Raw genomic sequence first — 71,377 nt, forward strand, 5'->3', positions numbered from 1 at the left:
CAAGGGATACTCACACAGAATGCTTTTAACATAACATAATCAAATGAGATATTTGACTACATTGTGCATGTTAGTTTATACAATAATTATTATTCTACAGTTCTCACCAGTGATTTGAACTCAAAACCTCTTGTTTCACGGTATGTCTAGCTTCCTGCTACACTACCATGTCTATATCATGTACTGATTCATCTGACCATTATCATCATTGATTTGATTGACTTATTTCATCCATTTAAGGGCTTTCAGAACAGTTGTCTGATGTTGGTGGTGCATGTTAACCGGTTTTAATTGATACTCTTGAATCCCTTTTTCTTGAGTGTACTTTCAACAGAGGTATCAAGTTGTTTCAGATCTACAACAAGTGCCTGGTGAGTAGGGGGTAGGGTTTGTTCTGGACAGGACAGGGCCTAACTATAGTATAAGCACATGTCCTAGCGATATCCCTTATTGGGACAGTGGGGAAGGTGTTTGTCATTGGTCTTTGGTCTTGTGTTCAAGACCCACTTAACAAAAATATGTTAATATCATTATTTTGGCATCAGTTACAACAGACCTGATTGAATTTAAAATGAGTTTAAAATGAGTTTGTCATCAAACGATAGGAATATGTACGTTTTCCCCTTGAGCACGAATTATAATTGACCACATTTCCCCTTCCTCCTCTGAGGAGCCTCCACTGATGAATACAACTCTAATCTGCTGTGGACATCAGGATACAAATTCAGACCACTATTAGCTCCAAAAGGGGTTACAGCTTGGACTGCGTGCGGACAGTGAATTCAGAGCTATTCGGTGGCTAGCTACACTACAAACATCATTTTACCAGGTTCCAGTGAAGCAATGATAATAACAGTCCACAACAACATACCCAAGAGTTTCCTGGTTAGCAAGGGGAAGTCAGTGTTTCATTTCATTGTGTATTAGAAACACACTTTGAGATCGTTGTGAGGGGATTTCACCAGTGGTTGAATGGGGATTTGGGCTTCCAGGGAAAATGTTGTTCGATGTTGCAAAAGTAACTAAGTGAGGCGGAACTTAGCGAAGGGTCAAATATGTGAGGCTTATTTGATCTAATAGTTCCGTAATGTTTAGGCTGTTACAAATGTACTGATATAAGTGGATGCAAGTTACATTCTGGCAACTTTGAGAAAAATCTCATAGTTGTTCCAGTTTTTCACACGTGTATCTGCCTTCTCATTGGCTAGAATGGTACAACCTGATCTCGCCTGCCTTTGATCATTGAGGAGATGTATTTCCATTGTTAGAGCGGTCACTATCTAGTCAATATAATAGATAAACATTGGTCTGGTGCTGTGTTTACGTATGCATGCTATTAACGTGGAAAAGAGGCCTAGTGCAGGATCTGATAGGGCCAAGTAGTGGAATAGTGGGGAGGTTTTAATGGGTGTAGGATCTGATAGGGCCAAGTAGTGGAATAGTGGGGAGGTTTTAGTGGGTGTAGGATCTGATAGGGCCAAGTAGTGGAATAGTGGGGAGGTTTTAATGGGTGTAGGATCTGATAGGGCCAAGTAGTGGAATAGTGGGGAGGTTTTAATGGGTGCAGGATCTGATAGGGCCAAGTAGTGGAATAGTGATGAGGTTTTAGTGGGTGCAGGGTCTGATAGGGCCAAGTAGTGAAATAGTGATGAGGTTTTAATGGGTGCAGGGTCTGATAGGGCCAAGTAGTGGAATAGTGGGGCGGTTTTAATGGGTGCAGGATCTGATAGGGCCAAGTAGTGGAATAGTGATGAGGTTTTAGTGGGTGTAGGATCTGATAGGGCCAAGTAGTGGAATAGTGATGAGGTTTTAGTGGGTGTAGGATCAGATAGGGCCAAGTAGTGGAATAGTGGGGAGGTTTTAATGGGTGCAGGATGTGATAGGGCCAAGTAGTGGAATAGTGGGGGGGTTTTAGTGGGTGTAGGATCTGATAGGGCCAAGTAGTGGAATAGTGATGAGGTTTTAGTGGGTGTAGGATCTGATAGGGCCAAGTAGTGGAATAGTGGGGAGGTTTTAATGGGTGTAGGCTCTGATAGGGCCAAGTAGGGTGAAAAGAGGAAGAGAGAGGAGAATGAGAGGAGAGAGCAGGTGGAAAAGAGGAAGAGAGGAGAGAGGAGGATGAGAGGAGAGAGCAGGAGGAAAGGACAAAGGCAGAAAGTGAAATAAGGATGGGGAGAGGACAAAAGTCATTGGAAGAAATGGTTGTCGAATAAAAGGACCATAATGTTAAAAGATGCTTGTCCCTTTATTCAAGACACTGTAACCAACACTGAGGCACTACAATGGTTAAATGGTTAAACAGTTGAACAGTAATACTTTGGACAACACAGTAGAGATGTCTAATGTCTAATAACGTCCCGAGTTGTCCTTTCATGTGTGTTATGAGTATGCACATAATATGAGTGCATTGCTATCCTGATCCCAGACCTGTTTGTGGTCTTGCCAATGCCAACGGTCGTTCTGCCCCTGAACAAGGCAGTTTAACCCACTGTTCCCCGGTAGGTCGTCATTGTAAATAAGAAGTTGTTCGTAACTGACTTGCCTAGCTAAATAAAGGCCATCATGCCAGTCTGTCATTGCCAAGTCAACTCTTTGTCACCCATTGTCATGTTTAGCGTGACACAAATGAGTGACAGGAGTTGTCATGATGGCACAAACAGACTGGCACTCAGACTAGTGCATTGAGTCTCCTTCATAAGAGGACTATTTCATGTCAGACACTCTCTGCTGTGTCACACAGCTCTCTGTATTGAGGTGGTTGAGAGGTGAAGATCACAGGTGGCACATCAACCTTTCTTCTCATCTGGCAGAGTATTGTGATGGCCAGGGCAACTCCAACATCCTGAGGACCAGACACACAGTAACGGTTCAGTCAGGATTGACGGTGCAGGTGACCAGATGCTGAGTGTGATAGATGATGGTTCAATCTAATAGGCCTACACTCAAAAGGTACGGTGAAAATCACTATGGTACAGTGTTGGGGTGTGATAGAAAAATGACATATTTACCTGATTTGTTAATTATTAATAGTTTGCAATTCATGTTTAATAGATAGAAGGATATTTCTGTCCTGTTAGTGTCTATGTTTTTATGGTCTCCACTCTAATTCCCTGCAGCTAATCTGGGCATCAGAGATGATTTGAGCTGACAAATGAGTTAAAGACTGCATTACATAGTAAAAATGTGATGGGTGTAACCAAGAGAGGAGTTTAGAACAATTCCTCATTGTCTCTAAATCATTCTTCCATCTGGGAAACTAAGCCAGGGTGGGGTAAAGACAACAACCCAAGTGCAGATAACGACAGGATGAAGCCAGTGGTTTATGATGCTCCTTGGTCTGCATGAGGGGGTGGTTGAATCAACCATGACTGAGCATTGTTAGTGTCAGCTATATACAGTACTCTGCATTTGTGTAAAGGTTAGGTTACTGGGTCCAACACTCAAGGGGGGGGGTCAACCATCCTCATTGTTGCAATAATTAATCAATATTAAATAAAGATGATTGTTGGAAGAAATGACCAAATCTGTCTCAGTACTGAATTTCCACGACAGGGGTCAAATCATCCATCCTTCAGTTAGCATCCTGACTTTCAGATGTTTTAATTGTTCTTGTTTACTTGTATGTACTGTGTACTGCAATTCAGCTTTAAGCTGCCACATCGGTAATAATTATAATGAACAAATACTACTAAAGTTTTCAATTCGGGTAGTCAATTGAATTTCATTTCCTGAATTGAAAAATCCACTAAGGACTATTTTTGGGGAATTGAATTTCAATTGATTTGATTGAAAAAACTGAATGGACCCCAACCCTGAAATGGTGAAATAGTACAGACATCGATCTGAAATACATACCCATAATGCGTTAAGTGCTACTAATGTTCCTATCATCAGGCTGATTGCATAGCCCATGAAAGAGATCAGGATGGGAAGACATGGCTGAAAATTACAAATTTAGAGTTTATCATCTTGTGAGAAAAACAAGAGTACATGTGTTCGTATTAAATCAGAACAAATATCACTTTATTGTATCAAAGAGTACTGTAAATCATCTTTGTATATCAAACTAGAATTATGGCATTGTAATGGTGTAGTGGAATGACATGATTTTACCTCTTTATATACCAGCATGTGTTCATCCATTAATCCCTTGTGGTCATCATCCTCAGACATATCACTGTTGGGATAGTGAATAACAAATCTTGTATTGTTACCACGAGCAACCTGAAATAGAATGTGACATGGGCTCGTAAAAATATATCAATTGATCTTACCGAAAGACATAACAGATTTATTTAACACAGACTGACACACTGAATCCTCCTCAGCATACACACAACAACATCAACAACAGCATCAAGTTAACTTATTTAACACAGCAGACTCACACATTTAAAGTCTGTTGAGTCCTCATCAGAACAGAGACAGGAGAGGGGGATGTCTGTGCCCCAGTCTTGGTAGCCTTGTACGAGCCCACAGCATTTGAACTGAAAGTGAAGGAAACAGCACAACAGACACTTTAAAAACACTTAATTGATTTCCAGAACTATAAGGCCTTGAAGCCTACTCCATGGAGACATCTCCAATGAAAGTAATTTTAGTCCAGGACTAGGTTTACATCATCTGTGTCCGGAAAACACATTGCAGACACTTTGTATCCAAAACAACCCCAACCCCACAGCCCTAAGGACTCACCCATGGAAAAACACACCTGATTACAAAGGTGGAAGCACACACCCTGTCCTGGATTGGCCGAGACCCTAAGAAGTACTCAATGAAGGTGACTTACGTTAGCTTGAAAGTAGTACATCTGTTCTATATCGTTTTGTTTCGCTCCACTGAGAGGCATCATGGCTAGGTCTTCCTTTCTGCTTAACTCCTCCATCTTGAAATGAATGAGGTTTACATTGAATGTTATATTCACAGCTAAAACCTATACAGTAATCATCTACGACTTTGATGGGAACAGACTGAATTATCAAGAGTCAGATATATTCCACCATCATGCTTTATACTATAACATTTATGTTACATTTAACTCTAATATATTTTCACCGGAACAGCAAACAAACATTGGCTCAAGGTTGAATTCAAAGGGTAGGTAAGATACATAGAAGCTGTAGACTGTACCTCGTGTTTGGCTTGATATCCTTTCACACAATTCACAAACAGGTATAGGCTGGCCAGTGACATACCTACAGAAAACTACACACACATATTGGGGTTTGTCAAGCAAAATCAATACTTAAAGGTTCATTCAAATCAAAAATCACTTCAAACCATATCACACTTTCTGGGACCAGGGCATCTACCACTTAAGGGTACAGGTCTTGGCAAGCTTACCAGAATCACAGCCCACTTCTTCTCCTTGCGAGCTCCATAGACCCCAAAGATTGAAAGGGCCAGGGTTGCTGCGTCTAGGACATACAGAACTGCTATCCCTGGCAGCATCTTGTCTATCTGTGAGTAGGAAGACAAGTCAAATTCATGAAATGGCAATTCTGGGTTTATAATCATAATATTACAATGATACTGCTGGATTCTAGCCTGGTCTCAGATCTGTTTATGCTGTATAACCAACTCCTATGGTTGTTGTCATGCTAAACACTGTAGGAGTTAGAAAGACAGCACAAACAGATCTGGGACCAGGCTAGATGGACACAGAATTAGTATAACTAAATGTGTATGACATAATAAGGAAATGTAATAGGAGCTATAAAAATAACAATTACTTCTTCTGATTGGTGGAAGTGCCCATGTCCAAATAACGTGATGGCCAGCAAGAGGGTGCTGATGATCTGAAGAGAATACAACACATGATACAATCATTACAATGTACAGGGTATTATACTGAGAATTCTACTGATAATACACAGTAAAGGTAGATACAATCATTACAATGTACAGGGTATTATACTGAGAATTCTACTGATAATGCACAGTAAAGGTTGATACAATCATTACAATGTACAAGGTATTATACTGGGAATTCTACTGATAATGCACAGTAAAGGTTGATACAATCATTACAATGTACAGGGTATTATACTGGGAATTCTACTGATAATGCACAGTAAAGGTTGATACAATCATTACAATGTACAGGGTATTATACTGGGAATTCTACTGATAATGCACAGTAAAGGTTGATACAATCATTACAATGTACAAGGTATTATACTGGGAATTCTACTGATAATGCACAGTAAAGGTTGATACAATCATTACAATGTACAGGGTATTATACTGGGAATTCTACTGATAATGCACAGTAAAGGTTGATACAATCATTACAATGTACAGGGTATTATACTGGGAATTCTACTGATAATGCACAGTAAAGGTTGATACAATCATTACAATGTACAGGGTATTATACTGGGAATTCTACTGATAATGCACAGTAAAGGTTGATACAATCATTACAATGTACAGGGTATTATACTGGGAATTCTACTGATAATGCACAGTAAAGGTTGATACAATCATTACAATGTACAGGGTATTATACTGGGAATTCTACTGGTAATGCACAGTAAAGGTTGATACAGTCATTACAATGTACAGGGTATTATACTGGGAATTCTACTGATAATGCACAGTAAAGGTTGATACAATCATTACAATGTACAGGGTATTATACTGAGAATTCTACTGATAATGCACAGTAAAGGTTGATACAGTCATTACAATGTACAGGGTATTATACTGAGAATTCTACTGATAATGCACAGTAAAGGTTGATACAGTCATTACAATGTACAGGGTATTATTCTGAGAATTCTACTGATAATGCACAGTAAAGGTTGATACAATCATTACAATGTACAGGGTATTATACTGGGAATTCTACTGATAATGCACAGTAAAGGTTGATACAATCATTACAATGTACAGGTTTATTATACTGGGAATTCTACTGATAATGCACAGTAAAGGTTGATACAGTCATTACAATGTACAGGGTATTATTCTGAGAATTCTACTGATAATGCACAGTAAAGGTTGATACAATCATTACAATGTACAGGGTATTATACTGGGAATTCTACTGATAATGCACAGTAAAGGTTGATACAGTCATTACAATGTACAGGGTATTATACTGGGAATTCTACTGATAATACACAGTAAAGGTTGATACAATCATTACAATGTACAGGGTATTATACTGGGAATTCTACTGATAATGCACAGTAAATGTAGATACAATCTTTACAATGTACAGGGTATTATACTGGGAATTCTACTGATAATACACAGTAAATGTAGATACAATCTTTACAATGTACAGGGTATTATTCTGAGAATTCTACTGATAATACACAGTAAATGTAGATACAATCTTTACAATGTACAGGGTATTATTCTGAGAATTCTACTGATAATACACAGTAAATGTAGATACAATCATTACAATGTACAGGGTATTATTCTGAGAATTCTACTCATGCTTCATCATGAGTCATGAGGGATGGAATTATTTACAGGGTTTGTGAGCAGAGGGTTAATGAGTTTACAATATATTTCATATGTATCATTTATAAATAGCCTATAAATGATGACATGAATAGCTGAAATGTTAATTTAGTTGGCTGTTTACTAATCAAATATACTTACAAAGCCTTTGTGGTATGCCGTGTGTCTGAGTTAATAAACATGACATAACTTTATAACATACTGCAGCTTAAGTAGAATATGCTGAGACAATAAATAAATATGTTGAACACATCCCCACAAGCCACACCTAAAAAACGGATTCCAGTGAAAGTTTAAACATGACAGCTGATATCAAAGGGTAACTACGTAGGCTACAACATCTATTTTGTTTTACTTCTTTGTTCAGTACTACACTAGAGGAGAACAATCGGCCAATGTATTTTAATGTAAGCAGCACCGCTCATTGCTTGGGCACCCCACCGCGCGCATAACAACAACAAGCGCTGCAATAAATGTAGGAAGGAAAGTAATATAACTAAACTTGTCTACACGGTCATAAAGTGGCCGATAAAAAAAAACCGAATTCATCAACTCGAATGAAATAAGGCCAATAGACTGGAAGATTACTTACCCCTATCAAGACACACACACAAATGAACGCCCGTTTTACCCAGATATTAATTCTTCCCATTTTAATATTTGGTTATGATACAAACAACAGCTTAGATAAATTGTTCACTTCAGAGAGGGGCTAAATTAAATCCAGAAAATGGATCGTCCGATTTCTTTAACCGGTTTTTCTTCTCAGCGTGAGTTTGTTGACATTGCCTAACGACTCAAACTAAATTATTCCGCTGCTCTATGTTCGCTACATACTTCGGAGAATAAACGAAGGTCCATGGGTGTGGCGTATCGTTTTGACGGAGCAAGGACTTTGATGTTGACATACTGCTGAATGGTGTTTGGTTACATGGGGGGACTAGCCCACATGAACGCAACCTCCCATGTTATGTTGGACAGTGCACGATGGCTAGAGATCAGGCAGGCTAAAAGGAACTATATGATCAATCTGCTGTCTGCGTTGGCCTTGCAGCATTTATGGTGATAGGGCCTCTACTTCTTACGCTTTGCGGAGCAGCGCAGAACTGTTAACGTTTTGATCCCTGCGCGACAGAAATGAAGCGCCCCGCACTCTTGGCCTCACACGCCAGCAGTGAACATTGCAGGAAAACATAACGCTGTGCTGCATTTTTCAACGCTTTCTTTCATGTGCTGTGGTCTCCTGACGTCAAATAATCAACACTTCTTCATATTGATTCAATGGATTGTGGTCAGTTAACCAATGGAATATGGTGTCAATATTATAAAAACTATATATATATATTAGCAAATACAAATTCCAAGTGCTATAAACTATATCGTGATTTTCCATTAAGAAACGTTCAGTTTCTGTAAGCGTTCGAGGCCAAGGCTTCATTTCGGTAGCGCAGGAATCAACCCTCCGAGACTTGTCAAGGATCAAATCAAATCAAAGTTTATTTGTCACGTGCGTCGAGTACAACAGGTGAAATGCCTTACAGTGAAATGCTTACTTACTGGCTCTAACCAATAGTGCAAAAAAAGGTACGTAATAGGTAAGTAAAGAAATAAAACAACAGTAAAAAGACAAGCTATACACAATAGTCTGTGTAGCCATTTGATTACCTGTTCAGGAGTCTTATGGCTTGGGGGTAAAAACTGTTGAGAAGCCTTTTTGTCCTAGACTTGGCACTCCGGTACCGCTTGCCATGCGGTAGTAGAGAGAACAGTATATGACTGAGGTGGCTAGGGTCTTTGACAATTTTTAGGGCCTTCCTCTGACACCGCCTGGTGTAGAGGTCCTGGATGGCAGGCAGCTTTGCCCCAGTGATGTACTGGGCCGTACGCACTACCCTCTTTTTAGTTTCCTGAGGGGGAAGAGGCTTTGTCGTGTCCTCTTCACGACTGTCTTGGTGTGTTTGGACCATTCTAGTTTGTTGTTGATGTGGAACATTATCTTCACACAAGATCAAGAAAACTGATTTGACGTGTATCAGATTGCATAGTAAATCTCAAATGATCAGAACAGGAGTTAAGAAGAGCATGGAACGCCTGGAGCTGTTTTGCATCACCCCTCCATAGAACGAAAATATCATTAATATACCATTTCCACATAATGATGTTAGGCAAGAAAACATTTTTGAGAGGATTGAAAATAGACTGTTTCTCCATGTAACCCACATACAAATTAGCATAGTTAGGAGCCATGGGGGATCACATAGCAGTACCCTTCGTCTGAATAAAGAAATCATTTAGAAACATGAAATAGTTATGTGTGAGTACTATTTCAGACAATGTTATAATGCATGCACTGGAAGGTAGTTCATTAGGGTCACGTTGCAGAAGAAAATGTTCCATAGCTTCAATACCGCCCTCGTGTGGAAGATTTGTGTATAACGACTCAACATCAAAAGTAACACAAGGTATTTCTGAGTTTCTTGCACGCCCAATTTTTCAGTTTTTGATTTGTTAAAAAAGTTTGAAATATCCAATAAATGTCGTTCCACTTCATGATTGTGTCCCACTTGTTGTTGATTCTTCACAAAAAAATACAGTTTTATATATTTATGTTTGAAGCCTGAAATGTGACAAAAGGTCGCAAAGTTCAAGGGGGCCGAATACTTTCGCAAGGCACTGTATATCTAACTATCTCCCACATTTCAGGTTGGCAACACAAGGAACCCAAACATGAGCTTCCATATACCTCACTATCTCCCACATTTCAGGTTGGCAACACAAGGAACCCAAACATGAGCTTCCATATACCTCACTATCTCCCACATTTCAGGTTGGCAACACAAGGAACCCAAACATGAGCAAAAAACGGTACTATTAAAACAGAAAGTATTACCCATTTTTCACAGCAACTCTTTCCCTTTTTCTTGACAGAAAACTAAGACCAACAAGTAGCCTGCCTCTGACTTTATCAGAACGTTTTCATACTGGTATATAACTTCATCAATATAACACCAACCAACCTCTTTTGACCTTGGGGGGTTTATTTATTTAATGCATTATACTGCCATTTTACTATGATAACGCATCATAAATAAATATGGTACCATATGGTATTTCCAAATATTACACAATCCATGCTTCCTTCCCTCCTCCGTAACTTGGCTTGGAGTAACCACTGATATCATAAGATTTACAGCAGATGTGTTATTTCAGTGATTAATAAAATGGAATGAGCAAGCAACCCTGAACCATAAGTGAGAGCACCAGCTGTTCAGGACGACTGCGTGATCACGCTCTCCGTAGCCAATGTGAGTAAGACCTTTAAACAGGTTAACATCAACAAGGCCCCAGGACCAGGATGCGTACTCGGAGCATGCACTGACCAGCTGGCAAGTGTCTTCATTGACATTTTTTATCTCTTACCCAGTCTGTAATACCTACATGTTACAAGCAGACCACCGTAGTCCCTGTGCCCAAGGACGCCAAGGTAACCTGCCTAAATGACGATCGCCCCATAACAGTCACATCTGTAGCCATGAAAAGCTTTGAAAGGCTTATCATGAATCACATCAACACCATCATCCCAGACACCCTGGACCCACTCCAATTTGCATACCGCCCCAATAGATCCACAGATGACGTAATCTCTATTGCACTCCATACTGCCCTTTCCCACTTGGACAAAAGGAACACCTACGTGAGAATGCTGTTCATTGACTACAGTTCAGCATTCAACACCATAGTGCCCTCCAAGCTCATCACTAAGCTAAGGATCCAGGGACTGAAAACACTCCCTCTGCAACTGGATCCTGGTGAACACCTCTCTCTGCAACTGGATCTTGGTGAACACCTCTCTCTGCAACTGGATCCTGGTGAACACCTCTCTCTGCAACTGGATCTTGGTGAACACCTCTCTCTGCAACTGGATCCTGGTGAACACCTCTCTCTGCAACTGGATCCTGGTGAACACCTCTCTCTGCAACTGGATCTTGGTGAACACCTCTCTCTGCAACTGGATCCTGGTGAACACCTCTCTCTGCAACTGGATCCTGGTGAACACCTCTCTCTGCAACTGGATCCTGGTGAACACCTCTCTCTGCAACTGGATCTTGGTCTTCCCAACGGGACGTCCCCAGGTGGTGAGGGTAGGCAACAACACATCCACCACGTTGACCGTAGGGCATACGGCCCAGTACATCACTGGGGCAGAGCTCCCTGCCATCCAGGACCTCTATACCTCATTGTGTATCCATTACTACGTGTTTGACATCTCTATAATTTCTCTATTTTTCTTTCTCTCTGCATTGTGGGAAGGGCTCGTAAGTAAGCATTTCACTAATAGTCCATACCTGTTGTTGATGAAGCATGTGACAAATACAATTTGATTTGAAGGATGTTTTCATGTTGACAGTCATTATTAAAGACCACTAATATCACACACTGTTAAAAATCATTTCTTAAACCCTCAAGTTCAACTTATCTGTATTGTCCCCATTGGGAGATATGTTGTGCAGTCAGGGTTCAACAATACAAAACGACAACATTAAAAACAGTGACAACCATACAACCAATGCACACAACATGAAACAATGACATTGATAGAAAGGAGCAATCATTGAGCAGAAGTGCAGCAATAAATCAACATTTAATTTAATGTGCAGATTCAGAAAGTTTATGGGCTGTGGGATACAATAGTTCTTGTATCTGCTGCTATTGAGTTTGGGAAGTCTAAAACGACGACCTAAGGGGAGAAGTGCAACATGGTCAAGGAGGGGATGATCAGGACAGTCTAGGATACTGTTAGCTCTCCTCACCACATGCTTTCTGAATGTCACCGAGAGCTGTGCCTGTTGCACCCTGATGACCTGGCTGGCCACCTTAACCACACTGTCCAACCTAAACAGTGTCATCACGGTCTTGATGACATTAAAAAGAGTTCATCGTTCTCAACAACATAAAAGCCGCTGCTGTCCCTTTATACAGATGGCATCTGTGTCCTCCTTAAACGTCAACTTGTTGTTCAGCACTGTTCCCAGGTACTTGTAGGTACTGACCAGCTCAATGTACTTTCTCATGACCACAGTGGGTGTGGGGTTCTGTGGCTGCCTTCTAAAGTCAATGTCTTTAGTTTGGGAGACATTCTGTTGGAGGAAGCAGTTTTCAAACCATGACAGGAAGTCATCTACCAGAGGCCCTTTCTCAGACTCTCCATCCTGTAGGAGACTGACGACGACAGAGTCATCTACCAGAGGCCCTTTCTCAGACTCTCCATCCTGTAGGAGACTGACGACGACAGAGTCATCTACCAGAGGCCCTTTCTCAGACTCTCCATCCTGTAGGAGACTGACGACGACAGAGTCATCTACCAGAGGCCCTTTCTCAGACTCTCCATCCTGTAGGAGACTGACGATGACAGAGTCATCTACCACAGGCCCTTTCTCAGACTCTCCATCCTGTTGGAGACTGACGACGACAGAGTCATCTACCAGAGGCCCTTTCTCAGACTCTCCATCCTGTAGGAGACTGACGACGACAGAGTCATCTACCAGAGGCCCTTTCTCAGACTCTCCATCCTGTTGGAGACTGACGATGACAGAGTCATCTACCAGAGGCCCTTTCTCAGACTCTCCATCCTGTAGGAGACTGACGACGACAGAGTCATCTACCAGAGGCCCTTTCTCAGACTCTCCATCCTGTAGGAGACTGACGATGACAGAGTCATCTACCACAGGCCCTTTCTCAGACTCTCCATCCTGTTGGAGACTGACGACGACAGAGTCATCTACCAGAGGCCCTTTCTCAGACTCTCCATCCTGTAGGAGACTGACGACGACAGAGTCATCTACCAGAGGCCCTTTCTCAGACTCTCCATCCTGTTGGAGACTGACGATGACAGAGTCATCTACCAGAGGCCCTTTCTCAGACTCTCCATCCTGTAGGAGACTGACGACGACAGAGTCATCTACCAGAGGCCCTTTCTCAGACTCTCCATCCTGTAGGAGACTGACGACGACAGAGTCATCTACCAGAGGCCCTTTCTCAGACTCTCCATCCTGTAGGAGACTGACGACGACAGAGTCATCTACCACAGGCCCTTTCTCAGACTCTCCATCCTGTAGGAGACTGACGATGACAGAGTCATCAGCAAACTTGATGATGTGCCTATTTTCATATTGGCTATGACAGTCATTAGAGTATAGTATGTACAGGAGAGGAGAGAGCATGCAACCTTGTAGGGATCCGGTGGAGTAGGCAGAGTTACTTTGATCTGACGCCATTTACTCACGCTTGTTGGGACCAGTCTGGGCCTGGGACACAGAAGCACAAACTTTACAACCTGAGATGGTGGGTGGAGGAAGCCCAGCTAGCAATGAGGAATCAGCCCAGAAATGCCCTCTTCTGGGGGGCCGGAACTGATTGAATCGACCTGGATCTTACCAGAATCCCCCAGAAGGGGCCCGATGCTAATTTAAATAAATGTATACAAAATTACCGAATTTAGTCATTTTAAACATTACTATTCTACATTTTATGCATACAAATTATACCCATCCACCCCCCAAAAAATATGTAGGAGGAAACACTGTACACCTGATGACCGTGTCAGCGTGCATGCGCCTGGCCCACCACAGGAGTCGCTACAGGGCGACGGAACAAGGACATGGCGTCCGGCCAAACCCTCCCTTAACTCGGACGACGCTGGGCCAATTGTGCGGGTCACCCGGTCGCGGCCGGCACGGTTATCGAACTAGCATCTGTAACAACGCAGTTTGCACTGCGATGCAGTGCTTGTCAATTGCCTTGCACAAAGTATCAAAATACTAAAATACTACTTAAGCAGGACTTTAAATGTTTTATTTAAATGTTAATTGTATTTTTGATCACAGAAACAATAAAAAATATGGAAAAATAAATAAATAATGAAATGCTAATTATATAAAGCAGCCGTGTAATCATCTGCCAGAGTAGCCCCAATCGACACGAGACCCAAGTAATACATTTGGGACAGATAACTCTATTCGGAATCGGCCCGAGTGTAACGCTCAGCCGGAATCGGCCCAGATCCACCGTGCTACCTGGGAGACCTGTTAGAAAGGGAAATGCACGCCCTTAAACTAGCAAAGGTTAGCTAGCTGGATAGATCATTTTTTATTACTTACATTAAATTATCTGCTGTCAAGGGCAGAATAATATTCTCATAATTAACTATTCTATTATTTTAATTCAATAACTGATACAGCACTTAAAGCTTATTTGAGTGTGCAAAGTTAACTAGCTAGCTTGGTACTTAACTACCTGCTCCTCCAGCAACTATTTTTTCCCACGGTCAGTTTATCCAGGAGCGCTTTCTTCAACGACTTCAGATCCACTCCGATTTCTTTCTCTATCAAGTCGACAACGTAGTCGGGGAGTGCTCCATCACCCAATCCTGTTTCGGAGTCTTCATCATTTGTCGATATAGGGCTTTGTAGATCAGATTCATCACTTTGGCCGTTTTGCTGCTCTGCAGAGGGCGCCGCCATCTTTCTTCTGTGTCTCTTCCACGTCAACAGCACGCAGATGTAAACACAGCACCGAACACAGCCGTCACCGTCTATACACCCCCTCTAGTGGTGACAGTTAGTATTACGGGGCCTGTCACGGGTAAACACTTGGGACATTTCCAACTATAACACAATCCACGCTTCCTTCCCTCCTCCATTCATTGGCTTCGAGTAACCAGTGATATCATGGGCCGCCTTAGGCAGTGGTGATAGCTTCAGACAATTTACCGTTGATGTGTTATTTCAGTGATTACTAAAGGGAATTAGGAAGGATGTTTTCAAAACAAGACCCTCTTCAGTGTTGAGTGTCATGTTGACAATCAAGACCTCACAGGAAACAACTGGACATACTGTATGTGCTCAGTTACGTAGTTGTTGAACTAATCTGTAACCCAGAAAGGAACAGTTACTCTCCAGTTACTCTCCAGCATTTCAAACCCACCTATCCTCGTTGGTTGGCCCTCGCTTCATACTCGTCGCCAAACCCACTGGCTACAGGTTATCTACTAGTCTCTGCTAGGTAAAGCCACGCCTTATCTCAGCTCACAGGTCACCATAGCAGCACCCACTCGTAGCACTCGCTCCAGCAAGTATGTCTCACTGGTCACCCCAAAAGCCAATTCCTCCTTTGGTCGTCTTTCCTTCCAGTTCTCTGCTGCCAATGACTGGAACGAACTGCAAAAATCTCTGAAGCTGGAGACTCATATCTCCCTCACCTGCTTTAAGCACGAGCTGTCAGAGCAGCTTACAGATCACTGCACCTGTACATAGCCCATCTGTAAACAGCCCATCTATCTACCTACCTCATCCCCATACTGTATTTATTTATTTATCTTGCTACTTTGCATCCCAGTATCTCTACTTGCACATTCATCTTCTGCACATCTACCATTCCAGTGTTTAATTGCTATATTGTAATTACTTCGCCACCATGGCCTATTTATTTCCTTAACTTACCTCATTTGCACTCACTGTATATAGACTTTTTGTTTTCTTTTGTTCTACTGTATTATTGACTATGTTTTGTTTATTCCATGTGTAACTCTGTGTTGTTGTATGTGTCGAATTTCTATGCTTTATCTTGGCCAGGTCGCAGTTGCAAATGAGAACTTGTTCTCAACTAGCCTACCTGGTTAAATGAAGGTGAAATGAAATAAATAACAAATCAAATCCTTAATTTGTACATCCTTTTCCGGTGAATGGGGAATATTCTTGAGTCTGTTCCATTACTATCATATGCTTGAGTCTGTTCCATTGCTATCATATGTTTGAGTCTGTTTCATTGCTATCATATGCTTGAATCTGTTTCCTTTGCTATCATATGCTTGAGTCTGTTCCATTGCTATCATATGCTTGAGTCTGTTCCATTGCTATCATATGCTTGAATCTGTTTCATTGCTATCATATGCTTGGGTCTGTTCCGTTACTATCATATGCTTGAGTCTGTTCCGTTACTGTCATATGCTTGAGTCTGTTCCGTTACTATCATATGCTTGAGTCTGTTCCATTACTATCTTCCTCTGTACAAAATGTGCTCCAGATGTTTTGCGGGGTTGCATTGACATTGACATTGCTTAACACTTGGCCCTTCTCTGGATTCCTAGAGACCCAATGGGGCTGCTTCTCAAAAAGCACTCTATTCCCTATATAGTGCACTACTTTTTGACCAGGGCCTATAGAGCACTAGGGAATAGGGTGCCATTTTGGTCGCAAGTGGTGAGGTCATAGTTGTCCAGAAATGGCTGATTATGTGATTTCATGTTCACTCAGGCCTCCTTGCTCTGGACTGGACCTCTGGATTCACACAGTAGATGCTTTGTTCTGCCAAGACAACCGATAGGAGGGCAGACAATAAACAGATCAATATTTACAATGCTGTTTGTGCTCCACTGGTTGCCGTTTACTCAGGGAAACTGGGCACAAATCTCACTGCCTGGTTCCACATCTCTCTCTAACTTCCGGGAGAGCCCATTTAAAGAAAATACAAGTCAAGTTCATGGGGCGTTACCGTTCATGCGGGCTAGTCCCTCCCATAACACAAAACACCATTGAGCAGCATGTCAACACACTCTCATGTTGAGAAGAAGAAGAAACAGTTAAAGGAATCGGACAATCTATTTTCTGGACATAAAGATCTTGGGCTTCAGCAAGACCAACTCTGAAGTGAACTGCTTATTATAACCAAATATAGAAATGGGAAGAATACATATCTGCGTAAAACGGACGTTCATTTTCGTCAGTGTCTTGATCTGTGTAAGTGATCGTATTCGAGTAGATAAACCCGTTTTTTTTATAGGAGCATGTCGCCAATTATGACTGTCTTTAATAATATGTTTTTTAATACGACATTATTTGTTTACATTATTGCTGGTTATTTTTGTAACTTCAACGCAAGCAGTGAGATTGCAGTTTACACGGGACGGAATAAAGAGTGGTGCCGCTTTCATCAACAATAATGAGCCGATTGTTTTATAGTGCAGTATCAAGACAAGCACTAAAATTAAATTGAAATGTTGTATTTAATGTTGCAATTGGGCTGCTGGGCTTTAATCTTTCACCGGAACACGTTTTTTAGCTTTGGTTTGTGGGTGTGTTCAGCTTACTTATTTATTTTTCGGGTTTTTTAATTTGGCCCCTACTTGTTTATTAACTGCTAATCCTCGCGCTGCTAAATGTTTTAAAGTTATTAGTTATGTTTATTTATGTTTATTCTCATCTTCAAATAGGCCTACTGACCTTAGTTATCACGTTTTTGTCAGAATATTAGGATAGTCAATAACTGATATTCGATTTTTATAACCAGCCGACTAAGTAAATATTTCAGCTATTCATTTCTTAATCATGTATAATTTCTTAGTCTATTTCTTAGTCTATTTATAAATGAGGTATAATATATGTAAATACAATTTACTGTCTGCTTACAAACCATTTGTAGATGGCGTTGGTCAAATGCATTATTGAAGTTATGAAGAAATGGATCCCTCAACTCCTCTGAAACAAATGACTGTATCAACCTTTACTGTGCATTATCAGTAGAATTCTCAGTATAATACCCTGTACATTGTAATGATTGTATCAACCTTTACTGTGCATTATCAGTAGAATTCCCAGTATAATACCCTGTACATTGTAATGATTGTATCAACCTTTACTGTGCATTATCAGTAGAATTCTCAGAATAATACCCTGTACATTGTAATGACTGTATCAACCTTTACTGTGCATTATCAGTAGAATTCTCAGAATAATATCCTGTACATTGTAATGATTGTATCAACCTTTACTGTGCATTATCAGTAGAATTCTCAGTATAATACCCTGTACATTGTAATGATTGTATCAACCTTTACTGTGCATTATCAGTAGAATTCTCAGAATAATACCCTGTACATTGTAATGATTGTATCAACCTTTACTGTGCATTATCAGTATAATTCTCAGAATAATACCCTGTACATTGTAATGATTGTATCAACCTTTACTGTGCATTATCAGTAGAATTCTCAGTATAATACCCTGTACATTGTAATGATTGTATCAACCTTTACTGTGCATTATCAGTAGAATTCTCAGAATAATACCCTGTACATTGTAATGATTGTATCAACCTTTACTGTGCATTATCAGTAGATTCTCAGAATAATACCCTGTACATTGTAATGATTGTATCAACCTTTACTGTGCATTATCAGTAGAATTCTCAGTATAATACCCTGTACATTGTAATGATTGTATCAACCTTTACTGTGCATTATCAGTAGAATTCTCAGAATAATACCCTGTACATTGTAATGATTGTATCAACCTTTACTGTGCATTATCAGTAGAATTCTCAGTATAATACCCTGTACATTGTAATGATTGTATCAACCTTTACTGTGCATTATCAGTAGAATTCTCAGAATAATACCCTGTACATTGTAATGATTGTATCAACCTTTACTGTGCATTATCTGTAGAATTCTCAGAATAATACCCTGTACATTGTAATAATTGTATCAACCTTTACTGTGCATTATCAGTAGAATTCTCAGAATAATACCCTGTACATTGTAATGACTGTATCAACCTTTACTGTGCATTATCAGTAGAATTCTCAGTATAATACCCTGTACATTGTAATGATTGTATCAACCTTTACTGTGCATTATCAGTAGAATTCTCAGTATAATACCCTGTACATTGTAATGATTGTATCAACCTTTACTGTGCATTATCAGTAGAATTCCCAGTATAATACCCTGTACATTGTAATGACTGTATCAACCTTTACTGTGCATTATCAGTAGAATTCTCAGAATAATACCCTGTACATTGTAATGATTGTATCAACCTTTACTGTGCATTATCAGTAGAATTCTCAGAATAATACCCTGTACATTGTAATAATTGTATCAACCTTTACTGTGCATTATCAGTAGAATTCTCAGAATAATACCCTGTACATTGTAATGACTGTATCAACCTTTACTGTGCATTATCAGTAGAATTCTCAGAATAATACCCTGTACATTGTAATGACTGTATCAACCTTTACTGTGCATTATCAGTAGAATTCTCAGTATAATACCCTGTACATTGTAATGATTGTATCATGTGTTGTATTCTCTTCAGATCATCAGCACCCTCTTGCTGGCCATCACATTATTTGGACATGGGTACTTCCACCAATCAGAAGAAGTAATTGTTATTTTTATAGCTCCTATTACATTTACTAATTATATCATATTGATTTCATTATAATAATGCTGTGTCCATCTAGCCTGGTCCCAGATCTGTTTGTGCTGTCTTTCCAACTGTTTAGCATGACAACAACCATAGGAGTTGGCTATACAGCATAAACAGATCTGAGACCAGGCTAGAATCCAGCAGTATCATTGTAATATTATGATTATAAACCCACAGTTGCCATATAATTAATTTGGCTTGTCTTCCTATGCACAGATAGAGGATATTCTGCCTGGGATAGTAGTTATGTATGTCCTAGAAGCAGCAACCCTGGTCCTGTCAATCTTTGGTGTCTATGGCGCTCGGAAGGAGAAGAAATGGGCTGTGGTTCTGGTAAGCCTGCCGAGACCTGTCTCAAAGTGTTAGCCTGATCCCAGATCTGTTGGTTTGTCTTGGATAATTATCATAAGTGTTGGCTATATAGCACAAACAGATCTGGGATCTGGCTACCGGCTTGACTTCTCTGCTGCAAACTGTTCCTTTCTGACAGGTAATGGCATGCCATACAACTCAACTGAAACCAGTCAACACTTTCCCCATGACATGTTTCCCAAAAAGCGTGATAAGTTTGAATGAACCTTTAGTATTGATTTTGCTTGACAACCCCTGTATGTGTGTGTAGTTTTCTGTAGGTATGTCACTGGCCAGCCTATACCTGTTTGTGGAGTGCGTGAACGCATATCATTCCAAACACGAGGTACAGTAGTCTATATATATATATATACACACACACAGGTAACTGCCAAAATAATGGAAAACACCAACATAAAGTGGTTTAATAGGGCGTTGGGGCACCACGAGCCAGAACAGCTTTACTGCACCTTGTCATAGATTCTACAAGTGTCTAGAAGTCTATTGGAGTGATGCGAGACCATTCTTTCACAATAAATTCCATAATTTGGTGTTTTGTTGATGGAAAACGCTGTCTCAGAAGCTGCTTCAGAATATCACATAAGTGTTCAATTGGGATTGAGATCTGGTGACTGAGACAGCAATGGCCTATTTATTTATTTATTTTATTTTACCTTTATTCAACCAGGTAGGCTAGTTGAGAACAAGTTCTCATTTGCAACTGCGACCTGACCAAGATAAAGCATAGCAGTGTGAACAGACAACACAGAGTTACACATGGAGTAAACAATTAACAAGTCAATAACACAGTAGAAAAAAAAGAGAGTCTATATACATTGTGTGCAAAAGGCATGAGGAGGTAGGCGAATAATTACAATTTTGCAGATTAACACTGGAGTGATAAATGATCAGATGGTCATGTACAGGTAGAGATATTGGTGTGCAAAAGAGCAGAAAAGTAAATAAATAAAAACAGTATGGGGATGAGGTAGGTAAAATTGGGTGGGCTATTTACCGATAGACTATGTACAGCTGCAGTGATCGGTTAGCTGCTCAGATAGCAGATGTTTGAAGTTGGTGAGGGAGATAAAAGTCTCCAACTTCAGCGATTTTTGCAATTCGTTCCAGTCACAGGCAGCAGAGAACTGGAACGAAAGGCGGCCAAATGAGGTGTTGGCTTTAGGGATGATCAGTGAGATACACTTGCTGGAGCCCGTGCTACGGGTGGGTGTTGCCATCGTGACCAGTGAGCTGAGATAAGGCGGAGCTTTACCTAGCATGGACTTGTAGATGACCTGGAGCCAGTGGGTCTGGCGACGAATATGTAGCGAGGGCCAGCCGACTAGAGCATACAGGTCGCAGTGGTGGGTGGTATAAGGTGCTTTAGTAACAAAACGGATGGCATTGTGATAAACTGCATCCAGTTTGCTGAGAAGAGTGTTGGAAGCTATTTTGTAGATGACATCGCCGAAGTCGAGGATCGGTAGGATAGTCCGTTTTACTAGGGTAAGTTTGGCGGCGTGAGTGAAGGAGGCTTTCTTGCAGAATAGAAAGCCGACTCTAGATTTGATTTTAGATGGGAGATGTTTGATATGAGTTTGGAAGGAGAGTTTACAGTCTAGCCAGACACCTAGGTACTTATAGATGTCCACATATTCAAGGTCGGAACCATCCAGGGTGGTGATGCTAGTCGGGCCTGCAGGTGCAGGCAGCGAACGGTTGAAAAGCATGCATTTGGTTTTACTAGCGTTTAAGAGCAGTTGGAGGCCACGGAAGGAGTGTTGTATGGCATTGAAGCTCATTTGGAGGTTAGATAGCACAGTGTCCAAGGACAGGCCGGAAGTATACAGAATGGTGTCGTCTGCGTAGAGGTGGATCAGGGAATCGCCCGCAGCAAGAGCAACATCATTGATATATACAGAGAAAAGAGTCGGCCCGAGAATTTAACCCTGTGGCACCCCCATAGAGAATGCCAGAGGACCGGACAGCATGCCCTCCGATTTGACACACTGAACTCTGTCTGCAAAGTAGTTGGTGAACCAGGCAAGGCAGTCATCAGAAAAACCGAGGCTACTGAGTCTGCCGATAAGAATATGGTGATTGACAGAGTCGAAAGCCTTGGCAAGGTCGATGAAGGCGGCTGCACAGTACTGTCTTTTATCGATGGCGGTTATGATATCGTTTAGTACCTTGAGCGTGGCTGAGGTGCACCCGTGACCGGCTCGGAAACCAGATTGCACAGCGGAGAAGGTACGGTGGGATTCGAGATGGTCAGTGACCTGTTTGTTGACTTGGCTTTCGAAGACCTTAGATAGGCAGGGCAGGATGGATATAGGTCTGTAACAGTTTGGGTCCAGGGCGTCTCCCCCTTTGAAGAGGGGGATGACTGCGGCAGCTTTCCAATCCTTGGGGATCTCAGACGATATGAAAGAGAGGTTGAACAGGCTGGTAATAGGGGTTGCGACAATGGCGACGGATAGTTTCAGAAATAGAGGGTCCAGATTGTCTAGCCCAGCTGATTTGTACGGGTCCAGGTTTTGCAGCTCTTTCAGAACATCTGCTATCTGGATTTGGGTAAAGGAGAACCTGGAGAGGCTTGGGCGAGTAGCTGCGGGGGGGGGGGGGGGGGGGGGGGGCGGAGCTGTTGGCCGAGGTTGTAGTAGCCAGGAGGAAGGCATGGCCAGCCGTTGAGAAATGCTTGTTGAAGTTTTCGATAATCATGGATTTATCGGTGGTGACCGTGTTACCTAGCCTCAGTGCAGTGGGCAGCTGGGAGGAGGTGCTCTTGTTCTCCATGGACTTCACAGTGTCCCAAAACTTTTTGGAGTTGGAGCTACAGGATGCAAATTTCTGCCTGAAGAAGCTGGCCTTAGCTTTCCTGACTGACAGCGTGTATTGGTTCCTGACTTCCCTGAACAGTTGCATATCGCGGGGACTATTCGATGCTATTGCAGTCCGCCACAGGATGTTTTTGTGCTGGTCGAGGGCAGTCAGGTCTGGAGTGAACCAAGGGCTATATCTGTTCTTAGTTCTGCATTTTTTGAACGGAGCATGCTTATCTAAAATGGTGAGGAAGTTACTTTTAAAGAATGACCAGGCATCCTCAACTGACGGGATGAGGTCAATGTCCTTCCAGGATACCCGGGCCAGGTCGATTAGAAAGGCCTGCTCACAGAAGTGTTTTAGGGAGCGTTTGACAGTGATGAGGGGTGGTCGTTTGACTGTGGCTCCGTAGCGGATACAGGCAATGAGGCAGTGATCGCTGAGATCCTGGTTGAAGACAGCGGAGGTGTATTTGGAGGGCCAGTTGGTCAGGATGACGTCTATGAGGGTGCCCTTGTTTACAGATTTAGGGTTGTACCTGGTGGGTTCCTTGATGATTTGTGTGAGATTGAGGGCATCTAGCTTAGATTGTAGGCCTGCCGGGGTGTTAAGCATATCCCAGTTTAGGTCACCTAACAGAACAAACTCTGAAGCTAGATGGGGGGGCGATCAATTCACAAATGATGTCCAGGGCACAGCTGGGAGCTGAGGGGGGTCGGTAGCAGGCGGCAACAGTGAGAGACTTATTTCTGGAGAGAGTATTTTTTTAAATTAGTAGTTCGAACTGTTTGGGTATGGACCTGGGAAGTATGACATTACTTTGCAGGCTATCTCTGCAGTAGACTGCAACTCCTCCCCCCTTGGCAGTTCTATCTTGACGAAAAATGTTATAGTTTGGTATGGAAATCTTTTTGGTGGCCTTCCTGAGCCAGGATTCAGACACGGCAAGGACATCAGGGTTAGCAGAGTGTGCTAAAGCAGTGAGTAAAACAAACTTAGGGAGGAGGCTTCTGATGTTGACATGCATGAAACCAAGGCTTTTTCGATCACAGAAGTCAACAAATGAGGGTGCCTGGGGACATGCAGGGCCTGGGTTTACCTCCACATCACCCGCGGAACAGAGGAGGAGTAGTATGAGGGTGCGGCTAAAGGCTATCAAAACTAGTCGCCTAGAGCGTTGGGGACAAAGAATAAAAGGAGCAGACTTCTGGGCATGGTAGAATATATTCAGGGCATAATGCGCAGACAGGGGTATGGTGGGGTGCGGGGTACAGCGGAGGTAAGCCCAGGCAGTAATGATGATAAGAGAGGTTGTATCTCTGGACATGCTGGTTGTAATGGGTGAGGTCACCGCATGTGTGGGAGGTGGGACAAAGGAGGTATCAGGGGTATGAAGAGCGGAACTAGGGGCTCCATTGTAAACTATGGTTTTACATCGATCGTTTTCATGCTAATCAAACCATTCAGTGAACACTCATACCCTTTGGATGGCAGCATATCATCCTTTTTTATTTAACCTTTTTTAACCTTCATTTAACTAGGCAAGTCAGTTAAGAACACATTCTTATTTACAATGACGGCCTACTTGTAAAGCCCCCTTGGTCAAACCCTCCCCTAACCCAGACAACGCTGGGCCAATGGGACTCCCGATCACGGGCGGTTATGATACAGCCCGGGATCGAACCCAGGTCTGTGGTGATCCCCCTAGCACTGCGATGCAGTGCCTTAGACCGCTGCACCACTCGGGAGCCCTAGCCATGGGGAAGTAGCCATGGTAGCCAAAATCATTTTCATACTGTACATGACCCAAAGCATGATGGGATATTAATTGCTTAATTAACTCAGGAACCACACCTGTGTGGAAGCACCTGCTTTTAATATACTCCGTGTCCCTCATTTACTCAGGGGTTTCCATTAGTTTTGGCAGTTACCTGTTTATATCTTCATTTTCTAATTCAACCTTGAGACAATGTTTGTTTGCTGTTCTGGTGAAAATATATTTGAGAAGTTATTGTATGATGGCATCTGATTCTTGATAATTCAATGTACTGTATCTGTCCATTTCAAATTCAGAGCTGATTATAGGTTTCAGCTGTGACTATAACACTGAATGTTAACTTGATTCATTTCAAGATGGAGGAGTTAACCAGAGAGGAACATCTAGCTATGATGCCTCTGAGTGGAGCGAAACAAACCGATATAGAAACGATATACAACATACAGACTAACGTAAGTCACCTTCATTTAATGCTTCTTATTGTCTCTGCTTGTGCCGATTCAAATTCCCAGGGTGACAATTCAATGTATGTGTGTCTTTAGGGACAGTTTTCCATATTATGTAAACCAAGGCCTGGACTAAAAACACTTTCATTGGAGATTTCTCCATGGAGGTTTCTCCAGGCCTTAACTATATATGGTAATTGTTTGCCTAATTGCCTAATTGTTTTTAAAATGCCTGTTGTGCTGTTTCCTTCACTTTCAGTTAAAATGCTGTGGGCTCGTACAAGGCTACCAAGACTGGGGCACAGACATCCCCCTCTCCTGTCTCTGTTCTGATGAGGACTCAACAGACTTTAAATGTGTGAGTCTGCTGTGTTAAATAAGTTAACTTGTTGTTGTTGTTGGTGATGTTGTTGTTGTGTGTATGCTGAGGAGGATCTGATTCAGTGTGTCAGTCTGTGTTAAATAAATATGTATTTTGGTAAGAGCAATACATTTTTTTATTCTATTATCTTTAAAATGTGTTTTTAAAACCAAAATAAAAAAAGAGATGATAAAGGACAGTGACAAGACGACCATAAATAAACTGAGGAAGATGTACATGACAATACTCTAAAAGACCAACAAATACCATAGAACACATTTGAACCAGACTTATAATGGATGCCAAGCTGCAGCCTAGTAAGAAATCATGCAGCTAAAGTAGAGCACTGTTTTAAACCATCTCACATTCTATTTCAGGTTGCTCCTGGTAACAATACAAGATTTGTTATTCACTATCCCAACAGTGATATGTCTGAGGATGATGACCACAAGGGATTAATGGATGAACACATGCTGGTATATGAAAAGGTAAAATCATGTCATTCCACTACACCAGGGATGGGCAACTGGCGGCCATTTTGAAGGCCCTCCAAATATTAGGCCATGTCAGTTAATATTTTTTAGATTGCTAAATCTGTTTACCGGTCAGCTATCTAAACCTGTTATCATGGTCGAATTACCGCCCATGAGGTCCCCAATGATGTTGTGAGTCAGTCTCACTATGATGTCATATTAAAAACGGCATACATTTCTCACCACCCGATGGCAAAATGTGTAGAATTGCAGGAAATTATCTGTAAAAGAGCTCATTTTCCTCTGCCCCATGGCAAAATGTGTAGAATTACACCCTTTTTTAATGTATCTGCTGTCAAGAGGGTGCAACTAAACTGTTTTGCTCGTAATTTTGCTCAGTGTTTTGCTGGCAGCTGTGTATCCACTAGAATGTCAATTCTAGTTGGATCCATAGAGATGACTTGTACAGTACTCATTGATACAATAAACAGATGTTTGTTTAAGTTCTGATATAATACTGAGCTGTATACTCTTGTTTTTCACACAAAATGACAAACTCTTAACTGTCCATTTTCAGCCATGTCTTCCCATCCTGATCTCTGCCGAGAGCTATGCAATCAGCCTGGGAATAGGAACATTAGTAGCACTGACAGCATTATGGGTATGCATTTCTAATATATTTCTGTACTATTTAACTAGGGCCGAGCCTTGCCATTCTGCCTCCATAGGCAAGACCAAAAAATACCAACCCCGCAAAACTAGAATAGTCCCGTAAGCAAAATGCCGTCTAAAAGACAGATGAATGAAAGTTGAAGATTTTACACATGTTGAAGATGTGTATTTTACACATGTTGAAATCATGCACATTGTTGGTTCTGAATGAAAGTTGAGAATAAGTCATTTCTAGACATCTATGTTTGGCCAAATCAAGGCTGGTCCAGACCGGACAGAATCTGAACCAAACATGATTGGTTCAGATTTGGTCCGGACCAAAACAAGTGTCTGGATGTGGAAATCAAGGCCGGTCCTGAACTGCTGCAAATAAAGTTGTATAAAAGGTGTCACCTGAAGCCTACAGTTTGGCCTGAAATTGAATTTTATGAATGCCCATCTACAGTGCATTCGGAAAGTATTCAGACCCCTAATCTTTTTCCCCCCAAAATTACGTTACAGCATTATTCTAAAATGGATCTGGTCCATTCAAGGTCCCCAAGGACACAATGGCATCCATCATTCTTAAATGGAAGAAGTGTGGAACCACCAAGACTCTTCCTAGAACCGCCCAGCCAAACTGAGAGTAATTGGGGGAGAAGGGCTTAGGTCAGGGAAGTGACCAAGAACACAATGGTCACTCTGACAGACCTCTAAAGTTCCTCTGTGGAAATGGGAAAACCTTCCAGAAGGATAACCATCTGCAGCACTTCACCAATCAGGCCTTTATGATAGAGTGGCCAGACTTACGTTTGGAGTTTGCCAAAAGGCATCTAAAGGACTCTTACCATGAGAAACAAGATTATCTGGTCTGATGAAATCAAGATTGAACTCTATGGCCTGAATGCCAAGCATCACGTCTGGAGGAAACCTGGCATCATCCCTACTGTGAAGCATGGCAGTGGCAGCATCATGCTGTGGGGATGTTTTTCAGTCCAGGGACTGAGAGACTAGTCAGCATCGAGGGAAAGATGAACGGAGCAAAGTGCACAGGGATCCTTGATGAAAATCTGCTCCAGAGCCCTCAGGATCTCAGACTGGGGCGAAGGTTCAGCTTCCAACAGGACAACGAGCCTAAGCACATAGCCAAGACAACGTAGGAGTGGCTTTGGGACAAGTCTCTGAATGTCCTCGAGGGGCCCAGTGAGAGCCCAGACTTGAACCCGATCTAACATCTCTGGAGAGACCTGAAAATAGCTGTGCAGCGCTATCCAACCTGACAGAGCTTGAGAGGATCTGCAGAGAAGAATGGGAGAAACTCCCCAAATATTGTAGTGTTATATCCAAGAAGACTTGAGACTGTAATTACTGCCAAAGGTGCTTCAACAAAGTACTGAGTAAAGGGTCTGGATACCTATGGAAATGTGTTCATTCAGTTTTTTATTTTTAATAAATTAGGAACATTTTCCCCCAAAAATGTTGCTTTGTCATTATGGGATATTGTGTGTAGATTGATGAGGGAAAAAAACAATTTAATAATTTTTTTGAATAAGGCTGTAACATAACATTTTGAAAAAGTCAAAGGGTGTGAATACTCTCTGAATGCATCGTATGTGGTAAGCCTACCGTTTTGTAAAACACATAAAAACGACATCCGAACAGGACCAAAAAAAGACATCTAAAATATGTCGTCTCGGGCTTACTGGGGTGTGGGGTGTAGCTTACCATGTCGCCCGCAATGGAATTGTATGAATGCCCATCCATGTGGTAGGCCCACCTTTGGAAAACATTGGCTTTATTAGTCCTGATTCCTGTGACTAACCAATTTGGCAATTTAAGCCCTGAATATCAGCTACCCAACTTTATCAGGAGTTCTCAGGAGCCCATTGTCAATATTTTAGTTTTCACTGTGATCAGCTTGTCAAAAATGGACAGATACAAACCTGAAACCACTGATCTTGACAACGGGATGAAACTCCTGGACAACAGCTGTGATTATTCATTTCACTTTGACCTGTCCTGGTTTTAGGATATGTTGTTTGTTATAATGACAGCAAATTTTCTATTTGATTGACCTCCGTTTAGGTTAGGCTATTTGATTGACCTCCGTTTAGGTCAAGCTATTTGATTGACCTCCGTTTAGGTTAGGCTATTTGATTGACCTCCGTTTAGGTCAGGCTATTTGATTGAGCTCCGTTTAGGTTAGGCTATTTGATTGACCTCCGTTTAGGTTAGGCTATTTGATTGACCTCCGTTTAGGTTAGGCTATTTGATTGACCTCCGTTTAGGTCAGGCTATTTGATTGACCTCCGTTTAGGTCAGGCTATTTGATTGACCTCCGTTTAGGTTAGGCTATTTGATTGACCTCCGTTTAGGTCAGGCTATTTGATTGACCTCCGTTTAGGTTAGGCTATTTGATTGACCTCCGTTTAGGTTAGGCTATTTGATTGACCTCCGTTTAGGTCAGGCTATTTGATTGACCTCCGTTTAGGTTAGGCTATTTGATTGACCTCCGTTTAGGTCAGGCTATTTGATTGACCTCCGTTTAGGTCAGGCTATTTGATTGACCTCCGTTTAGGTTAGGCTATTTGATTGATCTCCGTTTAGGTTAGGCTATTTGATTGACCTCCGTTTAGGTTAGGCTATTTGAAAATTGTCCATAGTTTTTTATGTGGATTTTTCAATTCAGGAAGTGAATTTCAATTGACTCTACCTGAATTTAAAACTTAATTGAACCAAACGCTGTTCCCTACTCTTTTTTTTACCATAGGTTTTGAGTGTAGGCCTATTAGACTGAACCATCATCTCTTACACTCAGCATCTGGTCACCTGCTCCGTCAATCCTGACTGAACCATTACTGTGTGTCTGGTCCTCAGGATGTTGGAGTTGTCCTGGCCATCACAATACTCTGCCAGATGAGAAGAAAGGTTGATGTGCCACCTGTGATCTTCACCTTTCAACCACCTCAATACAGAGAGCTGTGTGACACAGCAGAGAGTGTCTGACATGAAATGGTCCTCTTATGAAGGATACTCAATGCACTAGCCTGAGTGCCAGTCTGTTTGTGCCATCATGACAACTCCGGTCACTCATTTGTGTCAAGCCAAACATGACAATGGGTGACAAAGAGTTGGCTTGGCAATGACAGCAATGGAGTTGTCATTGGCCAGACCACAAACATATCTGGGATCAGGCTAGCAATGCATCCATATTATGTACATACTCATAACACACATGAAAGGACAACTCAGGACATTATTAGACATTAGACATCTCTACTGTGTTGTCCAAAGTATTACTGTTCAACTGATTAACCATTTAACCATTGTAGTGCCTCAGTGTTGGTTACAGTGTCTTGAATAAAGGGACAAGCATCTTTTAACATTATGTTCCTTTTATTCGACAACCAACATCTCTTAAAAATATTCCTCTTTTCCTCCTGTTCTCTCCTCTCATCCTCCTCTCTTCCTCTTTTCCTCCTGTTCTCTCCTCTCATCCTCCTCTCTTCCTCTTTTCATCCTGTGCTCTCCTCTCATCCTTCTCTCTCTTCCTCTTTTCATCCTGTTCTCTCCTCTCATCCTTCTCTCTCTTCCTCTTTTCATCCTGTTCTCTCCTCTCATCCTCCTCTCTCTTCCTCTTTTCATCCTGTTCTCTCCTCTCATCCTTCTCTCTCTTCCTCTTTTCCTCCTGTTCTCTCCTCTCATCCTCCTCTCTCTTCCTCTTTTCATCCTGTTCTCTCCTCTCATCCTCCTCTCTCTTCCTCTTTTCATCCTGTTCTCTCCTCTCATCCTCCTCTCTCTTCCTCTTTTCATCCTGTTCTCTCCTCTCATCCTCCTCTCTCTTCCTCTTTTCATCCTGTGCTCTCCTCATCCTCATCTCTCTTCTTCTTTTCCTCCTGTTCTCATCTCTCTTCGTCTTTTCCTCCTGTTCTCTCCTCTCATCCTCCTCTCTCTTCCTCTTTTCCTCCTGTTCTCTCCTCTCATCCTCCTCTCTCTTCCTCTTTTCATCCTGTTCTCTCCTCTCATCCTCCTCTCTTCCTCTTTTCCTCCTGTTCTCTCCTCTCATCCTCTCTCTTCCTCTTTTCATCCTGTTCTCTCCTCTCATCCTCCTCTCTCTTCCTCTTTTCATCCTGTGCTCTCCTCATCCTCATCTCTCTTCTTCTTTTCCTCCTGTTCTCATCTCTCTTCGTCTTTTCCTCCTGTTCTCTCCTCTCATCCTCCTCTCTCTTCCTCTTTTCCTCCTGTTCTCTCCTCTCATCCTCCTCTCTCTTCCTATTTTCCTCCTGTTCTCTCCTCATCCTCCTCTCTCTTCCTCTTTTCCTCCTGTTCTCTCCTCTCATCCTCATCTCTCTTCCTCTTTTCCTCCTGTTCTCTCCTCTCATCCTCTCTCTTCCTCTTTTCCTCCTGTTCTCTCCTCTCATCCTCATCTCTCTTCCTCTTTTCCTCCTGTTCTCTCCTCTCATCCTCCTCTCTCTTCCTCTTTTCCTCCTGTTCTCTCCTCTCATCCTCCTCTCTTCCTCTCTTCTTTCCCTGTTTCACCCTCTTCTCCTCCTGTTTTCTCCTCTCATCCTCCTGTCTTTCACACTCCCTCAGCTCTTTCTCTCTCCTCTTCTGGTTCTGCCTTCTCTGTCTTTGTCTCTGCTTCCTTTCTCTTCCTCTCCCCCTTCTCTTGTTTCTTCAACTTGTATTTCTCTTTCTTCCCACTGAATACAGTCTGACACAGGGGGAAAAGTTGATTAAAACAATGAAGACGTAATGAAGGACTCTAAACTGTATGAGATTAGACCAGTGGTTGTACCACTTTAGCTATCATTCCACTCCTTGCCACTCCTTGTCATGCTAAACATTTGGCATGTGACACGGAGTACAAGGGGTGGAATGTTCACTCAACAGACTGGCACCCAGGCTACTGTAGTACATACTCATATCATTTTACGTTCATTCAATAAACTACTTTGTTCTATTTGCCTGTGTGGCAGAAGTTTCCTTGGCAACGTTCTGCGATGCTGTGGTTCCATTGTCATGGCTCCCCAAATGTCCTGCATTTTACTGTAAAATCACAGGAGGGCTGTAGATATTAACTCATCAAGTTAGTTAGATGCACACATCCTAGAGAGAGGGGCCTAGCCTCTTCCCAGATCTGTTTGTGTTATCATGTGTTTGGCATGACAAGCAGAGGCATGATGGCACAAACAGACTGGTTCCCAGGCTAAGAAGGGCCCCTGATACTTCTACAGATACTTCTATCAGTAGCATTTCATCTGTCTACAAACCCTAACTCTAACCCTAATCCTTATTTTAAACCTTTCCCTAACCGTAACTTTAGCAAGCAGTTGCTATGAACAGATAGTTTGTTTGTTATCCCCTGTTTTTCACAGCAGGAAAAAATTTAAATTATGATGTGGATTATAATTAATGGACATTTTTTTGTAGGGGTTGGTACATTTTTCATCAGGGCAAATCAAGTCTGACATTTTTTAAGTGGAAATTACAAACTTTAGAATACTTTTTTAAACCTTGAATACACTACAAGTCTGCATTTTCTGATGTGCAGGAAAATTCTCATCAACAACAGGATGATCAAATTAAGATCCGTCATCTGTTTGAGGATCTGAAGAGCATCTACAGATGGACTATCCAATAACCTAGATTAAGAAGAGTATTTACTACTGGTGCATGGTTATGTTTCCATTGCTTTTCATGTCCTGCAAGTCAATGATGGTATTAAGCACGTCAATAGTCTCTCTCAGATGCATGTTCTCTTCCTTAATTGCATTTCTCTCAGTGCTCCACCCCCTCTTTCCTCCTCTCCCTCCTGTCCCACTCTCTGCTCCTCCAGGTCCATGACCCACTCTTCTCTCTTCTTGTTCTTCTCCTCCATCTTCTCCAGTTCTCTCCCTCCCTCTAGATCCAGGAGTTTGCTGAGTGACTCGATCTCCCCCTGCGCTGCCTTGCTCTCCTCTTTTATCCACTCTCTGTCCTCTATCTCTTTCTTTTACAATTCATTTATCATCTTTCTCACGCTCCTAAACCTCACCATTGCCCCCAACATACTTTCCTGATGGTCCTCCAGCTATAGCTGGTCCTCCAGCGTATCTCTCTCTGTAGCTGTTCCACTCTAACCAAAGCTTCTTCTGGTTAACTCTGTTATCCTCTAAATCTATCACCTCCTTTTCCTTCTCCTGGTTATCTCTGTTATCCTCTAAATCTATCACCTCATTTTCCTTCTCCTGGTTATCTCTGTTATCCTCTAAATCTATCACCTCCTTTTCCTTCTCCTGGTTATCTCTCTGTGCATGTTTTTTCTCTCTCCTTCTCCAGCTCTACCTCCTTCTTCTCAGCTCTCTCCATCGCCACTGTGCACTGTTTCTCTCTCTCTTTCTGCCCTCTCCATCTCCACATGCACTGTTTCTCTCTCCTTCTCCAGCTCTACCTCCTCCTCCTTCTCCGCTCTCTCCATAGCCACTGTGCACTGTTTCTCTATCTCTTCCTTCCCTTCTGCCCTCTCCATCTCCACATGCACTGTTTCTCTCTCCTTCTCCAGCTCTACCTCCTCCTCCTTCTCCGCTCTCTCCATAGCCACTGTGCACTGTTTCTCTCTCTCTTCCTTCCCTTCTGCTCTCTCCATCTCCACATGCACTGTTTCTCTCTCTCTTCCTTCCCTTCTGCTCTCTCCATCTCCACATGCACTGTTTCTCTCTCCTTCTCCAGCTCTACCTCCTCCTTCTTCTCAGCTCTCTCCATTGCCACTGTGCACTGTTTCTCTCTCTCTTCCTTCCCTTCTGCTCTCTCCATCTCCACATACACCTTTTCTCTCTATCCTTCTCCAGCTCTACCTCCTCCTTCTCTTCTCTTGTCCTCTTCAACTCTGCCTCTAACAACCTTCTCTCTCTCCATCTTAATTAGATACCCTTCCAACTCCCCATCTTGCTTCAGATGTACCTTCTTCTCTCTGTCTCTCCGTCTCTGACTGCCTTATCTCTGCACTCCATTCTTCCTTTTCTCTTCCTGATTCTCTGTCTCTTTCTGTATCACAGATCTTATTGGATCAGACTCCCTCGCTGCTTGTCTTGCCTGGTCTACTGCAAGCTCCAGCCTTTCTTTCTCATCCAGTTCCCCTCTATTTATTCTCCTCTTTATCCATCTGTTCCCTCTTCTTCTGAAAGTCATTTTCTTCTACTTTTAACTTTTCTTTCATTTTATTTTGATGTTTTCTTTCCCCCCAAAACTCTTTCCTTTTCTCCCCCTGGAGATCAACACTCGTCATCTCGTACTCTCTGTCACTGTCCCCAAGACTCTGCAAAGGTAGCCAAGCCATTGCTCCACCAATCCACAAGCCGGAGTTATGTTGTGGTGGAGAATGTTTTGATTGAAGTGTTCTGGAAGATGCTAGTCATTTGAATAGAATGTTTAATTCAAAACAACTGCTTTACAGTTCTGAGTTCCAACATTGAATAGAATGTGAGGCAGAGTTTCCATAAATACTGAAAGTTGTTTTTCTCACAGTTAAAGACAATAATGATAACATACTTCCGGCGCCGACAGAGATGGCCGCCTCGCTTCGCGTTCCTAGGAAACTATGCAGTTTTTTGTTTTTTTACGTGTTATTTCTTACATTAGTACCCCAGGTCATCTTAGGTTTCATTACATACAGTCGAGAAGAACTACTGAATATAAGATCAGCATCAACTCACCATCAGTACGACCAAGAATATGTTTTTCGCGACGCGGATCCTGTGTTCTGCCTTACAAACAGGACAACGGAGTGGATCCTATGCAGCGACCCAAAAAAACGACTCCGAAAGAGAGTGAAACGAGGCGGTCTTCTGGTCAGACTCCGGAGACGGGCACAGCGCGCACCACTCCCTAGCATTCTTCTTGCCAATGTCCAGTCTCTTGACAACAAGGTTGATGAAATCCGAGCAAGGGTAGCATTCCAGAGGGACATCAGAGACTGTAACGTTCTTTGCTTCACGGAAACGTGGCTTACTGGAGAGACGCTATCCGAAGCGGTGCAGCCAACAGGTTTCTCCACGCATCGCGCAGACAGGAAAAAACATATTTCTGGTAAAAAGAGGGGCGGGGGCGTATGCCTTATGACTAACGTGACATGGTGCGATGAAAGAAACATACAGGAACTCAAATCCTTCTGTTCACCTGATTTAGAATTCCTCATAATCAAATGTAGACCGCATTATCTACCAAGAGAATTCTCTTCGATTATAATCACAGCCGTATATATCCCCCCCCAAGCAGACACATCGATGGCTCTGAACGAACTTTATTTAACTCTCTGCAAACTGGAAACAATTTATCCGGAGGCTGCATTCATTGTAGCTGGGGATTTTAACAAGGCTAATCTGAAAACAAGACTCCCCAAATTTTATCAGCATATCGATTGCGCAACCAGGGGAGGAAAGACCTTGGACCATTGTTACTCTAACTTCCGCGACGCATATAAGCCCTGCCCCGCCCCCCTTTCGGAAAAGCTGACCACGACTCCATTTTGTTGATCCCTGCCTACAGACAGAAACTAAAACAAGAGGCTCCCACGCTGAGGTCTGTCCAACGCTGGTCCGACCAAGCTGACTCCACACTCCAAGACTGCTTCCATCACGTGGACTGGGAGATGTTTCGTATTGCGTCAGATAACAACATTGACGAATACGCTGATTCGGTGTGCGAGTTCATTAGAACGTGCGTTGAAGATGTCGTTCCCATAGCAACGATTAAAACATTCCCTAACCAGAAACCGTGGATTGATGGCAGCATTCGTGTGAAACTGAAAGCGCGAACCACTGCTTTTAATCAGGGCAAGGTGTCTGGTAACATGACCGAATACAAACAGTGCAGCTATTCCCTCCGCAAGGCTATCAAACAAGCTAAGCGCCAGTACAGAGACAAAGTAGAATCTCAATTCAACGGCTCAGACACAAGAGGCATGTGGCAGGGTCTACAGTCAATCACGGACTACAGGAAGAAACCCAGCCCAGTCACGGACCAGGATGTCTTGCTCCCAGGCAGACTAAATAACTTTTTTGCCCGCTTTGAGGACAATACAGTGCCACTGACACGGCCTGCAACGAAAACATGCGGTCTCTCCTTCACTGCAGCCGAGGTGAGTAAGACATTTAAACGTGTTAACCCTCGCAAGGCTGCAGGCCCAGATGGCATCCCCAGCCGCGCCCTCAGAGCATGCGCAGACCAGCTGGCCGGTGTGTTTACGGACATATTCAATCAATCCCTATACCAGTCTGCTGTTCCCACATGCTTCAAGAGGGCCACCATTGTTCCTGTTCCCAAGAAAGCTAAGGTAACTGAGCTAAATGACTACCGCCCCGTAGCACTCACATCCGTCATCATGAAGTGCTTTGAGAGACTAGTCAAGGACCATATCACCTCCACCCTACCTGACACCCTAGACCCACTCCAATTTGCTTACCGCCCAAATAGGTCCACAGACGATGCAATCTCAACCACACTGCACACTGCCCTAACCCATCTGGACAAGAGGAATACCTATGTGAGAATGCTGTTCATCGACTACAGCTCGGCATTCAACACCATAGTACCCTCCAAGCTCGTCATCAAGCTCGAGACCCTGGGTCTCGACCCCGCCCTGTGCAACTGGGTACTGGACTTCCTGACGGGCCGCCCCCAGGTGGTGAGGGTAGGCAACAACATCTCCTCCCCGCTGATCCTCAACACTGGGGCCCCACAAGGTTGCGTTCTGAGCCCTCTCCTGTACTCCCTGTTCACCCACGACTGCGTGGCCACGCACGCCTCCAACTCAATCATCAAGTTTGCGGACGACACAACAGTGGTAGGCTTGATTACCAACAACGATGAGACGGCCTACAGGGAGGAGGTGAGGGCCCTCGGAGTGTGGTGTCAGGAAAACAACCTCACACTCAACGTCAACAAAACTAAGGAGATGATTGTGGACTTCAGGAAACAGCAGAGGGAACACCCCCCTATCCACATCGATGGAACAGTAGTGGAGAGGGTAGCAAGTTTTAAGTTCCTCGGCATACACATCACAGACAAACTGAATTGGTCCACTCACACAGACAGCATCGTGAAGAAGGCGCAGCAGCGCCTCTTCAACCTCAGGAGGCTGAAGAAATTCGGCTTGTCACCAAAAGCACTCACAAACTTCTACAGATGCACAATCGAGAGCATCCTGGCGGGCTGTATCACCGCCTGGTATGGCAACTGCACCGCCCTCAACCGTAAGGCTCTCCAGAGGGTAGTGAGGTCTGCACAACGCATCACCGGGGGCAAACTACCTGCCCTCCAGGACACCTACACCACCCGATGTCACAGGAAGGCCATAAAGATCATCAAGGACATCAACCACCCGAGCCACTGCCTGTTCACCCCGCTATCATCCAGAAGGCGAGGTCAGTACAGGTGCATCAAAGCTGGGACCGAGAGACTGAAAAACAGCTTCTATCTCAAGGCCATCAGACTGTTAAACAGCCACCACTAACACTGAGAGGCTGCTGCCAACACACTGACACTGACTCAACTCCAGCCACTTTAATAATGGGAATTGATGGGAAATTATGTAAATATATCACTAGCCACTTTAAACAATGCTACCTTATATAAATGTTACTTACCCTACATTATTCATCTCATATGCATACGTATATACTGTACTCTATATCATCGACGGTATCCTTATGTAATACATGTATCACTAGCCACTTTATACTATACTATGCCACTTTGTTTACATACTCATCTCATTTGTACATACTGTACCCGATACCATCTACTGTATCTTGCCTATGCTGCTCTGTACCATCACTCATTCATATATCCTTATGTACATATTCTTTATCCCCTTACACTGTGTACAAGACAGTAGTTTTGGAATTGTTAGTTAGATTACTTGTTATTACTGCATTGTCGGAACTAGAAGCACAAGCATTTCGCTACACTCGCATTAACATCTGCTAACCATGTGTATGTGACAAATAAAATTTGATTTGATTTGATATATAATTATAATACATCAAAACGGTCTTTCTGTTTTAGTATCTATTTTGGTATCTATTTAATTTGGAAAGTGTTTAAACAAAATATTTTTAACAAATTGTATCCAGGTTTTGAGAGCAATGTCAATGAGAACTGAAACACTACATTTCCCACAATACCACAGGTGGGAGCTCACGTGACGATTAGCAGGTAGGGCGGGATTAAATTGGTAGAAAGAGACGGAAAAACCAAATGAGGGCGGGAAGGCAACAGGTGGATGGAGGAAGAGAAAGTAACATCCACTAACAAAGACAATCTGGAGGAGAAAGAAGGCAGCTCTTTTGACAGTGTAAAGGAGACTCAATCTGTTTCTTATTCTGTGTGGAAGAGTAGTGTAGTATTCAGTGCACTCTGTTGCCGTTGGAAATGAACTGGGGCAACACCTGAGAGGAGGCTGGTCGGGAGCAGAAAGGGAATGCTTTCGTTCTGGAGAATTGAGCCGCTGTTATCCTCACCTGGTGGATGTACGGGGCGGAGAGAGGCCTGATTGGAGGGAACATTCTGGGCTCCGTTCTCAGCTCTGAAGTGGTTATATGGCCAGAAGGAAATCCTGTATCACACCTGATCAACTAAAGAATGCTATTTTCCACACTTGTGCTGTGACCTACTACAGTACTGAAGCTACTGTATATGGAAGAGCCTTCTCTGGCCAGGGAGGATTTAGGAGTCACGAAGCGACAGGTACAAGTCAACAAGAGACCCTAGGTCATCTGGGATTATAACCTAGCAACAACCATCACGGGATAGCATTGTAAGGCAGACATCACTCACTTGCTTATAACACAGTTATAACATAGTCATAGCATTGTGACGTGACACTAAGTCAGTGTCTTGGTGTGTCTCCCAGGCCCAGACAGCCCACTCCTCTTCACGATGCAACAGCCAACTGGAGGAGTGGAGCAGCAGGACGAATCCTTTGATTTCCTGTTCAAGATCATCCTGATTGGAGATTCTAACGTGGGCAAGACCTGCGTGGTCCAGAGCTTCAAGTCAGGACAGTTCTCAGAGAGGCAACAGAACACCATAGGAGTGGACTTCACCGTGCGGACAGTGGACATCGAGGGCAAGAAAATTAAGGTAAGGAAGTCAGCCTCAAACCTTTAGGAGAAATGGTGCTTTTATAGAACTTAAAGGGTTCAATGAAAGTCAGCCTAAACCTAACCCTAACCCTACAGTCACTGTCACTCCAGCAAGCTGTTGCATAGCAACAGAGCTGCAGTTGGTAGTGTGTTGATAGTTTGAACATCTACAACACATCTTCTGTTGTTGACTATACACATAACGTATAACTGAAATGTCAAAGTGTTGCTGTCTGAATACTTCAGTTTGGAGGCCATTGGGGTGGTTGGTGTAAAAAACAGCTGTTGTCTTGTGATACTGTCAAGAAGGCTTTGCAGGCCTTAATTAAGTTGACACTTAACACACGTTGGACCGGCATTTCATGAGGGACTCGCCTTTCTGGTTCTCCTACAACACATCAGTCATTCCTCTTTCTCTTCCCTGACCAAAAACGTCCGTATTTATTTTTAAACTTCAATGAGAAAAGTGAGAGTAAGCCTTAAGTACCTATTGAGGTCAAACTACTGTATGCTTGAATAGAAAACATCTATGAGGGGCTGGCTACACTCTATCATTTTGTTTGCTATCTAGATTCTAGAACCTTAAAGGCTTTTTGGTTGCAGATAGAATGCTTTGTGTTCCATGTAGATCCCTTTCTACAGATGGTTCTACCTGGAGCTAAAAACGGTTCTAACTGGAATCAAAAAGGGTTCTCCTATGGGTCAGCCGAAGAACTCTTTTGGAACCCTTTTTTTCTAAGAGTGTAGGTTTAAATACTTTAAAGATACTTTAGGTTGAAATGATTTTGTAGCTGGAGGGCCCCTCCCTCCCTACTCTACCAACACATGCTAACTGTATTGTTCCCCAAACCTGCCAGACAAGAGAGGCGATAGGAAGGTATTTATGGTGCGGCCTCTTCCTCTTACCAACCACTCTTAGAAAAAAGGGTCACAAAAGTATTCTTCCACTGTCCCCGTAGGAGAACCCTTTTTGGTTCCATGTAGAACCCTCTGTGGAAAGAACCAAATAGGGTTCTATGGGGACAGCCAAATAACCATTTTCAGTGGTAGATAGCACCATTTTGTTTAAGAGGTATAGTAACATTATTACTAGAGGGGCCTACTGTGTGTCATATACCTCCTTCATTCTAGAATGGGTTCTATTTCATTCTGTGTTACTGACCGTATCCTCAACCAACTGACCTTTGACACAGGAAGGAAGGAAGAGCAGGCAAGTGGATGGCTTCAGAATGTATCTTAGTCTGGGGCTCTGTCCCAGAGCGCACCATATTCCTTATCTAGTGCACTACTTTTGACCAGGGCCCATGTCTCTGGTTGAAAGTAGTGCACTATATAGGGAATAGGGTGTCATTTGGTTTATGGCCACTCTGTGTGAATAGGGCTTTGTTGCCTCAACTGACCGCACATCAGAACGTATGCAAATCATGCATGATGACAACACTAGACCATTGTTGCTATCCCTGTACCACACACATAACTCCACGTGACAACTGTAACCACACAAAGAGACAGAGATCAATGCAAACAGCATTTATTCAGTCTGCTTGTACTTTTTACTGACAGGAACATGGATGTTATTTAACTGTAAAGAGTTGTATTTACTGACAGGAACATGGATATTATTTAACTGTAAAGAGTTGTATTTACTGACAGGAACATGGATATTATTTAACTGTAAAGAGTTGTATTTACTGACAGGAACATGGATGTTATTTAACTGTAAAGAGTTGTATTTACTGACAGGAACATGGATATTATTTAACTGTAAAGAGTTGTATTTACTGACAGGAACATGGATATTATTTAACTGTAAAGAGTTGTATTTACTGACAGGAACATGGATATTATTTAACTGTAAAGAGTTGTATTTACTGACAGGAACATGGATATTATTTAACTGTAAAGAGTTGTATTTACTGACAGGAACATGGATATTATTTAACTGTAAAGAGTTGTATTTACTGACAGGAACATGGATATTATTGAACTGTAAAGAGTTGTATTTACTGACAGGAACATGGATATTATTTAACTGTAAAGAGTTGTATTTACTGACAGGAACATGGATATTATTTAACTGTAAAGAGTTGTATTTACTGACAGGAACATGGATATTATTGAACTGTAAAGAGTTGTATTTACTGACAGGAACATGGATATTATTTAACTGTAAAGAGTTGTATTTACTGACAGGAACATGGATGTTATTTAACTGTAAAGAGTTGTATTTACTGACAGGAACATGGATATTATTGAACTGTAAAGAGTTGTATTTACTGACAGGAACATGGATGTTATTTAACTGTAAAGAGTTGTATTTACTGACAGGAACATGGATGTTATTTAACTGTAAAGAGTTGTATTTACTGACAGGAACATGGATATTATTTAACTGTAAAGAGTTGTATTTACTGACAGGAACATGGATGTTATTTAACTGTAAAGAGTTGTATTTACTGACAGGAACATGGATGTTATTTAACTGTAAAGAGTTGTATTTACTGACAGGAACATGGATGTTATTTAACTGTAAAGAGTTGTATTTACTGACAGGAACATGGATGTTATTTAACTGTAAAGAGTTGTATTTACTGACAGGAACATGGATATTATTTAACTGTAAAGAGTTGTATTTACTGACAGGAACATGGATGTTATTTAACTGTAAAGAGTTGTATTTACTGACAGGAACATGGATGTTATTTAACTGTAAAGAGTTGTATTTACTGACAGGAACATGGATATTATTCTGCTGTAAAGAGTTGTATTTACTGACAGGAACATGGATATTATTTAACTGTAAAGAGTTGTATTTACTGACAGGAACATGGATGTTATTTAACTGTAAAGAGTTGTATTTACTGACAGGAACATGGATATTATTTAACTGTAAAGAGTTGTATTTACTGACAGGAACATGGATATTATTCTGCTGTAAAGAGTTGTATTTACTGACAGGAACATGGATATTATTTAACTGTAAAGAGTTGTATTTACTGACAGGAACATGGATGTTATTTAACTGTAAAGAGTTGTATTTACTGACAGGAACATGGATATTATTTAACTGTAAAGAGTTGTATTTACTGACAGGAACATGGATATTATTTAACTGTAAAGAGTTGTATTTACTGACAGGAACATGGATATTATTTAACTGTAAAGAGTTGTATTTACTGACAGGAACATGGATGTTATTTAACTGTAAAGAGTTGTATTTACTGACAGGAACATGGATATTATTCTGCTGTAAAGAGTTGTATTTACTGACAGGAACATGGATATTATTTAACTGTAAAGAGTTGTATTTACTGACAGGAACATGGATGTTATTTAACTGTAAAGAGTTGTATTTACTGACAGGAACATGGATGTTATTTAACTGTAAAGAGTTGTATTTACTGACAGGAACATGGATGTTATTTAACTGTAAAGAGTTGTATTTACTGACAGGAACATGGATGTTATTTAACTGTAAAGAGTTGTATTTACTGACAGGAACATGGATATTATTGAACTGTAAAGAGTTGTATTTACTGACAGGAACATGGATGTTATTTAACTGTAAAGAGTTGTATTTACTGACAGGAACATGGATATTATTTAACTGTAAAGAGTTGTATTTACTGACAGGAACATGGATATTATTTAACTGTAAAGAGTTGTATTTACTGACAGGAACATGGATATTATTTAACTGTAAAGAGTTGTATTTACTGACAGGAACATGGATATTATTTAACTGTAAAGAGTTGTATTTACTGACAGGAACATGGATGTTATTTAACTGTAAAGAGTTGTATTTACTGACAGGAACATGGATATTATTTAACTGTAAAGAGTTGTATTTACTGACAGGAACATGGATGTTATTTAACTGTAAAGAGTTGTATTTACTGACAGGAACATGGATATTATTTAACTGTAAAGAGTTGTATTTACTGACAGGAACATGGATATTATTTAACTGTAAAGAGTTGTATTTACTGACAGGAACATGGATGTTATTTAACTGTAAAGAGTTGTATTTACTGACAGGAACATGGATATTATTTAACTGTAAAGAGTTGTATTTACTGACAGGAACATGGATATTATTGAACTGTAAAGAGTTGTATTTACTGACAGGAACATGGATATTATTTAACTGTAAAGAGTTGTATTTACTGACAGGAACATGGATATTATTGAACTGTAAAGAGTTGTATTTACTGACAGGAACATGGATATTATTTAACTGTAAAGAGTTGTATTTACTGACAGGAACATGGATGTTATTTAACTGTAAAGAGTTGTATTTACTGACAGGAACATGGATATTATTTAACTGTAAAGAGTTGTATTTACTGACAGGAACATGGATGTTATTTAACTGTAAAGAGTTGTATTTACTGACAGGAACATGGATATTATTTAACTGTAAAGAGTTGTATTTACTGACAGGAACATGGATATTATTGAACTGTAAAGAGTTGTATTTACTGACAGGAACATGGATATTATTTAACTGTAAAGAGTTGTATTTACTGACAGGAACATGGATGTTATTTAACGGTAAAGAGTTATATTTAGTTTCTTTATCACTTTGCATGACAACGGCAGTGCCCTTGCTCCAGGCAGTGCCCTTGCTCCAGGCAGTGCTCTTGCTCCAGGCAGTGCTCTTGCTCCAGGCAGTGCTCTTGCTCCAGGCAGTGCCCTTGCTCCAGGCAGTGCCCTTGCTCCAGGCAGTGCCCTTGCTCCAGGCAGTGCCCTTGCTCCAGGCAGTGCTCTTGCTCCAGGCAGTGCTCTTGCACCAGGCAGTGCTCTTGCTCCAGGCAGTGCCCTTGCTCCAGGCAGTGCCCTTGCTCCAGGCAGTGCTCTTGCTCCAGGCAGTGCCCTTGCTCCAGGCAGTGCTCTTGCTCCAGGCAGTGCCCTTGCTCCAGGCAGTGCCCTTGTTCCAGGCAGTGCCCTTGCTCCAGGCAGTGCCCTTGCTCCAGGCAGTGCCCTTGCTCCAGGCAGTGCTCTTACGCCAGTGCTCTTGCTCCTGGCAGTGCCCTTGCTCCAGGCAGTGCCCTTGCTCCAGGCAGTGTTTTTGCTCCAGGCAGTGCTCTTACGCCAGTGCTCTTGCTCCAGGCAGTGCCCTTGCTCCAGGCAGTGCTCTTACGCCAGTGCTCTTGCTCTAGGCAGTGCCCTTGCTCCAGGCAGTGCCCTTGCTCCAGGCAGTGCTCTTGCTCCAGGCAGTGCTCTTACGCCAGTGCTCTTGCTCCAGGCAGTGCCCTTTCTCCAGGCAGTGATTTTGCTCCAGGCAGTGCTCTTGCTCCAGGCAGTGCCCTTGCTCCAGGCAGTGCCCTTGCTCCAGGCAGTGCCCTTGCTCCAGGCAGTGTTTTTGCTCCAGGCAGTGCTCTTACGCCAGTGCTCTTGCTCCTGGCAGTGCCCTTGCTCCAGGCAGTGTTTTTGCTCCAGGCAGTGCTCTTACGCCAGTGCTCTTGCTCCAGGCAGTGCCCTTGCTCCAGGCAGTGCTCTTACGCCAGTGCTCTTGCTCCAGGCAGTGCCCTTGCTCCAGGCAGTGCCCTTGCTCCAGGCAGTGCTCTTGCTCCAGGCAGTGCTCTTACGCCAGTGCTCTTGCTCCAGGCAGTGCCCTTGCTCCAGGCAGTGTTTTTGCTCCAGGCAGTGTTTTTGCTCCAGGCAGTGCTCTTGCTCCAGGCAGTGCTCTTACGCCAGTGCTCTTGCTCCAGGCAGTGCTCTTGCTCCAGGCAGTGCTCTTGCTCCAGGCAGTGCTCTTATGCCAGTGCTCTTGCTCCAGGCAGTGCTCTTGCTCCAGGCAGTGCTCTTGCTCCAGGCAGTGCTCTTACGCCAGTGCTCTTGCTCCAGGCAGTGCTCTTGCTCCAGGCAGTGCTCTTGCTCCAGGCATAAATGGAGTTGCAGGGTGTTTTTTGCTTCCCTCCCTATAGAGGTGTGTCATTGTTAAACACAGGAACCCGTGGAAATCCCCTGTACATCACTGCACACATACTGTATATAAGCTATCCCACCCAAAGCCAGTGGATATCCCCTGTACATCACTGCACACATACTGTATATAAGCTATCCCACCCAAAGCCAGTGGATATCCCCTGTACATCACTGCACACATACTGTATATAAGCTATCCCTCCCAAAGCCAGTGGCAGAGACATGTTTACTGCATTAGAACTACAGCACGTACGAATCAAAACAGATCATCCCTACAGTAGCTTTTGGAAGCATATAAACAACATGTTCTCCTGTGCTTGTGTACATGTTGTGTGGATGATTAGGAGAAAGAGAGATGAAAGGATGTAATTGGGGGTTTTAGAGGAAGACAAAGATAAAGTCTGTGAGGACAGTGATAAAGAAACCAATGCAGGGAAGACCAGGTGAGCATGGGAGTTTAGGAACTCTGGTGCCAGGTGTGTCAGGTTGCTATGGCAGTTGTTGCTATGCTAACATGAAGAGAGGAGCAGATCAGGCGGAGGCTGAAGGAGATACCTGAGACACACAGTGGCATATTGCAGCCTTTTTTAACATTTACAGTACATCATCATTTTGTTAAGGTGTCATTTCAGTAGTGCTGCCTTCACACAGAGTTTGTATTGTTCCCTCCAGGAGAATATTAGACTGTGAGATCATTGTGTTTGTGTTGTTCCCTCCAGGAGTATATTAGACTGTGAAATCATTGTGTTTGTGTTGTTCCCTCCAGGAGTATATTAGACTGTGAGATCATTGTGTTGTATTGTTCCCTCCAGGAGTATATTAGACTGTGAGATCATTGTGTTGTATTGTTCCCTCCAGGAGTATATTAGACTGTGGGATCATTGTGTTGTGTTGTTCCCTCCAGGAGAATATTAGACTGTGAGATCATTGTTTTGTTTCGTTCCCTCCAGGAGAATATTAGACTGTGAGATCATTGTTTTGTATCGTTCCCTCCAGGAGAATATTAGACTGTGGGATCATTGTGTTGTATTGTTCCCTCCAGGAGTATATTAGACTGTGAGATCATTGTGTTGTATTGTTCCCTCCAGGAGTATATTAGACTGTGGGATCATTGTTTTGTATCGTTCCCTCCAGGAGTGTGAGATCATTGTGTTGTATTGTTCCCTCCAGGAGTATATTAGACTGTGAGATCATTGTGTTGTATTGTTCCCTCCAGGAGTATATTAGACTGTGAGATCATTGTGTTGTATTGTACCCTCCAGGAGTATATTAGACTGTGAGATCATTGTTTTGTATCGTTCCCTCCAGGAGTGTGAGATCATTGTGTTGTATTGTTCCCTCCAGGAGTATATTAGACTGTGAGATCATTGTGTTGTATTGTTCCCTCCAGGAGTATATTAGACTGTGAGATCATTGTGTTGTATCGTTCCCTCCAGGAGTATATTAGACTGTGAGATCATTGTTTTGTATCGTTCCCTCCAGGAGTATATTAGACTGTGAGATCATTGTTTTGTATCGTTCCCTCCAGGAGAATATTAGACTGTGAGATCATTGTTTTGTATCGTTCCCTCCAGGAAAATATTAGACTGTGAGATCATTGTGTTTGTGTTGTTCCCTCCAGGAGTATATTAGACTGTGAGATCATTGTGTTTGTGTGTGAGATATTTATCTAATTCCGTGTGTGTCTGTGTAAAACAGATGCAGGTATGGGACACGGCTGGACAGGAGCGTTTCCGGACCATCACCCAGAGTTACTACCGCAGCGCCCACGGCGCCATGATCGCCTATGACATCACACGCCACGGAACCTTTGACTCCGTGTCCAATTGGATCAGGGAGGTGGAGCTGTACGGCGCGGCCAATGTAGTGCTCTGTCTCATTGGTGAGTGGGAGCAAAAACATTTGCTAACGCTATGTGGCATGGGCCATTGTTTTGAATTGAAATGTTTGTTCTATCCTTTGTATTTCTATAATTGAGATGTAAAGATTTGAAACAAAAAAAATCTGGGCCTCTCTCAGAAAAGAGGTACAAACCTTTAAAATACTTTAACCCCTGACCCCTTCCTATTCAAATAAAGGTCAAATCAATGTGTTTTTGACAAATCAGTTCTAAAAACAAAACTTGAAACACCTATTTCTCTCCTTCCCAGGTAACAAGTCTGACCTGGAGTCTGAGCGTCAGGTGTTGTTCCAGGAGGCATGCTGTATGGCTGAGGAGAGAGGCATCCTGGCAGCGTTAGAGACCTCAGCTAAGGAGGCCCAGAATGTGGACGATGCCTTCATGATGATGGCCCGCGAGCTGCTGGCGCGCAACGGCACTGCCGTCCGGCAACAGGCCCCTAGCAACAATGACTCGCCCCGCGTCCTGCTCCGAGCCAACTCACGACCAATCAACGGGCCAGCGGTGATCACAGACAGGAAGACGTGTTGCTGACATAGAGAGGAGGAAGGACAACAGAGCGAGTGTAAGAATGGATACCTGCGTGTGCCACTGTGTTACCTGGAAGAGGACAGAATAAGGCAGGGATCATCAACTAGATTCAGCCGCGGGACGATCTTTTCTGGAACGGATGGTTGAGGGGCCGGAACACAATTACAATTCATTTGTAAACCACAAATTGACCGCAAGATGCCCAAACAGATATAGTTTGACGAAACATAATCATTTCAAACCTTGTTCACATTTGTATACGTTCACACTTCTCTCCATTATGCCTGGGAATACTTGGGAACAGATTTCTTCAATTAAAATCACTTGGAGCTGATTTCCTGGTGTTTCAACAATCTTTAATGTCCAACAATAACAATTCCACAAAGAAATATATATATATAATAAATAAAACCCACCCGCGGGCCGCCACCTGGGAAACCCTGGAATAGGGGAAGCTGAGACTGTTACAGGCAGAACACACACTCCTTTTGTGTGTGTGACTTTAGGTACTATTGACCTATGTAGTGGTGTAGCGCAGTTTCTCAACCCCCTGACCCCCCCCCCCCCCCCCACAAGGTAGGAGCAATTTAATTTAAAAAATGCTAAGTAGCTTTTTTTATAGCTGATCTCATGCTCTTTTCCATATTCTGCTGAGAGAACATGTTGCTGTTTTGGTTCTCAGGGATTCTTGAAAGACGGGACAATCTCAACTTTTTCCCACGAATGTTGGTCTTAATATTAACAAAATGTGAAATATAGTTTTTGATCGACCAAAGTATCAGCTATCACACCATGTAAATGAATAACTTCCTAATGACATTTTTAATAAATCATCAAATGCAACTAACTGGATTTCTGTCAACTCCCGTCAGACACCATAAAAGGCATTTTCATTTACAATTCTTACGTGTTTAAAACGGCCTTGGATTGTTTCTCTCTAACATTAGATTATTCAAATACAAATCTCCAAACGTCTTTTTGTTTAGTTTTCTGGATTTAAGACATAAAACAACATTTATAAAACTAACATCACCCCCAGGTCTAACTCAGCAAATATTACAATTGTTTAACCATCTGTTGCAGAACAATGCACATGTTTTGTCTGAATATCGACAACAACAAAATCTTAAGGGGGTCAGTCCTCAGTGACGGAGTTGACAAGCCACTGATGTAGTTGGCAACACATACTGATACTGCCTCTAAAAATACAAGTTCAATACAAACGTTTGTAAAATATGGAAAATTATTAATTTCAGCACTCTGACGGAGTTGACGTTAGACGAAAACCCGACAGAGTTGATGCCTAACAGAGAGGACAAAAATGGATGCCTAACAGTGGACAAAAATGGATGCTTAATTCAAGTGGTATACACAGTAGCAATGATGTTTTACTCCGTTGCTTTATGACTCTAAAACCTAATTTAAAGAATATTTCACTCAAAACTGAGATTTGGTGAACTCTGTCAGATTAGTCTAAAATCTCAAAAGAATCAGGATTGAGTAGGGTCAGCTATGCCATAAGGACCCCTTGTCGTTAGATTACGATAGAATATGAATCTTTGTTAAAATATGTTCCATTTAAGTCACAGAGGGCTCTTGCATAAAACTACATAAGATCGTGTTTCAGTTAATATCCATTATTACCATTCTTTATATCATTTTGGGGAGTTTGAAATTGGGATCCTTTGCTCAGGACAGGGCATTTCCAGGCATAGAGCCGACATGGAAATTAATCATATTCAAAGTATTTAGAAGATTTGAAAAATATATATGTATATATATTGTGTGTGTGCTATGCCAGTGGTTCTATGACACTGTGACCTTGTGAGTGTCCCAGGGGAGGAGTGGACTGGGGCAGTGGATCTGTGACACTGTGACCTTGGGAGTGGACTGGAGCGGTGGATCTATGACACTGTGACTTTGTGAGTGTCCCGGGGGGGGGTGGACTGTAGCGGTGGATCTATGACACTGTGACCCTGTGAGTGTCCCAGGGGGGAGTGGACTGGAGCGGTGGATCTGTGACCTTGTGAGTGTCCCGGGGGGGGAGTGGACTGGAGCGGTGGATCTATGACACTGTGACCTTGGGAGTGTCCCGGGGGGGGGGGGAGTGGACTGGAGCGGTGGATCTATGACACTGTGACCTTGTGAGTGTCCCAGGGGGGAGTGGACTGGAGCGGTGGATCTGTGACCTTGTGAGTGTCCCGGGGGGGGGGGGGGGGTGGACTGGAGCGGTGGATCTATGACACTGTGACCCTGTGAGTGTCCCAGGGGGGAGTGGACTGGAGCGGTGGATCTATGACACTGTGACCTTGTGAGTGTCCCAGGGGGGAGTGGACTGGAGCAGTGGATCTGTGACCTTGTGAGTGTCCCGGGGGGGGAGTGGACTGGAGCGGTGGATCTATGACACTGTGACCCTGTGAGTGTCCCAGGGGGGAGTGGACTGGAGCAGTGGATCTATGACACTGTGACCCTGTGAGTGTCCCAGGGGGGAGTGGACTGGAGCGGTGGATCTATGACACTGTGACCCTGTGAGTGTCCCAGGGGGGAGTGGACTGGAGCGGTGGATCTATGACACTGTGACCTTGTGAGTGTCCCAGGGGGGAGTGGACTGGAGCGGTGGATCTATGACACTGTGACCTTGTGAGTGTCCCAGGGGGGGGGGGGGGGGGGGGACTGGAGCGGTGGATGAAACACTACAGTACTGTTCCACCTGCTGCCATCCATGTTGTTGCTGAAAGCCTACAGAGCCTGAACAGAGCCTGAACAGAGCCTGGACAGAGCCTGAACAGAGCCTGCACAGAGCCTGCACAGAGCCTGAACAGAGCCTGAACAGAGCCTGCACAGAGCCTGAACAGAGCCTGAACAGAGCCTGAACAGAGCCTGAACAGAGCCTGAACAGAGCCTGCACAGAGCCTGCACAGAGCCTGAACAGAGCCTGAACAGAGCCTGCACAGAGCCTGAACAGAGCCTGAACAGAGCCTGAACAGTGCCTGAACAGAGCCTGAACAGAGCCTGAACAGAGCCTGGACAGAGCCTGAACAGAGCCTGAACAGAGCCTGAACAGAGCCTGCACAGAGCCTGAACAGAGCCTGAACAGAGCCTGGACAGAGCCTGAACAGAGCCTGAACAGAGCCTGAACAGAGCCTGCACAGAGCCTGAACAGAGCCTGAACAGAGCCTGAACAGAGCCTGAACAGAGCCTGAACAGAGCCTGAACAGAGCCTGCACAGAGCCTGCACAGAGCCTGAACAGAGCCTGAACAGAGCCTGCACAGAGCCTGAACAGAGCCTGAACAGAGCCTGAACAGTGCCTGAACAGAGCCTGAACAGAGCCTGAACAGAGCCTGGACAGAGCCTGAACAGAGCCTGAACAGAGCCTGAACAGAGCCTGCACAGAGCCTGAACAGAGCCTGAACAGAGCCTGAACAGAGCCTGAACAGAGCCTGCACAGAGCCTGCACAGAGCCTGAACAGAGCCTGAACAGAGCCTGAACAGTGCCTGAACAGAGCCTGAACAGAGCCTGCACAGAGCCTGCACAGAGCCTGCACAGAGCCTGAACAGAGCCTGAACAGTGCCTGAACAGAGCCTGAACAGTGCCTGAACAGAGCCTGAACAGAGCCTGAACAGAGCCTGAACAGAGCCTGAACAGAGCCTGCACAGAGCCTGCACAGAGCCTGCACACAGCCTGAACAGAGCCTGAACAGAGCCTGAACAGAGCCTGGACAGAGCCTGAACAGAGCCTGAACAGAGCCTGAACAGAGCCTGAACAGAGCCTGCACAGAGCCTGCACAGAGCCTGAACAGAGCCTGAACAGAGCCTGAACAGTGCCTGAACAGAGCCTGAACAGAGCCTGCACAGAGCCTGCACAGAGCCTGCACAGAGCCTGAACAGAGCCTGAACAGAGCCTGAACAGTGCCTGAACAGAGCCTGAACAGTGCCTGAACAGAGCCTGAACAGAGCCTGAACAGAGCCTGAACAGAGCCTGCACAGAGCCTGCACAGAGCCTGCACAGAGCCTGAACAGAGCCTGAACAGAGCCTGAACAGAGCCTGCACATTGCCTGTAGTGTGACTCCCACCAACCTACTCACACAGAGCAAGCTATGTTGTTGTATTAGAAAACATGTGCTCATCAGTGATGTTCTACTGACGTCTCGAGAGACATTTTAATTTGTGATGATTTATGTACAATGTTGCCTAATATGTGACAGTCAATGGTCACACTAACGTTATACTATTGTTATAGACATTCAATTAGATTTTAATTTGAGGCCCTGTGGCAGAAAGTGATAAGGGAAGCTAGTGGGTCTGGGAAGGTGTGATGTCGTTGATGTTTGTATGATGCATTTTGTATCTTTTGTATTGTTTCTCAAAGATCAAATAAAATCAACAACAACAAAAAATTAAATAGATTGTAAAATATGATAAGTGTTGCACTACGGGCTCTTCAAGTTGGGCCTTTGGAAAGGGGTTGAGGTTCAGTTTGAACTAAGTGTTGCACTACGGCCTCTTCAAGTTGGGCCTTTGGAAAGGGGTTGAGGTTCAGTTTGAACTAAGTGTTGCACTACGGGCTCTTCAAGTTGGGCCTTTGGAAAGGGGTTGAGGTTCAGTTTGAACTAAGTGTTGCACTACGGGCTCTTCAAGTTGGGCCTTTGGAAAGGGGTTGAGGTTCAGTTTGAACTAAGTGTTGCACTACGGGCTCTTCAAGTTGGGCCTTTGGAAAGGGGTTGAGGTTCAGTTTGAACTAAGTGTTGCACTACGGGCTCTTCAAGTTGGGCCTTTGGAAAGGGGTTGAGGTTCAGTTTGAACTAAGTGTTGCACTACGGCCTCTTCAAGTTGGGCCTTTGGAAAGGGGTTGAGGTTCAGTTTGAACTAAGTGTTGCACTACGGCCTCTTCAAGTTGGGCCTTTGGAAAGGGGTTGAGGTTCAGTTTGAACTAAGTGTTGCACTACGGCCTCTTCAAGTTGGGCCTTTGGAAAGGTGTTGAGGTTCAGTTTGAACTAAGTGTTGCACTACGGCCTCTTCAAGTTGGGCCTTTGGAAAGGTGTTGAGGTTCAGTTTGAACTAAGTGTTGCACTACGGCCTCTTCAAGTTGGGCCTTTGGAAAGGGGTTGAGGTTCAGTTTGAACTAAGTGTTGCACTACGGCCTCTTCAAGTTGGGCCTTTGGAAAGGGGTTGAGGTTCAGTTTGAACTAAGTGTTGCACTACGGCCTCTTCAAGTTGGGCCTTTGGAAAGGTGTTGAGGTTCAGTTTGAACTAAGTGTTGCACTACGGCCTCTTCAAGTTGGGCCTTTGGAAAGGTGTTGAGGTTCAGTTTGAACTAAGTGTTGCACTACGGCCTCTTCAAGTTGGGCCTTTGGAAAGGGGTTGAGGTTCAGTTTGAACTAAGTGTTGCACTACGGCCTCTTCAAGTTGGGCCTTTGGAAAAGTACCATACCTGTGTGTCAGTAAGGAGAATACGGACATGTGTACACTTTGGTAAAAGACACCGAAAAACGTTGTAACTCTCTGGCTACCACTAGAGGGGGTAGTAGACCTACATTCACTTATCCACTTCGGAGCATCAGAAGAAGAGAACGAAGCAGCTCCATTATTATGAGTCAAGTGAAGCATCATTGACAACAGCCACAGTATTTCTGCCTGGATACTGTAACTCCTAGACTTGCTATGACCTAACATCACAGGGCCTCTTGTTGCTAAAAAAGTATAGACTCATTTATCCAAATACGGAAATTGTGTTGAAATGTGTATGGCCTGCCAAACTATCCAGCTTTTATGGCATAATACTTCTACTCTCGACAAAGAACTCGGCAGCATCTGGACGAAATGTGAGTTTGGAGAATGCACATAGCTTGGCAGTTAGTACCAGGAGAGAGCCTTTGATTCTGCAGCAGGTATGACAGTTAGTACCAGGAGAGAGCCTTTGATTCTGCAGCAGGTATGACAGTTAGTACCAGGAGAGAGCCTTTGATTCTGCAGCAGGTATGACAGTTAGTACCAGGAGAGAGCCTTTGATTCTGCAGCAGGTATGACAGTTAGTACCAGGAGAGAGCCTTTGATTCTGCAGCAGGTATGACAGTTAGTACCAGGAGAGAGCCTTTGATTCTGCAGCAGGTATGACAGTTAGTACCAGGAGAGAGCCTTTGATTCTGCAGCAGGTATGACAGTTAGTACCAGGAGAGAGCCTTTGATTCTGCAGCAGGTATGACAGTTAGTACCAGGAGAGAGCCTTTGATTCTGCAGCAGGTATGACAGTTAGTACCAGGAGAGAGCCTTTGATTCTGCAGCAGGTATGACAGTTAGTACCAGGAGAGAGCATTTGATTCTGCAGCAGGTATGACAGTTAGTACCAGGAGAGAGCCTTTGATTCTGCAGCAGGTATGACAGTTAGTACCAGGAGAGAGCCTTTGATTCTGCAGCAGGTATGACAGTTAGTACCAGGAGAGAGCCTTTGATTCTGCAGCAGGTATGACAGTTAGTACCAGGAGAGAGCCTTTGATTCTGCAGCAGGTATGACAGTTAGTACCAGGAGAGAGCCTTTGATTCTGCAGCAGGTATGACAGTTAGTACCAGGAGAGAGCCTTTGATTCTGCAGCAGGTATGACAGTTAGTACCAGGAGAGAGCCTTTGATTCTGCAGCAGGTATGACAGTTAGTACCAGGAGAGAGCCTTTGATTCTGCAGCAGGTATGACAGTTAGTACCAGGAGAGAGCCTTTGATTCTGCAGCAGGTATGACAGTACCAGGAGAGAGCCTTTGATTCTGCAGCAGGTATGACAGTTAGTACCAGGAGAGATCCTTTGATTCTGCAGCAGGTATGACAGTTAGTACCAGGAGAGAGCCTTTGATTCTGCAGCAGGTATGACAGTTAGTACCAGGAGAGAGCCTTTGATTCTGCAGCAGGTATGACAGTTAGTACCAGGAGAGAGCCTTTGATTCTTCAGCAGGTATGACAGTTAGTACCAGGAGAGATCCTTTGATTCTGCAGCAGGTATGACAGTTAGTACCAGGAGAGAGCCTTTGATTCTGCAGCAGGTATGACAGCTAGTACCAGGAGAGAGCCTTTGATTCTGCAGCAGGTATGACAGTTAGTACCAGGAGAGAGCCTTTGATTCTGCAGCAGGTATGACAGTTAGTACCAGGAGAGAGCCTTTGATTCTGCAGCAGGTATGACAGTTAGTACCAGGAGAGAGCCTTTGATTCTGCAACAGGTATGACAGTTAGTACCAGGAGAGATCCTTTGATTCTGCAGCAGGTATGACAGTTAGTACCAGGAGAGAGCTACTGGTACTAACTGCTTTCAGCCTTACCAATGTTTACTGCAATGTCCCTTGGTGGGATGAATAAAGTACTACTAACTACAACTACTACCATTACTACTGCTTTCAGTGTTGTTATTATTATAACAGTAATCAAAAGCACCATGACCATGACAGGCGTTCATGCATGCAGTTTTTTACAATGGCTCTTTTTTTTAAATGGAGTTTTGTGAGGCACCAACTGAAACAGATATGGTTTAAATGGAGTTTTGTGAGGCACCAACTGAAACAGAAATGGTTTAAATGGAGTTTTGTGAGGCACCAACTGAAACAGATATGGTTTAAATGGAGTTTTGTGAGGCACCAACTGAAACAGAAATGGTTTAAATTGAGTTTTGTGAGGCACCAACTGAAACAGATATGGTTTAAATGGAGATTTGTGAGGCACCAACTGAAACAGATATGGTTTAAATGGAGTTTTGTGAGGCACCAACTGAAACCGATATGGTTTAAATGGAGTTTTGTGAGGCACCAACTGAAACAGATATGGTTTAAATTGAGTTTTGTGAGGCACCAACTGAAACAGATATGATTTAAATGGAGTTTTGTGAGGCACCAACTGAAACAGATATGGTTTAAATGGAGTTTTGTGAGGCACCAACTGAAACAGAAATGGTTTAAATGGAGTTTTATGAGGCACCAACTGAAACAGATATGGTTTAAATGGAGTTTTGTGAGGCACCAACTGAAACAGATATGGTTTAAATGGAGTTTTGTGAGGCACCAACTGAAACAGAAATGGTTTAAAGGGAGTTTTATGAGGCACCAACTGAAACAGATATGGTTTAAATGGAGTTTTGTGAGGCACCAACTGAAACCGATATGGTTTAAATGGAGTTTTGTGAGGCACCAACTGAAACAGATATGATTTAAATGGAGTTTTGTGAGGCACCAACTGAAACAGAAATGGTTTAAATGGAGTTTTGTGAGGCACCAACTGAAACAGATATGGTTTAAATGGAGTTTTGTGAGGCACCAACTGAAACAGATATGGTTTAAATGGAGTTTTGTGAGGCACCGACTGAAATAGAAATGGTTTAAATGGAGTTTTGTGAGGCACCAACTGAAACAGATATGGTTTAAATGGAGTTTTGTGAGGCACCAACTGAAACAGAAATGGTTTAAATGGAGTTTTGTGAGGCACCAACTGAAACAGATATGGTTTAAATGGAGTTTTGTGAGGCACCAACTGAAACAGAAATGGTTTAAATGGAGTTTTGTGAGGCACCGACTGAAACAGAAATGGTTTAAATGGAGTTTTGTGAGGCACCAACTGAAACAGAAATGGTTTAAATGGAGTTTTGTGAGGCACCAACTGAAACAGATATGGTTTAAATTGAGTTTTGTGAGGCACCAACTGAAACAGATATGGTTTAAATGGAGTTTTGTGAGACACCAACTGAAACAGAAATGGTTTAAATGGAGTTTTGTGAGGCACCAACTGAAACAGAAATGGTTTAAATGGAGTTTTGTGAGGCACCAACTGAAACAGATATTGTTTAAATTGAGTTTTGTGAGGCACCAACTGAAACAGAAATGGTTTAAATGGATGGTTTTCAGATGTGTTGAAAAGCACACAACTGAACCCAGGTATGTGAACCCCTGTGACCTGTAATGAGCAACACAACTGAACCCAGGTATGTGAACCCCTGTGACCTGTAATGAGCAACACAACTGAACCCAGGTATGTGAACCCCTGTGACCTGTAATGAGCAACACAACTGAACCCAGGTATGTGAACCCCTGTGACCTGTAATGAGCAACACAACTGAACCCAGGTATGTGAACCCCTGTGACCTGTAATGAGCAACACATCCAGGGACACCCTATGAATGTCCAGCAGTATTAAGCCTAAAGCTATTCCAGCGTTCCTGTTCCCAGCTCCACATAACAGGGGCTTTACTGTTATCTGACGCCTTGGTTGGTTCCCGTATGGATTTCATGGACTTCTGTTCAAGCATTAGGGGGCCTAGTGAAGTAACAAAAGAACTACTGAGAACGGAACGACATCGAAAAAAACAATCTAACAAACTAAACAGACATCACATTTCTGGCAACACTCAACCCTCTGGAGTGGGGAAATCTCTTCTGAAACATCTGTAGCTAAACTGTCCTGTCCATTCAGTGAGAATAAGGCTGGAGGAAGAGTGTTTTGTTAGGTGGATGGAATGTCCACCATGTTGAGTCAGTCAGGCAATAACAACTTTCAGCACTGACACAGTTAATGGTAGAAGACTGAGAGGTGTGAATGGAGTTGACAGATAGACCACAGGGGGATATTTGATGGACAGGGGGCAAAGGAGAGAGGAGAGAGAGAGAGAGAGAACACTAGAGAGAGGGAGAGAGAGAGAGAGAGAGAGAACACTAGAGAGCGAGAGAGAGAGAGAGAAACAAAGAAACAGAGAGAACACTAGAGAGAGAGAGAAACAAAGAAACAGAGAGAACACTAGAGAGAGAGAGAGAAACAAAGAAACAGAGAGAACACTAGAGAGAGAGAGAGAAACAAAGAAATAGAGAGAACACTAGAGAGAGAGAGAGAGAAAGAAACAGAGAGAACACTAGAGAGAGAGAGAGGTAGAGAGAGAAACAAAGAAAGAAAGAAAGAAAGAGAGAGAGAGAGAGAGAGCGAGAGAGAAAGAAAGAAAGATCACTACAGATAGAAGGAAAAGCTTTCAGTGGGGTGATCCGTGTAGAATAATTGTCCCATTGCTGGATACCATGTCTGCTGAAGACGGATGGAAGCAATTACCACAGTCTGTTTGCCAGAAGCCCAGGAACCAGAGTCTGGATCCCTACAGAGAGGCTCTATCCCTACAGAGAGGCTCTATCCCTACAGAGAGGCTCTATCCCTACAGAGAGGCTCTATCCCTACAGAGAGGCTCTATCCCTACAGAGAGGCTCTATCCCTACAGAGAGGCTCTATCCCTACAGAGAGGTTCTATCCCTACAGAGAGGCTCTATCCCTACAGAGAGGCTCTATCCCTACAGAGAGGCTCTATCCCTACAGAGAGGCTCTATCCCTACAGAGAGGCTCTATCCCTACAGAGAGGCTCTATCCCTGCAGAGAGGATCTATCCCTACAGAGAGGCTCTATCCCTACAGAGAGGCTCTATCCCTACAGAGAGGCTCTATCCCTGCAGAGAGGATCTATCCCTACAGAGAGGCTCTATCCCTACAGAGAGGCTCTATCCCTACAGAGAGGCTCTATCCCTACAGAGAGACTCTATCCCTACAGAGAGGCTCTATCCCTACAGAGAGGCTCTATCCCTGCAGAGAGGATCTATCCCTACAGAGAGGCTCTATCCCTACAGAGAGGTTCTATCCCTACAGAGAGGCTCTATCCCTACAGAGAGGCTATATCCCTACAGATAGGCTATATCCCTACAGAGAGGCTCTATCCCTACAGAGAGGCTCTATCCCTACAGAGAGGCTCTATCCCTACAGAGAGGATGACGAAGCAGAAAAAAAGGCTGACGTTTACATGGATATATAAGAAAGCAGTCCTCCTCCGGGGGCCCCAGTGTTACCTCTGGTTTCATCCCAGCCACAGTCATGCCAAAGCAGCCACTTCCTCCAGGACGCTCCCCGTGGGTGTGGAGCTTCCAAGACATAGGCCATTTCCTCTCTAGCTACACACACAACTGCTAAACCTATAGAAGAGCCACGCTTCACATCTAATAGATGAGTGTACCAAACCTCAAAGAGGAATGTCACTTTATATTCCTATGAGAAGTTCTATTAGGACATTTCTGACCAAAAGTATGTGGGCACCTGCTCGTCAAACCTCATTCCAAAATCAAGGGCATTAATATTGAGTTGTTCCCCACTTTTGCTGCTATAACAGCCCCCACTCTTCTGGGAAGGTTTCCACTAGATGTTGGAACATTGCTGCGGGGACTTGCTTCCATTCAGCCACAAAAGCATTAGTGAAGTCGGGCACTGATGTTGGGCAATTAGGCCTGGTTCGGAAGTCGGCGTACCAAATTATCCCAAAGGTGTTCGATGGGGTTGAGGTCAGGATGTATTAACCTCGCTTTGTGCACAGGGGCATTGTCATGCTGAAACAGGAAAGATCCTTCCCCAAACTGTTGCCACAATGTTGGAAGCACAGAACTGTCTAGAATGTCATTGTATGCTGTAGAGTTAAGATTTCACTTCACTGGAACTAAGGGGCCTAGCCCAATTCCTCCTCCACCAAACTTTACAGTTGGCACTATGCATTGGGGCAGGTAGCATTCTCCTGGCATCCACCAAACGCAGATTTGTCTGTCGAACTGCCAGATGCTCAGCGATGAAAACCCATTTCATGAAGCTCCCGACAAACAGTTCTAGTGCTAAAGTTGCTTCCAGAGGCAGTTTGGAACTTGGTACTGAGTGCTGCAACCGAGTACAGACGATTTTTAAGCACTACGCTTGTGTGGCCTACCACTCCGTGGCTGAACCATTGTTGCTCCTAGACGTTTCCACTTCACAATAACAGCACTAACAGTTAACGGGGCAGCTCTAGCAGGGCAGAAATTTGACGAACTGACTTGTTGGAAGGGTGGCATCCTATGACTGTGCCAGGTTGAAAGTCACTGAGCTCTTCAGTAAGGCCATTCTACTGCCAATGTTTGTCTATGGAGATTGCATGTCTGTGTGCTGGCTTTTATACACCTGTGGTTGAAACAGCAAAATCCACTCATTTGTCCACATACTGCTGTATATACAGTGTATGTCATGGCTCTGATGTTAATGATGTAGTTACTATGTGTATTTTGGTGCTAATCACACTGTCACTCTACAAATGTAGACTGTGATTAAATATGATGTGGAGGGGTACACTCATGGGTTTAAAAGACCAATAATATTGAGACTGTAGATGGTAAAAATACTTTAAAAATAATAATAATAAAACAGTGGCCTGTTTTTGTTTTATTTTCAACCAGTGAGACGTTAGTCGTATGAATGGCTGAAAAGCAGTTAGTGTTTTTTCCTTCATGGATAATAACGGCATCTTGAATAGTTTAATTATGTTTTAATGTGAGCATTCACAACATATTTCACCATGTTTTCCTCCCACTTTGGTCAGAAACACACCGGAACACACTGTTTATATATATATATAGGAGCTTTTTTCTGAGATACCCTGTGATTATTCCAAAACCAAAATTACAGCTTCTGAACACACACATCTTGGAAGGACATGTTGCGGAATAGCCCATCCCAGAACTCAAACTATGGCAACAGACCCACAGACAACAATGACGCTCAATGGAAACATCCAGAGCTCTCATCACCGAATCAAGAGAGGTGTTTACTAGCAGCCCAACAGGAGAGCTCTAGAGAAACAAGCTGGCCCTCCCTTGAGCTGGTACAGTATGTGTCTGTTTGAGACTTTACAGTGACATGGTCTGCTGAGACTTTACAGAGACATGGTCTGCTGAGACTTTACAGTGACACGGTCTGCTGAGACTTTACAGAGACATGGTCTGCTGAGACTTTACAGTGACACGGTCTGCTAAGACTTTACAGAGACATGGTCTGCTGAGACTTTACAGTGACATGGTCTGCTAAGACTTTACAGAGACATGGTCTGCTGAGACTTTACAGAGACATGGTCTGCTGAGACTTTACAGTGACACGGTCTGCTGAGACTTTACAGTAACACAGTCTGCTGAGACTTTACAGAGACATGGTCTGCTGAGACTTTACAGAGACATGGTCTGCTAAGACTTTACAGAGACATGGTCTGCTGAGACTTTACAGTGACACGGTCTGCTGAGACTTTACAGAGACATGGTCTGCTGAGACTTTACAGAGACACAGTCTGCTGAGACTTTACAGAGACACAGTCTGCTGAGACTTTACAGAGACATGGTCTGCTGAGACTTTACAGAGACATGGTTTGCTGAGACTTTACAGAGACATGGTCTGCTAAGACTTTACAGTGACATGGTCTGCTGAGACTTTACAGAGACATGGTCTGCTAAGACTTTACAGAGGCATGGTCTGCTGAGACTTTACAGAGACATGGTCTGCTGAGACTTTACAGAGACATGGTCTGCTGAGACTTTACAGAGACATGGTCTGCTGAGACTTTACAGAGACATGGTCTGCTGAGACTTTACAGAGACATGGTCTGCTAAGACTTTACAGAGACATGGTCTGCTCAGACTTTACAGAGACACGGTCTGCTGAGACTTTACAGAGACATGGTCTGCTGAGGCTTTACAAAGACATGGTCTGCTGAGACTTTACAGAGACATGGTCTGCTGAGACTTTACAGAGACATGGTCTGCTGAGACTTTACAGAGACATGGTCTGCTGAGACTTTACAGAGACACAGTCTGCTGAGACTTTACAGAGACATGGTCTGCTGAGACTTTACAGAGACATGGTCTGCTGAGACTTTACAGTGACATGGTCTGCTGAGACTTTACAGTGACATGGTCTGCTGAGACTTTACAGAGACATGGTCTGCTGAGACTTTACAGAGACACGGTCTGCTGAGACTTTACAGAGACACAGTCTGCTGAGACTTTACAGAGACATGGTCTGCTGAGACTTTACAGTGACGGTCTGCTAAGACTTTACAGAGACATGGTCTGCTGAGACTTTACAGAGACACAGTCTGCTGAGACTTTACAGAGACATGGTCTGCTGAGACTTTACAGAGACATGGTCTGCTAAGACTTTACAGTGACACGGTCTGCTGAGACTTTACAGTGACATGGTCTGCTGAGACTTTACAGAGACATGGTCTGCTGAGACTTTACAGAGACATGGTCTGCTGAGACTTTACAGTGACATGGTTTGCTGAGACTTTACAGTGACACGGTCTGCTGAGACTTTACAGAGACATGGTCTGCTGAGACTTTACAGTGACATGGTCTGCTGAGACTTTACAGTGACACGGTCTGCTGAGACTTTACAGAGACATGGTCTGCTGAGACTTTACAGAGGCACGGTCTGCTGAGACTTTACAGAGACACGGTCTGCTGAGACTTTACAGAGACACGGTCTGCCGAGAAAAACAACTGTGTGTCAGTGTGTGTGAAGGTATTTCCTTCCCAGCTGAAAGCAGGTATTGTGTTGTGGACAGAGCTTGTATACAGCTTGGTTGTAGTTATTCTCTGCTTCTCTGGTCTCTGCTAGGTTAGGATACGATCCCAGAGAACCCATCATGGTTCCCAGTTCAGCTCAGGCCAGCTCCAGTTGTAAATACCCAGGACCCCCACACAGGGGAAAAGCTCTGTCTGCTCTGTACTGAATCACAGACCCCCACACAGGGGCAAAGCTCTGTCTGCTCTGTTCTGAATCACAGACCCCCACACAGGGGCAAAGCTCTGTCTGCTCTGTTCTGAATCACAGACCCCCACACAGGGGCAAAGCTCTGTCTGCTCTGTTCTGAATCACAGACCCCCACACAGGGGCAAAGCTCTGTCTGCTCTGTTCTGAATCACAGACCCCCACTGTCCAATCAGACTTCGGCGGGTGCGTCCTAAATGGCCCCCTATTCCCTATGTAGTGCACTACTTTTGACCAGGGCACACAGCAAATATACTCTCCCATAGGGCTCTGGTCAAAAGTAGTGCACTATGTAGGGAATAGGGTGCCATTTGGGATCGCCCAGTGTCTCAGCCTAACCCCCATGTCGGCTCTTAAACCTCAAGATACCATGCTTTTGAATCTTAAAAGCTCTTCTCAGTAAAATACGTTATGAATGTCACTGGGGCTCACTGTTAACACAGTCAGTGAGGCTGCTGCCATATGAACTGCTGCTGGAGTGTTTAATGGGGCTAGTCTACTACTGATTACTTGTGCAGACAACATGCAGCTTGAATGGCAATACAGGGGATTCAGTGCCTCTAAGGAGACATTGAAGGGGGACGGTGGAGAGGAGCTGCACAGTCAGCAAGGTGGAAGTAATGGAGCAGATGGAGCATGAGACAACCCACTGCGGTCACCTATGGGCTGTTCTATTGACCTTTGACCCCAGCCAGCTGTGTGAAACTAGACTTCTCCGGACAGACACCAAAGTCTGAAATTGCAATGTTATGTAACACATTCTGGATGTAACTTTTGGTGATGCGTATGTGTTTGTACATGGGTATGTGAGCCTGTGGAACAGACAGAGAGTTTAAAGGTCAAACATGCTCTAGCTTATTGAAAGTCAGAGGGAGCTATTTGTGGATACAGGGCCTGCAGGGATATGAATGTAGATTATGTCAGTAACGACAACAGAAGATGGAGTCGTGCCTATTGTTCTGTACTGATCTCATGCATCAGGTGTTAGACTGAAGAAGCATAACGGAGCATCACAGTGGGCTGGTAGTAGAGAAGCCTCCCACATCCAGGATCTGGAGACAGCAGAGACTCTGGATAGTTGATACCTCAGAACCTGCAGCTCTGTTTCCTCCATTCACCAAGCAGACCTATCAAAGACAGGCTCCAGCATCCAGCCAGGGAAGGGCAGAGGAGTCTGGCCAGGGAAGAGCAGGGGATCTGTCCAGGGGAGAGCAGGGAGTCTGGTCAGGGGAGAGCAGGGAGTCTGGTCAGGGGAGAGCAGGGGGTCTATCCAGGGGAGAGCAGGGGGTCTATCCAGGGGAGAGCAGGGAGTCTGGTCAGGGGAAAGCAGGGGGTCTATCCAGGGGAGAGCAGGGGGTCTGGCCAGGGGAGAGCAGGGAGTCTGGTCAGGGGAGAGCAAGGGGTCTGTCCAGGGGAGAGCAGGGGATCTGGCCAGGGGAGAGCAGGGAATCTGGTCAGGGGAGAGCAGGGGGTCTGGCCAGGGGAGAGCAGGGAGTCTGGCCAGGGGAGAGCAGGGAGTCTGGCCAGGAGAGAGCAGGGAGTCTGGCCTAGTGTTGGAGGGATATCCCAGATGAATTAGCACTATGGGGAAGTAATCAGAGAGTGACAGACGGGAACACTGACAGATGAGATCATATGATGGAATAGACTGTGATAGTAGGAGTTGTTGGGTTGTCTCTGGTTTGACTGGAAAAGCTGAGGGAGGGAAAGCAGTGGAGAGAAGCCCAAAGAGGGAGAGAGGAAGAGAGAGAGAGAGAGAGAGAGGGAGAGAGAAAGAGAGGGAGAGAGGAACCACAGCTGAAGTGTGTGGGTGCCATCTCTCTGTTTTCTGTCTCTCTCTGTTTCTGTCTGTTTTCTGTCTCTGTTTTTTCTGTCTCTGTCTCTCTGTCTCTCTTTCTGTCTCTCTCTGTCTCTATGTCTCTCTTTTTTCTCCCTCTCTCTCTCTTTCTCTCTCTGTCTATCTCTTACTCACACAAACACACATGCACAAACGTGACAAACATGGTGGGACAGAGATATCAAGTGTCTTTCTGGGTGTCCATGTTTGGTGTAGTGTGGAAAATCCAACATGAAGCACAGTATACCTGTATTATGTGTCTGAAGTCTATACTCCCATATGATAACACTGTGTTAGTCATGTACATCATGTTGTTTGATTCCTATAACAGATGTTAGTCATAAACATCATGTAGTTTGATTCCTACAACACATGCAACTCGGCCTCCCGAGTGGCGCAGAGGTCTAAGGCACTGCATCGCAGTGTTGTGGCGTCACTACAGCCTGGGGTTCGATCATTACCGGCCGTGACCGGGAGTCCCATAGGGTGGCGCACAATTGGCCCGGCGTCGTCCGGCTTAGGGAGGGTTTACTTGGCTAATCGCGCTCTAGCGACTCCTTGTGGCGGGCCGGGCTCCTGCAGGCTGACTTTGGTCGTCAGTTGAACAGTGTTTCCTCCGACACATTGGTGAGGCTGGCTTCCGGGTTAAGCAGTGGGTGTTATGAAGCGTGGTTTGGCGGGTCATGTTTCGGGGGACGCATGACTCGACCTTCGCCTCTCCCGAGCCCGTTGGGGAGTTGCAGCAATGAGACAAGATTGTAATCACGAAAAATAAAACAGATGCTCAAGTCATTTATATTATTTTTCTACTTCTACATGAGGTCATAATTAGTATTGTTAGCCATTGTGCAATCTGAGAGAGAAACTGCAGAAACAATCGTGAATAGTTTTACTGTCTGTGTTCTAACCTGACTTATTGAACTAAGAGTGAGACTGTCCTCATTATTGTCTCCACCCCCTCCAGGTGTCGCTTATTTTCCCCAGTGTATTTATCCCTGTGTTTCCTGTCTCTCTGTGCCAGTGTATTTATCCCTGTGTTTCCTGTCTCTCTGAGCCAGTGTATTTATCCTTGTGTTTCCTATCTCTGAGCCAGTGTATTTATCCCTGTGTTTCCTGTCTCTCTGTGCCAGTGTATTTATCCCTGTGTTTCCTGTCTCTCTGAGCCAGTGTATTTATCCTTGTGTTTCCTGTCTCTGAGCCAGTGTATTTATCCCTGTGTTTCCTGTCTCTCTGTGCCAGTGTATTTATCCCTGTGTTTCCTGTCTCTCTGTGCCAGTGTATTTATCCCTGTGTTTCCTGTCTCTCTGAGCCAGTGTATTTATCCCTGTGTTTCCTGTTTCTCTGTGCCAGTGTATTTATCCCTGTGTTTCCTGTCTCTCTGTGCCAGTGTATTTATCCCTGTGTTTCCTGTCTCTCTGTGCCAGTGTATTTATCCCTGTGTTTCCTGTCTCTCTGAGCCAGTGTATTTATCCTTGTGTTTCCTGTCTCTGAGCCAGTGTATTTATCCCTGTGTTTCCTGTCTCTCTGTGCCAGTGTATTTATCCCTGTGTTTCCTGTCTCTCTGTGCCAGTGTATTTATCCCTGTGTTTCCTGTTTCTCTGAGCCAGTGTATTTATCCCTGTGTTTCCTGTTTCTCTGAGCCAGTGTATTTATCCCTGTGTTTCCTGTCTCTCTGAGCCAGTGTATTTATCCTTGTGTTTCCTGTCTCTGAGCCAGTGTATTTATCCCTGTGTTTCCTGTCTCTCTGTGCCAGTGTATTTATCCCTGTGTTTCCTGTTTCTCTGAGCCAGTGTATTTATCCTTGTGTTTCCTGTTTCTCTGTGCCAGTGTATTTATCCCTGTGTTTCCTGTTTCTCTGTGCCAGTGTATTTATCCCTGTGTTTCCTGTTTCTCTGAGCTAGTGTATTTATCCCTGTGTTTCCTGTCTCTGTGTGCCAGTGTATTTATCCCTGTGTTTCCTGTTTCTCTGAGCCAGTGTATTTATCCTTGTGTTTCCTGTCTCTGAGCCAGTGTATTTATCCCTGTGTTTCCTGTCTCTCTGTGCCAGTGTATTTATCCCTGTGTTTCCTGTCTCTCTGAGCCAGTGTATTTATCCTTGTGTTTCCTGTCTCTGAGCCAGTGTATTTATCCCTGTGTTTCCTGTCTCTCTGTGCCAGTGTATTTATCCCTGTGTTTCCTGTCTCTCTGTGCCAGTGTATTTATCCCTGTGTTTCCTGTCTCTCTGAGCCAGTGTATTTATCCTTGTGTTTCCTGTCTCTGAGCCAGTGTATTTATCCCTGTGTTTCCTGTTTCTCTGAGCCAGTGTATTTATCCCTGTGTTTCCTGTCTCTCTGAGCCAGTGTATTTATCCTTGTGTTTCCTGTCTCTGAGCCAGTGTATTTATCCCTGTGTTTCCTGTCTCTCTGTGCCAGTGTATTTATCCCTGTGTTTCCTGTCTCTCTGTGCCAGTGTATTTATCCCTGTGTTTCCTGTCTCTCTGTGCCAGTGTATTTATCCCTGTGTTTCCTGTTTCTCTGAGCCAGTGTATTTATCCCTGTGTTTCCTGTTTCTCTGAGCCAGTGTATTTATCCCTGTGTTTCCTGTCTCTCTGAGCCAGTGTATTTATCCTTGTGTTTCCTGTCTCTGAGCCAGTGTATTTATCCCTGTGTTTCCTGTCTCTCTGTGCCAGTGTATTTATCCCTGTGTTTCCTGTTTCTCTGTGCCAGTGTATTTATCCCTGTGTTTCCTGTCTCTCTGAGCCAGTGTATTTATCCCTGTGTTTCCTATCTCTCTGGGCCAGTGTAATTATCCCTGTGTTTCCTGTCTCTCTGTGCCAGTGTATTTATCCCTGTGTTTCCTGTTTCTCTGTGCCAGTGTATTTATCCCTGTGTTTCCTGTCTCTCTGAGCCAGTGTATTTATCCCTGTGTTTCCTGTTTCTCTGAGCCAGTGTATTTATCCCTGTGTTTCCTGTCTCTCTGAGCCAGTGTATTTATCCATGTGTTTCCTGTCTCTCTGGGCCAGTTTGTCTTGCATGTCCAAGTCAACCAGCAGTTTTTCCCGTTTTCCTGCTTTGCCTTTTCTCCTTTTTCTAGTCCTCCCAGTTTTGACCTTTGCCTGTTCTGGACTCTGTACCCGCCTGCCTGACCATTGTGCCTGCCCTGACCTCGAGCCTGCCTGACCATTGTGCCTGCCCTGACCTCGAGCCTGCCTGACCATTGTGCCTGCCCTGACCTCGAGCCTGCCTGACCATTGTGCCTGCCCTGACCTCGAGCCTGCCTGACCATTGTGCCTGCCCTGATCTCGAGCCTGCCTGACCATTGTGCCTGCCCTGACCTCGAGCCTGCCTGGACTCTGTACCCGCCTGCCTGACCATTCTGCCTGCCCTGACCTCGAGCCTGCCTGGACTCTGTACCCGCCTGCCTGACCATTCTGCCTGCCCTGACCTCGAGCCTGCCTGGACTCTGTACCCGCCTGCCTGACCATTGTGCCTGCCCTGACCTCGAGCCTGCCTGGACTCTGTACCTGCCTGCCTGACCATTGTGCCTGCCCTGACCTCGAGCCTGCCTGGACTTTGTACCCGCCTGCCTGACCATTGTGCCTGCCCTGACCTCGAGCCTGCCTGGACTCTGTACCCGCCTGCCTGACCATTCTGCCTGCCCTGACCTCGAGCCTGCCTGGACTCTGTACCCTCCTGCCTGACCATTGTGCCTGCCCTGACCTCGAGCCTGCCTGGACTCTGTACCCGCCTGCCTGACCATTGTGCCTGCCCTGACCTCGAGCCTGCCTGGACTCTGTACCTGCCTGCCTGACCATTGTGCCTGCCCTGACCTCGAGCCTGCCTGGACTTTGTACCCGCCTGCCTGACCATTGTGCCTGCCCTGACCTCGAGCCTGCCTGGACTCTGTACCCGCCTGCCTGACCATTCTGCCTGCCCTGACCTCGAGCCTGCCTGGACTCTGTACCCTCCTGCCTGACCATTGTGCCTGCCCTGACCTCGAGCCTGCCTGGACTCTGTACCTGCCTGCCTGACCATTGTGCCTGCCCTGACCTCGAGCCTGCCTGGACTTTGTACCCGCCTGCCTGACCATTGTGCCTGCCCTGACCTCGAGCCTGCCTGGACTCTCTACCCGCCTGCCTGACCATTCTGCCTGCCCTGACCTCGAGCCTGCCTGACCATTGTGCCTGCCCTGACCTCGAGCCTGCCTGACCATTGTGCCTGCCCTGACCTCGAGCCTGCCTGACCATTGTGCCTGCCCTGACCTCGAGCCTGCCTGACCATTGTGCCTGCCCTGATCTCGAGCCTGCCTGACCATTGTGCCTGCCCTGACCTCGAGCCTGCCTGGACTCTGTACCCGCCTGCCTGACCATTCTGCCTGCCCTGACCTCGAGCCTGCCTGGACTCTGTACCCGCCTGCCTGACCATTCTGCCTGCCCTGACCTCGAGCCTGCCTGGACTCTGTACCCGCCTGCCTGACCATTGTGCCTGCCCTGACCTCGAGCCTGCCTGGACTCTGTACCTGCCTGCCTGACCATTGTGCCTGCCCTGACCTCGAGCCTGCCTGGACTTTGTACCCGCCTGCCTGACCATTGTGCCTGCCCTGACCTCGAGCCTGCCTGGACTCTGTACCCGCCTGCCTGACCATTCTGCCTGCCCTGACCTCGAGCCTGCCTGGACTCTGTACCCTCCTGCCTGACCATTGTGCCTGCCCTGACCTCGAGCCTGCCTGGACTCTGTACCCGCCTGCCTGACCATTGTGCCTGCCCTGACCTCGAGCCTGCCTGGACTCTGTACCCTCCTGCCTGACCATTGTGCCTGCCCTGACCTCGAGCCTGCCTGGACTCTGTACCCGCCTGCCTGACCATTGTGCCTGCCCTGACCTCGAGCCTGCCTGGACTCTGTACCTGCCTGCCTGACCATTGTGCCTGCCCTGACCTCGAGCCTGCCTGGACTTTGTACCCGCCTGCCTGACCATTGTGCCTGCCCTGACCTCGAGCCTGCCTGGACTCTGTACCCGCCTGCCTGACCATTCTGCCTGCCCTGACCTCGAGCCTGCCTGGACTCTGTACCCTCCTGCCTGACCATTGTGCCTGCCCTGACCTCGAGCCTGCCTGGACTCTGTACCTGCCTGCCTGACCATTGTGCCTGCCCTGACCTCGAGCCTGCCTGGACTTTGTACCCGCCTGCCTGACCATTGTGCCTGCCCTGACCTCGAGCCTGCCTGGACTCTCTACCCGCCTGCCTGACCATTCTGCCTGCCCTGACCTCGAGCCTGCCTGACCATTGTGCCTGCCCTGACCTCGAGCCTGCCTGACCATTGTGCCTGCCCTGACCTCGAGCCTGCCTGACCATTGTGCCTGCCCTGACCTCGAGCCTGCCTGACCATTGTGCCTGCCCTGATCTCGAGCCTGCCTGACCATTGTGCCTGCCCTGACCTCGAGCCTGCCTGGACTCTGTACCCGCCTGCCTGACCATTCTGCCTGCCCTGACCTCGAGCCTGCCTGGACTCTGTACCCGCCTGCCTGACCATTCTGCCTGCCCTGACCTCGAGCCTGCCTGGACTCTGTACCCGCCTGCCTGACCATTGTGCCTGCCCTGACCTCGAGCCTGCCTGGACTCTGTACCTGCCTGCCTGACCATTGTGCCTGCCCTGACCTCGAGCCTGCCTGGACTTTGTACCCGCCTGCCTGACCATTGTGCCTGCCCTGACCTCGAGCCTGCCTGGACTCTGTACCCGCCTGCCTGACCATTCTGCCTGCCCTGACCTCGAGCCTGCCTGGACTCTGTACCCTCCTGCCTGACCATTGTGCCTGCCCTGACCTCGAGCCTGCCTGGACTCTGTACCCGCCTGCCTGACCATTGTGCCTGCCCTGACCTCGAGCCTGCCTGGACTCTGTACCTGCCTGCCTGACCATTGTGCCTGCCCTGACCTCGAGCCTGCCTGGACTTTGTACCCGCCTGCCTGACCATTGTGCCTGCCCTGACCTCGAGCCTGCCTGGACTCTGTACCCGCCTGCCTGACCATTCTGCCTGCCCTGACCTCGAGCCTGCGTGGACTCTGTACCCTCCTGCCTGACCATTGTGCCTGCCCTGACCTCGAGCCTGCCTGGACTCTGTACCTGCCTGCCTGACCATTGTGCCTGCCCTGACCTCGAGCCTGCCTGGACTTTGTACCCGCCTGCCTGACCATTGTGCCTGCCCTGACCTCGAGCCTGCCTGGACTCTCTACCCGCCTGCCTGACCATTCTGCCTGCCCTGACCTCGAGCCTGCCTGGACTCTGTACCCGCCTGCCTGACCATTCTGCCTGCCCTGACCTCGAGCCTGCCTGGACTCTGTACCCGCCTGCCTGACCATTGTGCCTGCCCTGACCTCGAGCCTGCCTGGACTCTGTACCTGCCTGCCTGACCATTGTGCCTGCCCTGACCTCGAGCCTGCCTGGACTTTGTACCCGCCTGCCTGACCATTGTGCCTGCCCTGACCTCGAGCCTGCCTGGACTCTGTACCCGCCTGCCTGACCATTCTGCCTGCCCTGACCTCGAGCCTGCCTGGACTCTGTACCCTCCTGCCTGACCATTGTGCCTGCCCTGACCTCGAGCCTGCCTGGACTCTGTACCTGCCTGCCTGACCATTGTGCCTGCCCTGACCTCGAGCCTGCCTGGACTTTGTACCCGCCTGCCTGACCATTGTGCCTGCCCTGACCTCGAGCCTGCCTGGACTCTCTACCCGCCTGCCTGACCATTGTGCCTGCCCTGGCCTCGAGCCTGCCTGGACTCTGTACCCGCCTGCCTGACCATTGTGCCTGCCCTGACCTCGAGCCTGCCTGGACTCTGACCTGGTTATGACCTCGAGTCTGCCTGGACTCTGATCTGGCCTTTTGCCTGTCCACGACCATTCTCTTGGACCCCTTTGGATTTATTAAACATCTTCAACTCCAACCATCTGCCTCCTGTGTCTGCATCTGGGTCTCGCCTAGTGTCATAATAGACTGTTTAATTTAAACCGTTTTGTGGAAGCTTTTAAAATGGTTAAGTGGATGTGAGATTTGGATTTTACCAGATGTTTTCTGATGACAAAACCAACAAAAAGTTTGCTTCTTTATTGTCTAGACCTCCTGTTAAAAACGGGAGGCGAGAAGTGGTTGGAAACTCAAAACTTTCATGCTTGGTAACACTTAGCCTTCCAATGACTTTTGTTTGTGCCTTCACCTCAGATTTTAATTGGATGGTTTTCAAGCACAGCCCAGGCGGGACCTGTAAAACGCTTTCATTAATTTACAGCTGCGAAAGTCAACATTATAATGTAAATCTGGCGCCCCTCTCAGAGTTCAGGATCAATTAACTGGCAGAGATATGTGTCTGGAAATAATTGTGAAAACCCACACAGCTTAATAAAAATGTACCAACAGAAGGTATAATATCAATACTGTACCATTCTACCATTCTGCTGTACTCTGAGGGGGACACTACCATTCTGCTGTACTCTGAGAGGAACACTGCCATTCTTCTGTACTCTGAGGGGGACACTGCCATTCTGTTGTACTCCGAGGGGGACACTACCATTCTGCTGTACTCTGAGGGGGACACTACCATTCTGCTGTACTCTGAGGGGGACACTACCATTCTGCTGTACTCCGAGGGGGGACTACCATTTTGCTGTACTCTGAGGGGGACACTACCATTCTGCTGTACTCTGGGGGGGACTACCATTTTGCTGTACTCTGAGGGGGACACTACCATTCTGCTGTACTCTGAGAGGAACACTACCATTCTGCTGTACTCTGAGGGGGACACTACCATTCTGCTGTACTCTGAGGGGGACACTACCATTCTGCTGTACTCTG

The 71,377-nt window shown here is 44.7% G+C and overlaps 3 protein-coding genes across 7 annotated transcripts; 2 read left to right on the forward strand and 1 right to left on the reverse strand.

Annotated features, from left to right (window-relative positions):
* Nucleotides 1-2,226: 2,226 nt before the first annotated feature.
* LOC149978181 (tetraspanin-8-like) lies at nt 2,227-15,027 on the reverse strand. Of its 3 annotated transcripts, none has more exons than XM_090201129.1 (9): nt 14,773-15,027; nt 5,733-5,798; nt 5,344-5,460; nt 5,131-5,205; nt 4,790-4,885; nt 4,389-4,487; nt 4,114-4,224; nt 3,856-3,939; nt 2,227-2,842 (listed from the first exon to the last, which is right to left on the reverse strand). In XM_090201129.1, the coding sequence occupies exons 3-9, from the start codon at nt 5,449-5,451 to the stop codon at nt 2,714-2,716; spliced, it is 702 nt and encodes a 233-aa protein (XP_090057255.1). In that variant the 5' UTR covers nt 5,452-5,460; nt 5,733-5,798; nt 14,773-15,027; the 3' UTR covers nt 2,227-2,713. The 3 variants fall into 3 exon arrangements, with proteins under 3 accessions (XP_090057255.1, XP_090057254.1, XP_090057253.1); XM_090201128.1 differs by lacking the exon at nt 14,773-15,027 and adding an exon at nt 9,145-9,347; XM_090201127.1 differs by lacking the exon at nt 14,773-15,027 and adding an exon at nt 8,072-8,546.
* Nucleotides 15,028-17,044: 2,017 nt separating this feature from the next.
* On the forward strand, nt 17,045-30,013 carry LOC118938846 (tetraspanin-8). Of its 3 annotated transcripts, none has more exons than XM_090201131.1 (9): nt 17,045-17,273; nt 19,635-19,700; nt 19,965-20,081; nt 20,371-20,445; nt 25,056-25,151; nt 25,405-25,503; nt 25,884-25,994; nt 26,557-26,640; nt 29,508-30,013. In XM_090201131.1, the coding sequence occupies exons 1-9, from the start codon at nt 17,214-17,216 to the stop codon at nt 29,634-29,636; spliced, it is 837 nt and encodes a 278-aa protein (XP_090057257.1). In that variant the 5' UTR covers nt 17,045-17,213; the 3' UTR covers nt 29,637-30,013. The 3 variants fall into 3 exon arrangements, with proteins under 3 accessions (XP_090057257.1, XP_090057258.1, XP_090057256.1); XM_090201132.1 differs by having other exon boundaries at nt 17,048-17,273; nt 29,401-30,013; XM_090201130.1 differs by lacking the exon at nt 29,508-30,013 and adding an exon at nt 27,153-28,107 and having other exon boundaries at nt 17,048-17,273.
* Nucleotides 30,014-37,852: 7,839 nt separating this feature from the next.
* On the forward strand, nt 37,853-47,960 carry LOC110515612 (ras-related protein Rab-19). The gene is made up of 3 exons (XM_036956865.2): nt 37,853-38,753; nt 46,385-46,568; nt 46,837-47,960. The coding sequence occupies exons 1-3, from the start codon at nt 38,550-38,552 to the stop codon at nt 47,118-47,120; spliced, it is 672 nt and encodes a 223-aa protein (XP_036812760.1). The 5' UTR covers nt 37,853-38,549; the 3' UTR covers nt 47,121-47,960.
* Nucleotides 47,961-71,377: the final 23,417 nt, after the last annotated feature.

Source organism: Oncorhynchus mykiss, chromosome 15 (genome assembly GCF_057628025.1).
Source record: "Oncorhynchus mykiss isolate SJ-2025 chromosome 15, ASM5762802v1, whole genome shotgun sequence".
Taxonomy (NCBI): Eukaryota; Metazoa; Chordata; class Actinopteri; order Salmoniformes; family Salmonidae; genus Oncorhynchus; species Oncorhynchus mykiss.

Excerpts from the sequence above, each read along its gene's own strand:
- LOC149978181 (XM_090201127.1), bottom strand. The coding sequence starts at position 8,131 with ATGGGAAGAATTAATATCTGGGTAAAACGGGCGTTCATTTGTGTGTGT. Across the intron at positions 5,461-5,732 it reads ACTTCCACCAATCAGAAGAA|ATAGACAAGATGCTGCCAGG; the intron begins GTAATTGTTATT and ends TCCTACTCACAG. Across the intron at positions 3,940-4,113 it reads ACATGCTGGTATATAAAGAG|CCATGTCTTCCCATCCTGAT; the intron begins GTAAAATCATGT and ends TGTAATTTTCAG.
- LOC118938846 (XM_090201130.1), top strand. The coding sequence starts at position 17,214 with ATGGGAAGAATACATATCTGCGTAAAACGGACGTTCATTTTCGTCAGT. Across the intron at positions 25,504-25,883 it reads ACTCAACAGACTTTAAATGT|GTTGCTCCTGGTAACAATAC; the intron begins GTGAGTCTGCTG and ends ATTCTATTTCAG. Across the intron at positions 25,995-26,556 it reads ACATGCTGGTATATGAAAAG|CCATGTCTTCCCATCCTGAT; the intron begins GTAAAATCATGT and ends GTCCATTTTCAG.
- LOC110515612 (XM_036956865.2), top strand. The coding sequence starts at position 38,550 with ATGCAACAGCCAACTGGAGGAGTGGAGCAGCAGGACGAATCCTTTGAT. Across the intron at positions 38,754-46,384 it reads TCGAGGGCAAGAAAATTAAG|ATGCAGGTATGGGACACGGC; the intron begins GTAAGGAAGTCA and ends TGTGTAAAACAG. Across the intron at positions 46,569-46,836 it reads TGTAGTGCTCTGTCTCATTG|GTAACAAGTCTGACCTGGAG; the intron begins GTGAGTGGGAGC and ends TCTCCTTCCCAG.